Source organism: Euleptes europaea, chromosome 6 (genome assembly GCF_029931775.1).
Source record: "Euleptes europaea isolate rEulEur1 chromosome 6, rEulEur1.hap1, whole genome shotgun sequence".
Lineage (NCBI taxonomy): Eukaryota > Metazoa > Chordata > Lepidosauria > Squamata > Sphaerodactylidae > Euleptes > Euleptes europaea.
The window spans coordinates 99743134-99811210 of NC_079317.1; the positions used below are offsets into that span (position 1 = coordinate 99743134).

Here is a 68077-nt window from a genome sequence, read left to right on the forward strand (position 1 = left end):
TTGCTGTCTGGTGTGCCTTAGGACTTCATAGCTATCATGACAGCCATAGGACTGTCTTACCTAATATGTGATCCCACACACACAACTAGTCCTGCATTCTAGTTGGAGTTCTGTGCAGGGACAGAATCCTTTTACCCGGGAGTTGTCATGGACAGAGTTACCAAAGGCTACCAAGGATGTTTTATTTTGACAATCTGAGATACAAGTGACCTGCAATCCTCATGTTGTCCAGCTTTCCTGCATGCACAATTCATACATAGTTCCAGACAGGTAGCTCTGTCAGTGTGTAGCAGAAAAACAAAACAAGAATCCAGCGGCACCTTTTGCTAGAATATATCCCAGCAAAAACGTTCATGAGTTAAGAGTTCACTTCATCAAATGCATTGATGTGTATGTTCTTACATTCACAACAGAGAGGTAGGGGATGTGACAGAAAGAGGGGCTGGTTTAAAACAAAATCCATCAAAAGAGTTGACAGTTCACTCAGAGTGGGTCAATACCATCTGTTATTAGATAATCCTACTTTATCTAATATAACATGTAATAAAAACCGTCAGATACAATAAGAAGTAACAGTGCTAACTTCCTCTTATATCTGCTTATCTTGTAGTAGATTTTATGTTGACCCTATTTTGCCTATCTAACAACAGCTAATAGTGGCCCATTCAGTGTGAACAGATTACTCTTCAAATCGGATCTTGTTTTATTCTGATGAAGTGAGATCTGGCACAAAAAAAGTTATGTTGGAATAAATTATGTTAGTTTCTAAGGTGCATCTGGATTCCTAGATATGTATATCCAAAGCACAGAAGACCGCTTCTCAGCCACTGCCACCCCCATTTTTGTCTCAGAATGTCTAAGTTCACCAGCATCCCTAGTCTGAGACACCCATTTATTTATGGGTGGCTAACAACATAGAATTACAATTTTTAAAATAAATATATAAATAATTAATACATTACATTATCAATAAACAATTATGGTGCCCTGATTATGGCTCTCAGATGGTGGTGTCATTTTCAGGTTTGGAGAAACCATGTGTACCCAGTGTGGGGTACACCAAGTGTTAATGGATGGACATAAGACTGAGTTAGGGAAAAGCAAGTAGAGAAAAGCGGGAATGGAAGAGGGAGGGAGGGGGAAGAGGGAAAGGGAAAAGAAGAGAAGGGAGGGGGGAAGGTGGAGGAATAGGGGAAGGGAGGGGGAAGGGGAGGCCAACTCAGAGAACCGTTGATATCCTCAACCGAAAGCCTGGTGGAACATCTCAGTCTTGCAAACCCTGCGGAACTGTGCTAGGTCAATTAAGTTCACAGGCTTCAGATTAACTTGTACTTTGTTGGCAAGACAGAGACATGAGGTACTAGGAAACAAACATCTTATTCACCTCTTATCGTTAAGGAGTGCTTATGAGTAATATGTTTTATTAGAATCAAAATGTAAATTCTCCTTATGGATTGCTGTTTTGCAAGAAACCGAGATAACAGACAGTGATAGAGCTCTGGTATTCCACTGGGCTATTTTAATATAGTTCACCAGTAGAAACCAGAATGGATGATAATATCTAAGAGTGATGACAATTAGTGGTTTATGATATAAAAGTAGTACACATACAGTGCAGGTTTTGGGAAGTCAGTTTTCAGATAATCCTTGGTGCTGGGCCAGAAAAGAAATACACTAAACACTCTCATGTTAAACTTAAAACAGTGATACCCAAATGCACGGAATGGCATTGCAAGTAGCCACATTCAGTAGGAAAATATTTAATAATTTAAGCATTGTATTTTTGACTCTCTTCAAAATAAACTTTGATTTTTTAAAGCTAACAAGTGAAGCGGTGCTTATTAGTGAGTACAACTCCCCCAGAAACAAACCACACTGTCATGGGCCTGCCTGCTGAGGGTTCCTCAGATGAGGAGGACCTTGAAGCAGCAGGCAGTGGAAGCGAGGAACAGCAGCAGGTTGAACAGTCACAGACAGATGAGTCCCCCCCCATGCCTACAACCACCCTAAGCAGGAGACTCACCTGTGTCAGAGGGCCAGCTGCAAGCAGTGTCACCAGAGAGCCCCTCAAAGACACTAAACCAGAGGCACCAAAGGTTCCAAGCACTTCTACATGATCATAGAAGGAGTGCTAGACTGCAGGCCCAGCGAAGAGCACTCCCTGCTGACAGTGATGAGGCTAATGAGCTGCACCCAGCAGGGAATGCTGCGTCAGAGGAAAAAACAACAGCTGTTTCACTCCAGGCCTATTTAAGCAGACACTTGCATCTAGCCCAGTGTGGGAACAACTTGTTATTACCATCCTGTGTTCTCATTGGACTCTGATATCTCCAGACACTCTTGTGGCCTTGACTTTGGAATGGACTTTCACTTGAGATTTGGACTTCGCTTCTGACACTAAGACTCTTGTGGCTTGGACCTTGAAATGGACTTTGGCTAGGCATTTGGACTTCGCTTCTGATACTGACTTTGGACTCAGACCTGGAACAGCCCTGTATTGACCCTCAAACTGCTATTTGATTACACTACCCACCTCTGGCCCTCAGGTCTGCCTGCATTCAGGACAAACAGGCTGGAGAGATAAACTCTTGGGCAGGAAAAGGTCTCAGTCTTATTATTAAATGAACTGCATTTTGCCCACCTGGAATCTGAAGGGGCTGTGGTCAGTGTTCAGGACCAGGGCAGTGGTGAACTCTAGACTCTTCAGCCTTTCCTCATAGAAAAGCTGCTCCAACACCTTAATCTTCTTGGTTATCCTGTTCTGTACTTTTTCTCGCTCTGCCATATCCTTTCTGAAATTGTAATGGCTGCAGCATGATTCTTGCAGAGATTCAGCAGTCAGAAAGCTATAGCTGATAACCCTAATTTAATATTGTTGGGAGCAGAGGTTACATTATTTGGTTCAGTTTTATTGCATATGGCCAAAGGCCATTATAAAAAATAAACCACTATAAATCTGTCTGACAATCATTAATAAAGTTACATCATATAAGGCTTTATGGGTAGAGTTCACTAACCCACTGGATCATATCAAAATACAGCACATAAAACATTAATAAATATTTAGCATTCAGAGTTACCTGTTCAGAAAGTAATGGTTGGGCCGGCCCTGGTAGAAGGTATGGAACCATTTCTAATAAACGTCTCTACACTGAACAAGATAGGACACCATGTCATCTGCTACCCAAGATCTGCTATCAACAATTGCTCACACAGGAATGGTGCTATCCACTGTTCTCAGAGAAAGGTGATCTACTTGCTTATGAAGCCTGGAAAGTAACTTCTCGAATCTTTCATTTTCCTCAGCAAAGTGACATGGCTATGTGCTTTTTTATTTAATTTGTTTAAAACATTTATGCCCCAATGTCTCTCCTTAGACTCAAGGTGTTTGTGCCAGCTGTTCCTCATAACTTCTGCCATGGTGCAAAAACCTTAAGCACAAGAAAGTTTCTATATACACAGAGAGAGAATATCACCCACCAGAATAGTATCATTTTATAATCTTGTAGTAGATCAAATAATTATGACAATATATATAGCTAGGAGCCCCGTGGTACAGAGTGGTAAGCTGCAGTACTGCAGTCCAAGCTCTGCTCACGACCTGAGTTCAATCCCAACGGAAGTTGGTTTCAGGTAGCCGGCTCAAGGTTGACTCAGCCTTCCATCCTTCGAGGTCAGTAAAATGAATACCCAGATTGCTGGGGGTAAGGGGAAGATGACTGGGAAAGGCACTGGCAAACCACACTGTAAACAAAGTCTGCCTAGTAAATATCAGGATGTGACGTCACCCCATGGGTCAGGAATGACCCGGTGCTTGCACAGGGGACCTTTACCTTTAGATAGCAAATATACAGCAAAACATTGATCTGAACAAGACTGGCACAGCCTGTTATGATCCATGATCTGCTGTTGTTCATCTTTTTTCAGACTGAAATAGATGTTAGTCTTACACAGAGATTTGTAGCCAGTGGGATACTATAATAAGTAATTGTGGAAATCTGAACATTTTTATAAATTTAAAGGATATGTTAAAATGCATGTATCAAAGTGCTGCTTTTTAATGTAAATCCCCCTTTAAATATTAAATGTGTCCCTTTGCTTCAGCTGAAAAGTACCCATCATTTCTTGCATGTGTTCGTAGTTGTCTTTGGTAACTGCTTGGAAGGATGGCAAAAGGAGATTTGCTCGGTATGAAGATACAGTAGTGCAAAACCTTTCATGAATGTTATGTAGTTTTTGAAGGCATAGGATTCTTGGCAGAAAAATGAGTAGCAACAATAGATATCAAGTGTATCTAAAGTAAAACATAAGAAGAAATCCTGTTGGATCAGATCAATGGTCCATCTATTCCAATAACCTTTTTCCTACAGTAGCTAGCCAAATACCCTCAGAAGGCCAACAAGCAGATCTCGGAAGCCCAAATCTTCCTCTGTTGTTATCCCTAAGCAACTGGTATTTAGAAGTACCCTGCCTTTAAACATGGTTTCACTTAGCCAACATGGCCTAGTAGCCATTGAAGGTTGTACTTGTCCATGAACTTGTCCATGACATGACAGTGGCGGTCCTACACTTCACTTTGGGACCACTCCACTGTCACCTGCCTGCTAGAGTCCTTTCCTAAGGGTGTCTAACAGGACTTTACTTAACAAAAGGATGCCCTCGGGGACTTTTGCTTGGCAACCATAGCAATATTGGCAGCCTTAGCAGTACTTTCATTTTGGATTGTCTCATCATAGGGTTTTCAAGGTAAAGGTTGGTCAGAAGTGGTTTACCAGTGCCTTTTCCTGCGCAGTACTAACCAGTGTTAGCCGTAGTGGCACTGCCGTTGTCTACGAAAGATCCTCCGCCAGTGTCACCTTCCACTACTGTTGCTGCCCAGTAACTAATCTTCAGGGATTTCTTCTGCCCCCTTCCCCACTGGAAATGCCTGTTCTCTTCTGCGGATGTGGCCATTGATCCCTTAAGGGGGTGGATGCATCTTCGTCTGGTGACTCAGCTGTGACCATTCCATCTTGAGTGACTCTGCTAGGAGTTTAGTCTCTTGAGAGTCTAGACCCCTTACGGTTATGCTCTCAGCTTCCCTGACACACACAAACCCCCTCACCATGTTAAGGTGTGCATCCAGAAGGGGGATGTTTCAGGCAACCAAATAGATGATTGTATACATGAACATCACCAGACAGCCAGTATAGAAATCAAATAGATTATATAATTGGAAGCAGAAGATGGAGAAGCTCTATTCTCTTGGCCAAAACAAGACCAGGAGCCGACTGCGGTACAGATCATGAATTGTTAATATCGAAAATCAAGATAAAGCTTAAGAAAAACACCAAAACATTCATAGCACCAAAATACAATTTAAGCAATATTCCAAAAGAGTTTAAAGACCATGTAAGGAACAGATTTGCATTACTGAGTTCACGTGAATGTAAACCTGAAGAACTATGAGTGGAAAGTAGAGATATTATCAAGGAAGAATGTGCAAAGACTATTCCTGTAGCCAAAAGAAAAGAAAAACCTCGATGGATGTCTGAGGAAACTCTTAAAATTGCCAGAGATAGATGAGAAGCAAAAGTAGAAGGTGACAGGAATAGAATCAAAAGTCTAAATGCAACGTTCCAGCGACTCGCACTTAGAGACAAAGAGACCTATTATAATAACCAGTGTAAAGAAATAGAAGAGAACAACAAAAAAGGAAGAACAAGAGATCTGTTCCACAAGATCCAAGAAATCAAAGGAAAATTTAAAGCACGGTAAGGCATGCTGAAAGCATGGAAATACATTAACTGAACAGGACAAAATAAAGAAAAGGTGGGAACAATACACTGAAGAACAGTACAGAAGAAATGAAAGGATAAGAAGAATCCAAGAAGAATCTTTTGAAGAAGAACCTACAGTTTTAGAAAGTGAAGTGAAAGCTGCATTGAGAGCAATCGGGAGAAACAAATCACCAGGAGCAGATGGGATATCAATAGAGCTATTCCAAGCCACAGAAACAGAGTCCATCAAAATCTTGACAAGAATATGCCAACAGATATGGAAAACAAAACAATGGCCCACAGACTGGAAATGATCCATTTACATTCCAGTTCCCAAGAAAGGAGACATCAAAGATTGCAGCAACCATAGGACCATCACATTAATTTCTCATGCAAGTAAAGTGATGCTCAAAATCTAACAGCAAAGGCTGTTACCATATATGGCACGAGAAATGCCTGATGTTCAAGCTGGTTTCAGAAAAGGAAGAGGCACTAGAGATCATATTGCAAATATATGCTGGTTACTGGAGGATACGAGAGAATTTCAGAAGAAAATCAGCTTGTGTTTCATAGATTACAGCAAAGCTTTTGACTGTCTGGATCACAAAAAGCTATGGCTGGTTTTCAAGGAAATGGGTGTGCCACTACATCTGATTGTTTTGATGTGCAACCTGTACTCTGGACAAGAGGCCACAGAACAGAATATGGAGAAACGGAATGGTTTCCAATTGGCAAAGGTGTCAGACAAGAATGTATTTTATCTCCCTATCTCTTCAATCTATATGCAGAACATATAATTAGGAAAGCTGTATTAGATTTAGATGAAGGTGGAGTGAACATTGGAGGGAGGAACATTAATAATTTGAGATATGCTGATGACACTACATTGTTGGCAGAAAATTGTGAAGATTTGAAACAACTACTGCTGAAAGTTAAAAGAGAAAGTGCCAAAGCAGGACTACAGCTGAACATCAAGAAAACAAAAGTAATGACTACAGGAGAATTACACAACTTTAAGGTTGACAATGAGGAAATTGAAATTGTTCAAGACTTTCTATTCCTTGGCTCCACCATCAACAAAAAGGGAGACTGCAGCCAAGAAACCAGAAGGAGATTGAGACTGGGAAGGGCAGCCATGAAGGAGCTAGAAAATATTTTGAAGTGTCAGGATGTGACTCTGGCCACCAAGACTAGATTAATTCATGCCATTGTATTCTCTATTACTATGTATGGGTGTGAAAGCTGGACAGTGAAGAAAGCTGATAGGAAGAAAATAGATTCCTTTGAAATGTGGTGTTGGAGGAGAGTGTTACGGATTCCGTGGACTGCCAAAAAAAAACAAATCAGTGGGTTCTAGATCAAATCAAGCCTGAACTGACCCTAGAAGCTAAAATGACAAAACTGAGGCTATCGTATTTTGGTCACGTCATGAGACTACAAGCGTCACTGGAAAAGACAGTCATGCTAGGAAAAGTTGAGGGCAGCAGGAAAAGAGGAAGACCCAACAAGAGATGGATTGACTCAGTAAAGGAAGCCACAGCCTTCAGTTTGCAAGATCTGAGCAAGGCTGTCAAAGATAGGACATTTTGGAGGACTTTCATTCATAGGGTCGCCATGAGTTGGAAGTGACTTGACGGCACTTAACACACACACAGCATTACTTGGCTTACGTCAGTTAAGGGTAGGGCCCTGCCATGGCTGTTCTGGCCTTTCAAGGTGGACTCAAGGGGCCAGGCCTGGCAGCAACCACTGGGCTGCCAGGTCTGGGCTAAAAGCCCCATTGAAAACAGTGAGGCTGTAAACCCAAAGTGCATGCTCTTAGGAACAGTACCGACCCAGATACAGACCATGCAAAAAGAAGTGTTCCAATATGCGGCGACTGCGGCGAGAGTTCTACATGCAAGATACTGGAAAAACAAAGAAACTCCAAGAATGTCTGAATGGATCACAAAAATGATGGAGTATGCAACGATGGCAAGACTGACAACCTTAATCCACGGCACGCAATTAGAAGAGCACCAACAAAAGTGGCGACCATTTTACGAAAAATACAGATGAGAACTCGTCTAGGCCATCGCCAAACCACAAGGTCAGAACAAAAACTGAGTAATGAGTTATGTAGATTTACATGAAGTACTGCCAGGCACAAAACTGGATGTGGTTTGAGGGACCACAACACACGCACCGCTTCCCTATTCCCCATGCTCCCCCCCTTCACTCTCCTGTATCTCAAAAAGATCAATAATAATAATAAAAAATAGGGGGGGGAACAGTTATGCAGACGGGCTTTGCAGGGCAAGGATACAAGATGAATTGTAAAATCTTCCCTATTTACCTTTTCCTTTTTTTCTTTTTTCTGTACCCCTCTTAAAAACGAATAAAATCATTAAAAAAATTAACTATTAAAGAAGAAAAAAGAAAACAGCGAGGCTGCGCCTGCTAAAAAGCAGGCACAGCAACGCCGTCCTCGACACTGGCGGCCAGCGCCGAAAGGGCATAGGAAGCTGCCTAATGGCTGCTCTGCCCTCCGGCCTGCCCTGGGAACACCCCAGGAACACCCCCCCCAGCCCAGCACTGCAAGTCTCTGCCATGGCCTGTGCCATGGGGAGACTTCGCCGACAGAGGGGTGAGGCGCAGCTCCACAGCGCTCGGCCACCGACAGAACTGCCCTCGCCACCAGCGTAAGTGCTCCTTGTCCTGTGATAAGATGCACATACGCTGGTGGCGAGGTCATGCCGCCTCCTGAGAGGATTCCCCCCCCTCGGCAATGCACTGTTACAATTGATCTCCAGACGACTAACATAGTTCCCCTGGAGCAAGTGGCTGCTTTGGTGGGTAGACTCTATGGCATTATAGCCTTCTGAGGTCCCCACCCTTTCCAGGCTCCACCCCCCAAAAAATCTCCAGGTGTTTCCCAACCCAGAGTTGGCAACACAATGTAAACTGCTTTTGGTTCCCATTGTAGAGAAAGGCTGGGTATAATGAAGTAAATAAATAATAAATTTAGCTGAAAATGGGAGGGTAAATAAAAACTAGCCTGCTTGGTAGGTGAGAAATGGAGAAGGAAGCAGGGAAAGGTGAGGATATGGGGACTGCCAGGAAGAAGGAAAGAGGAAATAGTGTGGGGAGGGGAAGCAGAGGAAAGTGCTGCACCTCCTGCAACTCATTGCAGGTTCTCCACTGTGCAAATGGCCCAGCTCAGCTGGCTGGGTACCCGGGGTTGGGTGAGAGGAAAATGTATGTAAGTCTATGTGGAAATATAGAAGGAGGGAACACTGAAGACACGGAGGCAGATTAAAGGTAGATTGATGGGTTAGTAGGAAGGAGAGAAGTAAGCAGGGAGAGGTGAGGATAAGGAGGCTGCTAGGAGGAGGACATACTTTTTGCATATAACCTTTTGTAAACATTACATTGCCATGGAGAGTTAAGGGTTCCAAGAATATTCGAGACTCAGAGATAGAGTTGTAAAAGAAATTACAGAAGGGAATATTGACTGAAGTACAGATACAGCAGGGAAGACAGGTTCTGGATATTATTACTTTTTAATTCTCCACTTCCCAGTAGCCTCACATCAAACTATATGTATTTATTTCTCTTTCTCGTTCCTTAGAAAAAATATACCTAGTTATTTTGAGGATCAGGCCCCTTTGCAAATGCACCACTTAATACCTCTTGATATCTGCTAGTGCCTGGAGGGAGCCATCTTAAATAGCTGAAACTATTGTCAGCAAAGGGTATGAAACACTTTGAATAAATTTACTACATTTTTTTGCCTAAGGCTGCAGCCATAAGCACTCTAGTTGGAATTTACATTCTGCCATAGGGTTCTGCAAGCTAGCCATCAAGGCTCTATTCTGGGTTCCTGTTCCCCGCCCCCCATTCTCCCTTTTGATGCTAAGATCAGCTTTTCTCTGCATGTCAGGTGAAGTAAAGAAACAGTTTCTGTGAAAGTAGGCCTAATTTAATCACATTAACTAGAAGAAAATACCTGTTCAGTGTTTCTGGTGAGCCCTTGCCCAGTATCAGGCAATTAGACTATTAGTATTGCCCAGTATTAGGCAAACAGATTATTAGACTAGGCTTGTGCAAAAAACAACAACAGTAAATTTCATGTTTGAGTTTATTGGGCCTGATTTTTTTCCCGGTAAACCTGAAATAAACCAAATACCCATACCTTTCCTTTTACCTTTTCCTTTCCTTTCCTTTCCTTTTATCCCTTAGAAGCTCCTTGATCCATTGATCTTGAGCAGCATATATCTAGTGTTTGAGGGATATAAGGACTGAAACAAATCTTGCCACTGACAATGTAGCCTTGGGGTCCCTACCGCTTAGTAGAAAAGGCATTATGTCAGACACAGAGGCATTAGATTTGTATGTTAAAAGGGGGAAGATATAATGTGATCGAAGTTCCTCGTAAAAACGGCATTCCACGGCATGAGCTAGTGAATCGATAGAGCCAGAAGAGCAAGGACAGGTCCTATCTGAATATGGCATATTCAGAATTCTGCCCTGCATAACCATAGAGGATTAGCATTCAATCTAGCTAAACAAAAGGCTCTAGAAAGATGAGGAGTTGTCAAATAATATGTATAAGCAGGCAAACCACATGGTGGTGGTATTCAGAAGAATTGGGATGAACAAACGCGGCGAGCACGAAAAGTAGTGCGTTTATAATCAAGCTCTTTAATGCGCTTTTTAATTTTGGTGAAAGCTTCAGTTTTCCCAAGATCTAATAACATATCCTGTGAGAAGCCCAACAATGACAGTTTCTCATCTAAGATTTTTTGTCATGAGAATTTAAAAGGGCCGTGCTTCAGTGAAGCTAGGAACCCCTCAGTGCTACAGCACAGTTTAAGGTGTAGTTTAAAGGCAGCCAACCATGCCCTAGCTTCGAGTGACATTTGGCCAAACTCGGAATGAAGAGTAATGCCAGCAACACATCGAGGGGCGTTTAGGAGTTTTTATAAGAACTGAAGCAATGGTCGATGCATAGATTCATTGACAACTGTTATCCAGATGGCAACACCAAAAAGAATAATTGGGATAATTTTTAGATTAAAAACCTGAATAGCCCCTGGAATATATTTGCCACCTTTGGTGTGGAAAAAGTTGACAATAGCACCAACCCCGGGTTTAATTTTGTTGGACACTGCTTTTTGATGGGCATTCCAATTTAGGTTATGGGAAAAAAGAATGCCAAGGTAAACAAACTCCTTGACTTGGTCAACCTCAAAGCCGTCTAATACCCAGCGAAAAACAGGCATTTTTCTCCTCTTAGTGAAGATCATAATCTTAGATTTATGATGGTTTATTTTAAGATCTTCCCTAGAGCAATACTCAGAGAAGGTTTGTAAAGATCTTTTCAAACCAATTCTTGTGCAGGACAGGAGAACTGCATCATCAGCATAGAATAGAATTGGGGTGGGATGACTTGCAAGCTTTGGGGGGTGACAAGACTCTGAGAAATTGGTTGCCATATCATTCAGGTATAGATTAAACAAGAGAGGAGCAAGGAGGCAACCTTGTCTAAGTCCCTTGGCCAGTTCAAAGGGCTCAGTTAGTTCTCCTTGGTCTCCACAGCGAACCTGAGTTGTGAGGTGAGTATGAAATTGTTGAATGAGCCATAGTAACCTCCTGTCCATAGTAGAATTTGATAGTTTCAACCATAGCCTCTCCCTCGGGTTAATATCAAAAGCTACCTTAAGATCCATAAAACCGGCGTAAAGGGTGCCATTTTGGGGGGAGGAATATTTCTCAGCTAAGTGAGAGAGCACTAAACAATGGTTGTTAACAGACCAACCCCTTCTGAAGCCAATCTGCTCCCAGCCAAGGATGTCATTACTCTCAACCCAGTCCAACAACCTCTTTAATAAGTAGGAGGAATACAAATTGCCTAAGCAAGACAAAAGGCTGATTGGACGATAACAGCTTGGGTCAGAGTGTTGACCCTTTTTGAAGATTGGGACAATAATAGTATGTCTCCAAGATTTTGGAATGGCTCCTGATGCATTAATTTGTGTAAATACAGGAGCAAGAATGTCGGCCCACCATTTACTATTGACTTTAAAAATTTCATAGGGGATTAGATAATACCCATACCGGTAAAGGGGTATTTCAGCTTTATTTCCAGGCTTACAAAAAAAATGTGGGTCCATTATAGTCTATGGTAGGGCTGTTGAAAAAAAAATTCGGTAAAATTCGGACTCGGCAAAATTTGGCCCATTTTGATTCAGGAAATGCTGAAGTCTGAACCCCGATTTGGATCCATGCAATTTGGCGCAAGATTCGGAGTTTGGGGGGAAATTCGGCCATTTAAAGCCATTAAAAACACATTCGCGCCTTTCTGAGGCTTCAGGGAAGCATGTTTGGAAGTAGAGGTCCCAAACTTTCAGCGTAACTTGAGGGGACCCTTCTTGCAAGAACCCCCACGTTTGGTTACGATTGGGGCAGGGGATCCCAAGTTATGGGGCCCGGAAGGGGTCCCCCCATCTGCCCATTGCAATAAAGCCATCACAAACACATTCATGGCTTTTTGTGGTTCGGGGGGGGGGCTTATTGGGGGTAGAGGCCCCAAACCTTTAGCGTAGCTTTAGGGGACCCTTCTTGCAAGAACCCCCAAGTTTGGTGACGATTGGGACTGGGGGTCCTGAGTTATGGGGCCTGGAAGGGGTCCCCCCTCCACCCATTGAAGTTTGCAAAACCATGCAAAGCAACACGTGACACGACCTTGGGAGTTTGCAAACCATGGAAAGGGACAGAGGCATGTTAGCTATGCATAAGGAGCAGGTGGGGTGGAATTTCCCCTTTTTCATCGGAGTCGGGAGTCTGGAGTCTTGGGACCGGGCAAATGCATTGTTTAAGTCACAATTTGAAAACCAGTTTTGAGCGAGCATCAAAATAGACCTAACCGATCTTATGAATGAGGGAAAGCCTGAGGACACACAACTGAAGCCCCCACCCCAAACCAGGGAGAGAGAGACGCGAGCGGGCACACACACACCCAGGCAGAATGGGTGAAACCCCCCTCTCAAACCAGTATGGCTCAGCCCAAACGGGGAAAAAACCAAGGAGGAGGAGGCACGGGTGCCGAGCGGCATCGGGGAGAAACTCACACAAGCCACACCATCGCACTCAACCCCAGGCTAGGGGCAAAAAACAAAAGCAGAGCACAGCACACACTCCCGCAGAGGCGAGCGGGCACACACCCTCTGCAGATCGGGCGAAGCCCCCTTTCAAACCAGTACGGGTTAGCTCAACCCCAAACGGGAAAAAAAACCAAGGAGGAGGAGGTGCAGCCCAGGTGCCGAGCGGAGAGAGACTCGCTAGCCGCCGCACAGACTCAAATTTAAACTTTAAAACTTTAAAAGCAGAACACACACTCCCACAGAGGCGAGCAGGCACACCCCCCTCAGCAGAATGGGTGAAAGCCCACTTTGGCTTCCCCCATCCCACCCACACAAACTTCTTCCCCACCCACACACACAGACTCTGCTTTCCCCCCACACACACACACACAGGAGAAAAGGTATAGCAAAAAACCCTCAAAATCAAACTGTGGATGTCTTCCAGCAGGAGCACAGAGAATAAAATCCAGTCCTATTCCGGTAAGCACCAGCAGCTCGGCCCAGTCAGGAATCGGATCTCTCAGCAGCACCGCCACCAAATTGGAAGGCAATGAATACAGTCGGGATGGGACGGGAGGGACGGGAGTTTTTAGACTCTTCTCCTGGCCATTTCAAAAGTGAGAATCCCTGCTCTGATTGGCCAGGAGAAGACCCAGCTTGGCCACCATTGGCCGCGGGAGAATGCTGCTTACTAACTGACGGTTATGCTGCTGATTCTGAGCCCCCAAATTTGCCGAATTTATTCGGCGTGCCCCGAACTCACTGAATTCGGCTCATCAGTTTCCCGCCTTTTTTTAAATTCGGTTCCATCTGAACTGAAAACCACCGAATCGGGGAAAATTCGGCTGTTTTTCAGTTCGGGACAAACCGAATCGACAGCCCTAGTCTATCGGGATTTTTTCCTAAACTCCAAGGGGAGCATTTTTTGATGTAGAGTTCCCAAATTTTCAGGGTAGCTTCAAGGGACTCTCCTTGCATGAATTCCAAAGTTTGGTGAAGATTGGGTCAGGGGGTCTGATTTTATGAGCTCCGTAAGGGGTCACCCCCCCTCCATAGAGAAGTATGGTAAAGTTTACAGAGTGCTATGAATATTTCCAAATATGAAAACAGAAAAGAAGTCTCCAGTTGGGGAGAGGGTGTGCTTCTCGAGCCACTGATATGTGGCTTTGGTGACAAATTCCAGTTATCTTAATTAGATCAAACTAAGAAAAGAGAGCTTTGGGGGAGGTGTTCAAATAATCTAATATAGAGTTGTGCATGTCGATAAGCCCGAACAGAAAATAAACCCGAAATTAACCATTTTGGCAATATTTGAGTTTTGGTTTTATTGAATACCAAAACCTGGGAATAAAGCCAAAGTCGGATAGCTGATCGCCAAATCAGCCAAATAGGTATTCAGCTTTTTTCTGCTTTGGCTTTCCCGAGGCTTTCCTCTATGGGAATTTTTAAATGAACTCTGGGGGAGGCATTTTTGAAGGTATTCCCAAATTTTCATGGTAGCTTCAAGGGACTCTCCTTGCATGAATCCCGAAGTTTGGTGAAGATTGGGTTAGGGGGTCTGATTTTATGGGGTCCATACGGGGTCGCCCCCCTCCTCCATAGAGAAGTATGGTAAAGTTTACAATGCTTCTCTATGGAGGAGGGGGCACGTATGCTAGCACGGGGTCATGCCAGTTCCTAAGGAGCTTTGCTCCCCCCCCACCTTAGGATTGCAAGCTGAGAGACAGATCTGTTTTTCTTCATCTATAAAAAATTCTTAGGAGAAATACAAATTTGTTATTCACTGCAAAGTTTTCAATGTAGCAAACAGTGGAGTTTTTCTAATACATTTGCTTACTTTGTCTGGCAGATATTCTATGATACCCTTTTTATAAGTTGTAGAATATTTTCCAGTGTATCTGAATGAGCTTGTGAACCAGAAAGATGTTTGTGTGCACCCCCACCAAATCTTTGCCACAACCAGCATTAAGAGTTAAGTATTCCAACACTACTTCTTGGTTTCATTTCTTTATTATTATTGAACATATGTGTCTGTGTAAATCTTTTCTACAAATCTCAAGACCTTTCGTATAATAAATCAAAACAGTCAAAATGTATTAATATGGTCAACTGACCATATACATGCCAACACATCAAAATTTCCAGACTCAATAGTTTTGCACCGCAGAATCCCAGAGTGCCCATACAAATAAAGGTGTAATATCAATAACAACAACCCCTGGTTAAAATTATCACCTTAAAATTGATTTCTCTAATAAAGTTCTGCATATTTTAATAGCAACAGTGCAGAACTTGGCATTTGGAGCGTAAGCTGAGGATCTTCTCCTAATAGGAGCTTCTTTGACAAAAGCTCAACTGACTCTTCAGGGCATTTACCAAGCATGGGGGAAATTAGCTTTGATCTAACTTTGTGGTAGAATGGGCAACATATCAGTGCATGTTCAATGGTTTCAATGTCCCCTGTCCCACATGGACAAAACCTCTCTGATCTAGGGATCTTCTTATATTTCCCTTCTAAAACAGCTGATGGTAGGGCCTGGCATCTGGCAAGGGTAAAGGCCTTCCTATAATTAATAGGCTCAAGATGAGAAAAATAAGCCGCAGGTGAGACTAAGTATCTAGATTTATCAGGTACTTGGAAAAATTGTGATTTTCCAAGGTCTGTCTGGCGTTCAATGTCTTCCACCCTTTGCTTCAAGAAACTTGATACTCAGTCTACGCCCATGGCTACATTAAAATCATAACCACAACATTTGTATAAGCTGCAGACCAAAAGAAATATTAAACGCTGGAGGCAGGCATACCACTGTAGTAGAATTCATATGGATCCTACGCAACGAATGATTAATCACCGCCGATTATTTGATAGCTTTCACACAGAAATAACTGATGTTTTCCAAGAAACCATAATGTCTGAGAGAGTTCTAAGAGAACTGTGACTGGCCGAAGGTCACCCAGCAGGCTCCATGTGGAGGAGTGGGGAATAGGGTTGTGCATCAATACACCCAAACAAAAAAATAAACTCAATACCAAAATCTGCTAATCTGCCCAAGGCCAAATAGGCGATTCCCAAAAAATCCAAATTTCAGGTTCAACTATTTGCCTTTGCTCAGATGCATGGCTCTGTGCTTTCTCACATTTTTCTATCTTTTTTTTTACTGGTTTTGTTAGGGGCCATAGTTGGGGCCCTTTTGAGGTAGGGGTCATGTAACTGGAACCAATTTGGCCTGACAAAACTATCCATCTAGTCTGGAGGCAGAAGGGTCATTAAAAGATGGGGCTCGCCCAGTCCCGTCTGGAGAGATATACCCTCCAAAAGCACCCACTTCTACAACTGCTTATTGGGCTTCTGAAGAAGACTCCTCACCTGCGTGGATGAGCAATCTCCTTCACAAGAGCTGCCTTGGTCATGACTTCAGCTGGTTCTGATATTACCACCATCCCTGAAAACCTGCTGTCAAACTGCAGGTCACCCCAAGTAGAGGCTTTGTTTCCCCACACCATGACTATCTCTTGAAATCAGATTTTGATGACTATAATAAAGGACTATTCACAGGCTGTCATTTGCCACTAAAATAAATGTTTTCCATGCCTTATTTTTATTGCATTTAAGCCTTTTTCCTCAGTTTGGAAGCTAATTTGTATGGACATCATGCTATGTGCCTCAGATACAAATGGAGCCCCTAGACTTTGAGGTGCCAGCCTGTCAATTGACTGTTTCGCCAGTCCTTGGCAACGCTGAACTTCTGAACCTGAAAACCGATGGACAGCTCAGCTTGCAAATGCCTGGAGGAAGGGGGCACCCCTTTGCTGGCTCATAAAATTGAACCCCCATCCCAAAGTTCACCAAACTTTAATGATCATCTAAGGACAGTCCCTTGCAGCCACATGGCAAATTTGGTGATTCTACCTCCAAACATGCCCCCACAGGAGCTTCAAAAAAATCCCCATCGACTATAATGGGCCCAATTATTTTCAGTAAACCCGGAAATAAGCTGAATACCCATATTTACCAGTATGGATATTCAGCTTATTCCAGGTTTACAAAAAAAATCAGGGCCAATAAACCCAAAATTTACCGATATATTAGATCACTGCTCTTAACCACTACACCATGCTGGTCCTGGTATATGTAGTTGTAATGTCTGAAAAGGACTGAATTTCCACTAATTTCACATTATTGATGCAATGAATAACTGGATTGTCCACAATTTCCCATGTTAAAAGTAGCAGCCCTAATCTAACATGGCAGACACATAGCTATTTACCTGTAGGTTTTTAGTTATGTAGCAACCGTGTAACTTCAAGACACCTCTGAGGACTAGCAAGTCCTGTGGAAACAAAAAAAACCCTGACTGTTAGACTGTGCATTCCTGGGACATGATCAAGCAGGCAGAAACCACACTCCTAGTCTTTCATTCATATCTTGTAGAGCATCTTGTCTAAAGGCAAAAGGAGAAGACTTCAGGCTCATGGGTGCCTGGAAGATGCAGCTGCAGGAATTCAACTGTGGCTCCAATCTTGAACCTGTGCTGGGCCTGACAGCATGCAGACCTCTTTAATGCCTGAGCAAGAACAGATTGTGTTAAAAGTAAACACTGAAGTCTCTATTTTGTTATAAGAAGCGAATGCAAAAGACATGGAACTACAAGACACTGGGTTGGATCCAGTGCAGGAAATTTGTGAGGTCTGTACAAAGATCCCTGATCTTCCCAGCTCTTCCCTCTCCCTAGCAGCCTTTTCTGATCCTGGGAAATTTGATTCCTAATGTTGTGGGACTCTCATGGAGTAATAGCCATGGGAGTCAAGAGGCTGTTGGGGGGGGGGAATGAAATCACTCCCTTATGCCTCTTCTGTCAGCAGAGCTTTGTTCATGCAAGAGGCAGGGGGAAGTAATTTTGCCCTCTTCCTCGTCCCCACTGCAGCCTCCCAACCAGACGGCAATTATTCTGCACCCTGGAATAAACTTTCATAGGGTTGGAAATGGGTGTGGGGCAGGGGGGGAACCAGGAAGGCCTGTGGCCATCAGGACCTTTGGCTAATGGATCATGAGAAAAAACCCACTGTATGTGGAAAGAGATGGAAAAGAAGGCTTAACAAGGTTTCTTCTCCCATCGTCTTAACTAATTTGAATTGACTGTTTTCATTACTTTATCTAATTAAGACCTTTTTGATTACTGTGATGGGAAAATAACTGGTATCAATGGAAACCAAACAGTGATGGCATATGTGAAGTGGAGAATGTGTTTGTGGGGGGACACAAGCGACTGCTTCAGACATTAAGCAAGGAATGATTTCCTTTTGCCAATACTTTTACTGTGGTGGAATGTATATAGATTAAAAAATGAGAATTACGCAGAAAATAATTATGATCATTTAAAAGATATACCATACACTCAAAAGTGCCCTTATTGACCATAGGCCTATTATCTAGAACCTGTCCATGGTAAATCGTTATCTGTACAAGGAGGGAAAGAAATGTTTTAAATAAATAAATAAATGTTGGATAATCTTTGGACGTTTTTCAAAAATTACTGTAAATCATTAAGGGACTCAATTTTTTAGATTTAATCCTCTTCCTTCAGGTCTCTGGAAGTTAAATCCCAGAGGGAAAGTTGTCATTAGTATATATCCTTCTCAATGCAGATACATTAATACAAAATGGCTAGTCCACCATGGCATCTGCCTTGACACAGTGACCACCTGGCAGGAATAGCTTCACAGGAACCACCAACTGTCCTGACCCAGAACCATTGGGGTCACTGGGTTTGGCCACATGCCCCGAGTCACATGGCCCCAGTTGACTTGAGTGCTGTTCCTTCCTCACTAGAAGTTGTGGCTTCCTTTTCTCAGGGCATTGACTAGCATAATGCCCTGAGCCCTCACAATAGAGGCATAGGTTCTGGGTCTGCTGCCTGTTCTTTTCTGCTGGTGTCAAATGGGGATGGGCAACTCCCTGTTGCATCAGTTTGCAGTGGACCCCAGCCAAAGGCCCTAGCACAGGGTTGCTGGGCCTGGCAGGTAGCTCCACTGGTTACTTAACTGCTGCTGCACCTCCCCTCATGGCTGCTTCTGGGCTTCCATCTAGCCATCGATGTGGAGACACAATAGCACCAGAGCTTGGAGGGTTGTGGCGTGGTCTACCCATGCCAGCTCATCCAGGATCTCATCCGACAATCCTTCTAAGTCCATGAGTGCTTCCTTGTTCCACTCCAAATCTTGGGGCAGCAATTGGAACTCTGTGGTATAGGCAGACACGGGCCCCTTGCCCTGTTTCAGGTGCCAAATCCACTGGTTGGCTTTCTCTGCCTTCAGTAGGTTCATGAAGGCATTCTTGCTATGGGTCAGGAACCCCACAAAGTCTCTCAGTAGCGAGGACTGGCTGAGCAGCAATGGTGTAGCCCATCTGGCTGGCTGCCCCTTTAAAATAAAATAGACTTTGGTTTTATCGTCAGGAAAGTCCTGGGCCCAGAGCTCAACGTACAGCTGGCATTAAGCAAGGAAAGCTGGGAACTCTTCCACTCCGAACTTTTCAGGAGGATTCACTGGGCGCTTTCCAGGCAGTAGTGGCATAGGTGGAACTGCATGGGCAGCCGGCAGCTGCTGTAAGAGCTGAGTCAGGGCAATCAGCAGCTGAGTAACCTTTGACGCTGCTGTTCCAGTGACTGTGGAGGTCTGTTGCTGGACACAGGTGAGTCCCCTGCCCTGGGTGGTTGTAGGCATGGGGAACATTCATCTGTCTGTGTCTGCTCAGCTTGCTGCTCTTCCTCTCTTCCACTGCCTGCTGCTTCAAGGTCCTCTTCATCTGAGGAAGCCTCAGCAGGCTGCCCCATGACAATACCATCCTGTAGTGCTGTTTACAGAATTACTTGCTGCTGCCAGGTCAAATGTTTCTACACCCTGAGTATAAATGGCAGGTTAGTAGCTCCGTCCTTGTTTGCATATGGAATAAAATGCTTCCTACATTTAAACATGTTAGTATGGAACATCCTACTCAAGCTTGTCATGTTAAATGCCAGTGATATAGAAACATATATTGAATGTCTGTAATAAAATAGTTATAAGAGAAAAATTCTTGTATATGCTCTATATCTTAGTCTAAATCTGCTCAGGAGCAACGACCTCTAAATATCTTTCAATATTGGAATCTATAGCTGTCTTTCTTGGTATCATATTTTAGCAATATAGAATACAATTAAGAGAGGGCACCTTTTTTCTTAAGCCATTCAAAACCAAAGATCCCCAATTAGTTTCTACAGAACAAACTATCAGCCCAATTCTGTTGATTTAACACATTGTGTCCTTAACAAGGTGATTTTTAGTGTAATCGCTTCTTGGATGATGAAGCAAACATCTGCTTGTCACATCTTCAAATTCAGTCATACTACATGTTCCCAATTAGAAAAAAATTCCCAACAGTGTCATTTAAGATAAACCCAGGATTTTTCAAAATTGGTACTAGAAGAGAGAGTGATAGAACAAGCCACATAGTTTAACCAGTTTAAATAGTTTATCACCTAGTTTAACCAGTTGAGAAGGTCATGTGGTAACTTTTGACAAAGATTTACTTTAGTCAAGAGAAAAAGTGCTTGAACATCTTTTTCCACCCATGTAGCTAACTGCAGCTTCAGAAATACTTTCATTCATACAGGAGGCAAGGGAGGTAAGGGTTAAATACCCTCTTCCTCAACCATCCTTCTCAGATCTTCAAAGTAATCACCTATGGCTGCTAATTAACTTTTACAAAAGATCTTAAGAATAGCACTTTCGTGTTTCGGTTGCTGAAATAGTCAATGTTCTAAAAGAAAGAGTACATCTTTTTTTGCACCTTAAGGTAAAACAAATTTTAAGGAGCTCAAATGAATCTGAGAGAAACATAAATTACTTTAAGGCAGAAGTAAACCAATACCACGAAACCTGTACTAATTACTTGAAAACATGGACTGCCTGCTTTAATAACATAACCGAATGTTTTTATTGGATGACTCTGAGCACACTTCCAGATTGGGAAGATATGCAGAGAACCTGTGAATTTATATCTGAGAGAACTGATATAATAATTGATGACACCGTTTTGATTAACCAATGTGGTCATTTGAGGAGCCGCTTAGAAGCCAGTCTCGAGAATGAAAACCCGTTAATGACACATGAAAAATGGGTGTTTTTCAACTCATGCAAGAGCAATCCAGTGAAATCCTAAAAATAGCTCAGTATTATTTTGCCATTATCAGCACTAACGCTGATGTTGAGCGAATTTTTCCCTTATGAATACTCAATGGAAACAGAAATAAATTGCAAGGACATACAGTACAATCTCTACTACTTTTGGAGTACAACTTTGCTGACTTCAGCTGCTGTCACTTTTATGATTAAATCATTAAATTGCCAAAAATACTACAAGATGTGTCATCCTCAACCAAACATGATGGATACAGCAAAAGGTAACCAGTCAATGAAGGAACTAGTCTAGAAGGTAAGGCTTCAAGTCTGCAAGACAACAAATGGAGAAACTGTGGCTCACTACCTGACTCCTCAAGATGACAATGGTCCTCCACAATTCTACCACAGCACCTATTTCAACACGTACAGCTCTAAAACAGGCAATTCTTCACTTAAAGCATCCCATTCAGATGTTCTCTGGCCTTCTTTTGAAGAAGATTCATGGCTATTATTGAATTGCTGTTTCTATTGTTTTGCCTACTAGGGCTGTCAATTCGGTTCGGCCCGAACTGAAAATCAGCCGAATTTCCCCTGATTCGGTGGTTTTTAGTTCCCCCTTTTCCCTCCCTCCCTTTTTCCATTTATGTGGCTGCAGGGGGCGCTTTTTTGGGGATATAGACCCCAAACTTTTAGCATAGCTTCAGTGAATTATTCTTAAGCTACTACCCAAGTTGTCTCTGTTATACAGATTTTTTTAGTTTTGTAACCTGCAAAACTCTGATGAGATATAATAGTCTCTGGCCATTAATACTTCAGAAGGCAGAGCAGGACCATGTTGATCTCATTACACTTACCAAAGAAAATAGTTCTTCCAGGGAAAAGTCATGCCTTGCCTCATACCGGGAAATAAGACCATTTATCCATGTCTCTCAACATGATGTCATCCATGATGTCATTTTTAGCACACAAAGATCCTCCGTTATTAACATTCTGCAATGGAAAGAACTATACCTGTCATGTATTGACTTCTTGGCCATTGCTAGGACTCAGCCTCTTTGCCAGAGCACTTTCACTTTCCACCTACAGTTCAGCTTGGCTCTAGCTAGGAGCCAGTTCAGGGTTTCCTACAGGTGTATGTTTGTGGTTATAATGAAATTACTTCTTGATTGTCAGCCTTTTGTGTGGTTTCCTTTCCTTTAGATCTATTTAGATTATTTAGGGAATTTATATGCTACCTCTCCACAGAATTTAGGGAATATATATGCTTTAGGGAATTTATATGCTACCTCTTTAAGGCAGCTTTTCATGATATTTAACAATACTCACCAAAGAATTTGTTTATTTATGTTTGTTTACATTATTTATAGTCTGCCTTTCTCACACGGACTCAAGGCACATTACGCAGAGTGAGTCAATATAATCAATAAAATGGGACATTCAATAAGCAATGCATTAAGATTACAGAAGTCTGGAACCAACCAGAAATCTAAAAGATAGAACTGAAGCATAACATAAGTAGTAACATGAAACATTAAGTAGTGCAAAAATTGCATAATAGGGTCCTACTTACAGTAAATTACACACAGCAGTATAGACCACACACAGTCCCTAATTATTTATCCTAGTAAGTTTGTGAACCATTTTGTTCGGTGCAGCCCTATTACCAGTCCAGAAAAGCTCTCTTGCATAATTCCATTTTTGCATAGCTTGTGGAAAGCCAAGAGAGTGGGAGCTTTCCTGACCTCCTCAGGCAGTCCATGAGGTGGGAACCACAATGGAGAAAGCACATGTATGGGCAGTTGTTGGTTTTGCCCATTTGCAGGTTGGCAGATCGTGGCAGATCATAGGGAGAACCATGCTCATTAACAGCTTTGTATGTGCTAGCCGATACCTTAAACTGAGCCCAATAACAAATGGGCAGCCAACGGAGTGTCTGCAGAATTGAAGCAATATGCCAAACTATGATGCCCCTGAGGCCCCCACCCTCTAGGGACCCTCATTTTTGTCATGATTTGTTCCCCCTTTTCCTGTACATGTGTACACCTAACTGTGTGGCTAGGATTGATAGGAGTCTCGGTTAAACTAATATCAAAAGGCAGTGAGTCATGCTAAGGTGAAAGGCAAGGCAGCTCCTCTGTCAATCAAACCCCCCTTCCCCTACCTTATTTGTTTTCTGATTTGATTGGGTGTTCCTGACTGTTCTCCTCCGGACTGGCTGCTGACCCTTGTGTCAATTGGAGCGCTGATTAAATCACCTTAGCATGACACAATGGAGATCAGCCAGCCCCATTGTCTAGTCCGGCACACCTTTGGGATGTGGGAAAATACACAGCAGTCAGCCACCTGCCTGCCCATGTTATACACACAAGAGGGACCCGGAAAGTCTCTGAGTGGCATTTGTATGGAGCAGTGTCTTGCTCTTGCTGTCAGCCGCTGGTCTCCTTGCAATTCAGGGCACCCTTAGAGGGAGGAGGGGTCCAGCAACTTACAACCTTGCCCTATCCCTTGTTTTTGAGCTTAGATCAATATTAATTTTGTTTCTGATTCAAGCGTCTTTTTCTGTAATTGGAACTAGAATCTGTCCCATTTTTTTATTTCCCAACCTCCATGTAACCTCACTGTTTTCCTCTTTTTGGATTGTTTTTGTGGATAATTGACTACCTGAATAATTACCCTTGCTAGGGAATTGAACCTTTGCTTGACCTATATTGATCAGTAGCTATAGCTTCTGTACCCTCTTTGCCCCTTGCTGTCTTTTTGAGTGAAACACAGTTCACTGTATATGTTGTATAATATTTGGCAGTTAACATAGGATTTCTAGTGTTGGGCATTATTACTGTATGCTTGATATTATTTGAACAGCTTGAGTTTGCCCATTCTTTTGGCCAATTACTTGCATGATTCCCCTGAGTAAAACATCTTCACTAATTGCCCTCTGTCCAAGTACTTGGCATTTCTTCCAGGCTTGTAGAGGAGCCTCACCACTTCATCAGCAGATCCCTTATTTGGATGGGTCAATGCCTGGATTGGGAATGTTCTTTAAACCACATGTGAAACCAGAAGCATAGGCATGAGAGCTGGTAGAACGTCTTTACACTTGGACTATTTGGTGTGGATCTGAGCTGAATTGGAAAGTGAGCCACATTCACACTGATGCAATTCTAGAATGCATGTCTATCTATCCATGCAGGTAAGGCAAGGGTCCAGTTCCCTAGACAATTGTCATTAGGAAGTCATTGCAGACATGAATTACACATGGTAACAGAATGATGAGGTACAGATTTCTGCATGTCATTACCTTTCTCATGTGATTACCACAGCCACCAGACACAGCCTGTGATTCCCTATATCAATTGAAGGCTGTGGCTTCCTTGATTGAGCCAACCCATCGCTTTTCCTGCTGCCCTCCACTTTTCCTAGCTTATTGCTACAGCCACTTATGCTCGGGAGGTTTTGCCTTGGGTTGGCCCTTCTCCAGATGCACATTTCCCCCCCCCCCATCCAAATGATCCAAACGCCACAATAAGCCCCCCATGCAGAGTTGTGAGACTTCGGATGGGGAAAAGGCGCATCTGGAGAGCAGCAAAGCCGAGGCAAAGCCTGCCAGGCATCCAGGGCCCGGCAGGTGCCAAACACCGAAAGAACAGACGGAGGTGTTTTATTGCCTCGAAAGGCAAGGTTGGCTGCGGGCTGGCCCCGGGGGGACGCGCGGCAGACAGTCGGGTCTCCCGAAAGGCGGGGAGCAGCCAATCCGGGGCCGGGGCGGCCGCGCTCCAAGGGCGCCCCGCTGCGCAGCATCCCGGCTCCCCATAAAGGCGGCCCAGGCAGAGCCGCGCCGTCGAGGGATCGCGAGGGATCGCGCTGCGCCCCGCCGCCCATGGCTCCTCCGCAGCTGAACGGCGGGCAGGAGGGGCGGCAGGAGGGGCGGCAGGAGGGGGGCGGCGGGAGCACCTTCACCTGGGAGGAGGTGGGGCTGCGCACGGGCCGGGTCCGGCCCCACCGGGAGCGCTGGCTGGTGATCGACAGGAAGGTCTACGACGTCAGCCGCTTCCACGAGCGGCACCCGGGGGGCTCCCGCGTGATCCGCCACTACGCCGGGCAGGACGCCACGGTGAGAAGGGGGGGTGGGGCGAGTTTCCAGCGGGTTGGCCACGGTCGGCGCCCGACGACATGGGGATGCATCGCCGGCTGCTCCTCGCCGGGACGGTGCGCCTCTGCGTTTGGTGACTGTCCCCATTCATTCATGGGAGGTTTTGCGCTGGATTTGCCACTCTTTAGATCACTGGTTCCCAACCAGGGGTCCGTGGACCCCCAGGGGTCCGCGAGAACTAAATTAAGGTCCGCGAAACAAAGTTATAAACCCATAATAAATTAATATTTTCAATTAAAAGTTCTCTATTCTAAAAATATATATTCAAATATTATTCTAAGTTTAATGTTTAACTAACAGTTATGATTCAAGTTGATTTTCAAATTCTCGGAATTTTTATTTTGAACCTTGGGGTCCCTGCACCGAACAAAAAAGTCCTAGTGGTCCCTGGTCAAAAAAAGGTTGGGAACCAGTGCTTTAGATGCACTTTCCCCCCACCCATATTCTCAAAACTCAACAATAAGCCGCCGTGCAGAGTTTTGAGGATTCAGATGGGGGAAATGTGCATCGAGAGAGAGACAAATCCAATGCAAAACCTTCCATGAATAAGGTTTTGCATTGGATTTGCCACTCTTTAGAGGCACTTTCCCCCCCACCCATATTCTCAAAACTCAACAATAAGCCGCCGTGCAGAGTTTTGAGGATTCAGATGGCGAAAATGTGCATCTAGAGCACTGGTTCCCAACCAGGGGTCCGTGGACCCCCAGGGGTCCACGAGAACTAAATTAAGGTCCGCGAAACAAAGTTATAAATCCATAATAAATGAATATTTTCAATTAAAAGTTCTCTATTATAAAAATATATATTCAAATATTATTCTAAGTTTAATGTTTAACTAACAGTTATGATTAAAGTTTATTTTCAAATTCTCGGAATTTTTATTTTGAACCTTGGGGTCCCCTGCACCGAACCAAAAAGTCCTAGTGGTCCCTGGTCAAAAAAAGGTTGGGGACCACTGATCTAGAGAGTGACAAATCCAATGCAAAGCCTTCCATGAATAAATGGCCTGTGTGTGTGCGTAAAGTGCCTTCAAGTCGCAGCCGACTGATGGCGACCCCTTTTTGGGGTTTTCATGGCAAGAGACTAGCAGAGGTGGTTTGCCAGGGCCTTCCTCTGCACAGCCACCCTGGTCTTCCTTGGTGGCCTCCCATCCAAATACTAACCAGGGCCGACCCTGCTTAGCTTCTGAGATCTGACCAGATCAGGCTAGCCTGGGCCATCCAGGGCAGTGCCTCAATGCCCTTCCTGGCGAAGGGGGAGCGCGGGGGGCTCGTGGTTTCGGGGGAGGCGGGCTCCCTCCTCTCCTTCTACTGCCATGACTGGCACCCTGGACGTCAGGGGAAGGGTGGCCTCCCCTAGCCCGCTGTGGGGTCAAGCAAGATCTTGGGACCACCTCCCCATGTTCTTGAGACCTCTGTTTTTCCTCTTCAAAAAGCCACCAGTTCGCCTATAATGCTAGGATGCTGTAACGTTGGCATGATGATTCCTCACAAGTGTGTGTGTTAAGTGCCGTCAAGTCGCTTCCGACTCCTGGCGACCCTATGAATGAAAGTCCTCCAGAATGTCCTATCTTTGACAGCCTTGCTCAGATCTTGCAAATTGGAGGCTGTGGCTTCCTTTATTGAGTCAATCCATCTCTTGTTGGGTCTTCCTCTTTTCCTGCTTCCTCACAAGTACAATTCGCTAATTTCCCACTTCTTCCACGTCCTCTCAGATCGTCCTCCAAGGCAAGTGAACTATATGCCTCTGGCACATCCTGGAGCACTGGTTCCCAACCAGGGGTCCGTGGACCCCCAGGGGTCCGCGAGAACTAAATTAAGGTTCGCGAAACAAAGTTATAAACCCATAATAAACTGATATTTTCAATTAAAAGTTCTCTATTATAAAATATATATTCAAATATTATTTTAAGTTTAATGTTTAACTAACAGTTATGATTAAAGTTTATTTTGAAATTCTCGGAATTTTTATTTTGAACCTTGGGGTCCCTGCACCAAACAAAAAAGTCCTAGTGGTCCCTGGTCAAAAAAAGGTTGGGAACCACTGTCCTGGAGGGATGGCATGAAATTTGCTAAATTAATAAAATGCCACAAAGTACCTTCTATGGACTCAAGATCCATTTAATTCCATGGGTCTTTAGGCTTATGAAAGAACTGGAGCGCCTGATGCTAAGATATCATGCTCCTTCTAGACATACAGCAAACCCTGTAGAAAGTCCGTGTTCATCCTAGCTAGTCCATCTCCTTCCTGCTGCTGCTTTCTCCTCCTCCCCCTTAGTGGACTTTCCATTATTTTATTTTTTTTAATGCCTGGCTGTAGAACATTGCTAGTGCAAATCGGTAATTGCTAGATCTCTATAATGATCCGTGATCTCATGAAATATTTGTTTGTCTTTGGGGGAATTTGGAACTTCACTGAGGGGCCAAGTTCAAAATTAATAACATATATTCAGATATAAGCTTCACTGAGTCCTATATAAAAGAGCCTTTTTCTTTTCCTTTTTTTTGTGGTGGGGGGCTGACTCGGTTTCAGGTAGCCGGCTCAAGGTTGACTCAGCCTTCCATCCTTCTGAGGTCGGTAAAATCAGTACCCAGCTTGCTGGGGGTAAAGGGAAGATGACTGGGGAAGGCACTGGCAAACCACCCCTAAAACAAAGTCAGTCTAGAAAACGGCGGGATGTGACGTCACCCCATGGGTCAGGAATGACTTGGTGCTTGCACAGGGGACCTTTACCTTTACCTTTTTAATGACATCTGACTAATGGCGATCCCATAGGGTTTTCAAGGCAAGAGATATTCAGAGGTGGTTTTCTATTGCCTGCCTTCGCATCATGACTCTGGTATCCCTTGGAGGTCTCCCATCCAAATACTTGCCAGGGTTGACCCAGCTTAGCTTCTGAGATCTGACAAGATGAGACTAGCCTGGGCAGCGGAGCATCCACACAGCAGTTTTCTCACATATTTCTTGCCTCATTTCCCCGTTCATGCCTGTTCCCTCTGTGCTACCGGAGGGCTATTTTTCCCTTTAAAAAAACAGTAATTGCTAGATCTCTATACTGATCTGTTGCTAAGACTTACTTGTTTCTTTGAAGTCCATGTTTTCAATTTTTTTAAAAAGTAATTCTGAAGTCCTTTTTTTTTTGAGGAGTTTTAACACTGTCACCTTGCACAACAAAAGAAGCTAGAGACTTACCTTTTCTTTTTAAATGAAAGCTGGGAATTCAGAGGAGGTAGTAAATGATATGGCCCTGACCTGGATGGCCCAGGCTAGCCTGATCTCATCAGATCTCACAAGCTAAGCAAGGTCAGGCCTGGTTAGTATTTAGATGGGAGGCCACCAAGGAATACCAAGGTTGCTGTGCAGAGGAAGGCACTGGCAAACCACCTCTGTTAGTCTCTTGCCATGAAAACCCAAAAAAGGGGTCGCCATAAGTCGGCTGTGACTTGACGGCACTTTACACACACAGTAAATGATATCAGTGGTTTGTTATAACAATCTAGCAATTACCAGATTTTAATAAGTTCTCAATTGAGGCAAGGAAAATAATGCTGATGTGGGCATAACCTTAAAAAATATACACCTTCCCATCCACACAGTATGCAAATCCTCTTTTCACTACCATTGAGGATCGGCACAGCACTCCTTGCCATTTTCAGAAAATAGCGAGTATTGCAGAAGATGTGTGTGTAAAATGCTGTCAAGTTGCAGCCGACTTGTGGCAACCCAGTAAGCCAGCGTGGTATAGTGGTTAAGAGTGGTGGTTTGGAGCACCACTGATCTGGAGAACCGGGTTTGATTCCCTGCTCCTCCACATGAGTGGCGGGCTCTAATCTGGTGAACTGGATTTTGTTTCCCCACTCCTACACATGAAGCCAGCTGGGTGACCTTGGGCTAGTCACACTCTCTCAGTCCCACCTACCTCACAGGGTGTCTGTTGTGGGGAGGGGAAGGGAAGGTGATTGTAAGTTGGTTCGAGTCTTCCTTAAGTGATAGAGAAAGTTGGCATATAAAAACCAACTCTTCTTCTTCAAGTCAAAAGACTAACACAGATGGTTTGCCATTGCTTTCCTCTGCATAGTGACGCTAGTATTCTTTGGTGGTCTCCTATGCAAGTCCTAACCAAGGCCGACGCTGCTTAGCTTTTGAAGTCTGATGTGATCAGGTTAGCCTGGGCCATCCAGGTCAAGGCCAGGTTTTTCACTACATCCTTTCCAAAAATATCATATCAAAATTTATGGCAAAGTTTGTAGCAGAGAAAACCTAGAAAATAGATGATTAGGGGGTGATGTCATATGAATGTTCCAAAAAAGCCTGCACCAGTTTGGATGGCAAACCAGGTAAAACTTCCATGTGGAGATAACCACATTCTTACTTGTGAGCAGACAAACAGCTGCTTACAAGCTATTAATATATTGTTTTTCTGGCTGAGTTGATGTCTTGAATATAGATTTTTCAGTAGTTGGTGGTGCCTAGGTTATTTTGATGACATATTTGTAGAATGATAATGAAATGCAGCCTAAGGATGTCCTGAACTACTTTGCAAGAAAAACATTTGAAACATGAGGGGAGTAAATCAGAATAGACCACATTAGTGCAGAAAGTGAGTCAAAACTTGAATTGTGCACAGGGGTGTGTGTTTTTTGGCATGCCTGCAGCTTCCTCCATCTTCCCATTACTTTGAGTGGATGGATCAAACCCTTTAGTAGAAGCTGAATTTGTGGGTTTGTGTCAACATGACCTTGCTAAATGACTTGGCATTACCAACTGTTGCTCTAGAACTTACCTGTACCGCTTCCTCCTTGCAACAGTTTAAATGGTATTTTAAAATGTACCTCTTCTCACAAGTCTCTAATGTTTACATCTCCTTCCTTCCCCTTACTTTTGTGTCTCTTCTCCTTTTCTTATGAGTGGTGTTTTTTGTTTTTTTTTGTTAGCCTGTGGAGCGGAATGTGGGATGGTATAGTGTGTGTGTGTGTGTGTGTAAAGTGCCATCAAGTCGCAGCCGACTTATGGTGACCCCTTATGGGGTTTTCAAGGCAAGAGACGAACAGAGGTGGTTTGCCATTGCCTTCCTCTGCATATCAGCCCTGGTATTCCTTGGTGGCCTCCCATCCAAATACTAACCAGGGCTGACCCTGCTTAGCTTCCGAGATCAGGCTATACCATGCTGTCTTCCATCCCATAGTATAGTATAGTCCGATCTTATCAGGTCTCGGAAGCTAAGCAGGATCAGTTCTTGGATGGGAGACCACCAAGGAAGACTATGCAGAGGAAGCCAATGGCAAACTACCTCTGCTTAATCACTTGCCTTGAAAACCCTATGGGGTCACTATAAGTCAGCTGCGACTTGACGGCTCTTTACACCTATACACATGCAAGACTGTGGACAGGGCTTGCGCTTTTAAATGTTTTGTTTACATTGCCTAGCCTTTTGAATATTTTATAAATCAGTATTATTAATTGCTGAATTTTTTTCAGCAAGGTGCTTCAGTAGCTGTGATGAACTGACTTTCCTATAATTTAGTGCAAGTTTCAGAGAAAACTAATTTGTGCTTCTACCGGTATCTTCCTGGCTGTTTGCTCTCTGTGTGTGCAGGAAGAGATATATTTGTGGTAGAGGGAGGTATGCAGCTGTACATATATTCTGAGGGCTATGGCATATGGTGCCCAGACTTGGATGGCCCAGGCTATGCTAATCTTGTCAGAGCTCAGAAGGTAAGCAGGGTCAGCCCTGGTTTTAGTATTTGGAATGGAAGGCACCAAGGTAGTCCAGGGTTGCTACACAGAGGCAGGCAACGGCAAACCACCTCTGTTCATCTCTTGCCTTGAAAAATCAGCTACAACATGATGGCACATAGTAGATGTTAATTGTTGCGGTTGTGCTGCGAAAGATGTGCAAGTGATGAGGTATGAATATATGCCCGTATATGCTTAGAAGAAGAGATCTGACTGTCAATGCAATCTTATGTAGAGTTACTCAGGTGAAGGGGTGAAAGTAACATATATTTTTACTGGTACTGTCACTTCAGGAAGCTTGAAGCAGAAGATGGAAAGCAGCACTTTGTACACTTGCTTACCAGTACTCCATACCAGTCCATACCATGCTCCGTGCTCCAGTTTAAAACAATGGAAAGCAATGGGGTTAGGCTTAGACTGGAGTAACTATGCATAAGACTGTACCACATCACCATAAATTACCTTAAGATTGTGAATTTCATCCACTATCACTAAGCTAGTAGGGCCATTTATGGCTTGTTTTAACACTGGTATTTTATGGTAATTTTATGAAATTATTGTATATGGTTTTATTTTATGAGTGCCTTGAGAAGGTCTCTAGTAGGGTTGCCAACCTCCAGGTACTAGCTGGAGATCTCCTGCTATTGCAACTGATCTCCTATCCCTCAGAAACAAGATGGGGACATTTCAGACTGCTGCAGGAACAGAAAGGCAAGAAAGTTGCAGTCCATGAGCTCAAATCCCTCTGCCCAGAGAAAACATCCAGGGGATCTATCATGATCCCTCTTACGTGGGTACTGAGGGAGAGAGAGCTTGCTTGTTTGTTTGCCAGAATCTTTATTTGGGAGTTTAAATTGTCTCCTTCTTAGTCCCCTTTGCTTATTTTATCTCAGAAGAAATGAGACACCAGAGGCTTTTTCAAGTTAACACACAAATAACAGAGATTTATTAAACACTGTACAAGGGATGAATTTGGATGGGAAACTGTGGTCAAGAGAAGCATAGAACCAGAGCTATTTTATAAGTTTCACTTCAGAAAAGGAATAGATCGTAGATGGCTTAGTTGGTACAGTATTACAATTCTTAGATTCAGTTCACAAATTCAGTTAAGTTTCCAGAACTTCTTATAGATGTTTCTATTCAGACTCTGCTGCCTAGCTATCAGGGAAGCTGGAGACCATACAATCTCTCTTCCCCAGAAAAACACAATAGTATACATTAGGGTTGCCAACCTCCAGGTAATAGCTGGAGATCTCCTGCTATTATAACTGATCTCCAGTCGATAGAGATCAGATCACCTGGAGAAAAGGGCCGCTTTGGCAATTGGACTCTATGGCATTGAAGTCCCACCCCTCCCCAAACCCTGCTATCCTCAGGCTCCACCCTAAAAACCTCCCTCCAGTGGTGAAGAGGGACCTGGCAACCCTACTATAGATTCACCCTACATCTGTGGCAGTGATCCCTTAACAAAACCCTGGAATATCTCCAGATACCGATATATCTCCCTAACCCTAACCCAGTGCCTATTCCCGTTTAGTGTCCTGAGAAAGGGTCCCTTTCCTCCCAATCTCTACCCGTCACTCCACAGGATTTATTTCACAACAGCTTAGGCAAAACTGAACCCTCAGGTTCCCAGAGTCAAAAACAGATACTGAACACGCAGGTTACCAAAATCAGACTACAGTTCCTTTCTTCAGAATGGAGAAAGTGAACGCCTTAGCTCCGCCCACTCCCTGTTTGTCACAGGATCTAAGCCTCAATATTTGAATTTATTTAATAGAACTGAAAAGAAGAGAAGCATTTACTTAACAGTACAAAATAGTTGTATAAATTTTGCATGCAAAAATGCACAAGCCACATTGTTAAGGTTGCTAGGTGCCCGCTGGTGGCGGGCAAACCCCTAGTAATGTGCCCCTCTGCCCACCAACCAGCTGAGGGCCGGCGGGCAATTGTGCACCCACGCGCCGGCGCTGCACTTCTGGTTTACAACCGGAAGTGCCGCCTCGCAAGGAGCCTTAGACCACCCAAACTCTAAGGCTCCTTGCGAGGCAGCACTTCCGGTTGTAAACCGAAGTGCTGCGTCGGGGGGGGGGGGGCGCACACACACACGATCTACAAAGAAACCTCCCGCCGAAAGTGAGTGGGGACCTGGCAACCCTACACACTGTAGACTGAAAATGCCCCCCGTGTCCTGAATGCATATGACTATCTATAAAAAGTGTCTGTTACCTTTCACTCTAGAAGGGCTTCCAAGGCACCGGCATATGGGTTGCATATTATTTAATTTCACACAAATGCCTTCTATGTAGGGACTTGCAAAATGTGAAATGGCCTTCTGAGAATGTGCTACTTTCAGGGAGAGTCGGTGGCTTTCTGGAAGTAGCTAACTGCCAGACTGAAGGGAAATTAAAAGGCCAATGTTCGGAGCACATTCATGGGCTCAAAGAGGGGAAATGGTCAGACCCAGCTTCAGTGAAGTTAAGGAAAGTGGGGCAAGAGAAAAACAGTAGTTGGGCTGGTAAAGGCTGTAGCAAGAGTAGGTGTCCTAGTTGCTTATATAAGTGAATGAGCTTGAATCAGATGCTTTTGTGGAAGTGAGGAGGCACCTCCGGTCATGCTTCTCTATCATCTCCTGTGACTTCAGTTGAAGACCTACCTTGTGTTCAGGTCCTGACCTGGAAAGTATACAGTCTGAATTTGAGAGTGTAGGAGGCAACAGCAAGAAGACCCAGAAAAAAAAAAAAGGTAGATAGAGGCAAAAGTTACTGAGACTGGAAGTAACAAAAATCATATGACTTTATATGACTGCATACAGCCAACATGGAAATCTATTTATATAAAACACTTACACCCCACATTTTCCATTAAAAATGCTCAAAGCACATAAAACAGCATAAGTCAACTAGGATAAAACAAAAGCAGGATCAAGTAGGTTAACTGTGCCATCCTAACTAGGTCTGTTCAGAACCCTACTCGAGTCTACTCAGTGGGCTTACTCCCAGGAAAGTGTTCTTAGGGTTGCATTGTCAATGTACAGGCCTAAACATAGGTCTGTTAAAACAGTAACCATAAAACACAACCATCTACGCATTCACCAAGGCAAAAAGAAATCATAGAGGGATTTTCTACACAGGTAAGAGTTGCCGGAGGGAAGGCAGTATGGTATTGCCTGCTCTCGTCAGATCTCAGAAGCGAACCAGGATCAGTACTTGGAAGGGAGACCACCAAGGAAGACTTTGCAGAGGAAGGCAATGGCAAACCATCTCTGCTTCTCATTTGTTGGGGTCATCATAAGTCACCTGTGACTTGACAGCTTTACACCCACACACAATAGGAGTTGCACTGTGCTGTATGCCCTAGAACTGTTAATCAATTTTCCTGGAAGAAGCCCAATTTGAATCTGTATGTACATAAGTTTGTATATGGTTAAATGTTTTTAATTTTTAAAAAAGTGTTAATAAAATATATATTTTTTTAAAAAGAGTTGCACTGTGCTAAAGGATACACAAAGTTACTCGGAAAAATTATTAGGAACTGTGTATAGCTTGCTGAAACTAGGTTCCCAATATGGAATTTTACATCATTTAATGTGTCGTTTTAATACTTATGCTTTGCTTCGGTTCTGTTTTCTGGTTGGTTCAAAAACCCTAATCCTATTACATTGTTTATTGAATGTCCCATCGGTTGATTGCATTGACTCACTCTGCATAACCTGCCTTGAGTCCAAGTGAGAAAGGCAGACTATAAAGAATGTAATAAAATAAAATAAAATATTCATGCTAAAATATTTCATTGTGGAGTGCAGATCATATCAAGGCTTGGGAGAATGAAAACATTGTCACAAGATGCCTAAAAGATTACACATTTAATATCTAGCTAGGCTTTTTGAAAAGGGATTTCTAGAGCCGTGGTGCCATAACAGAGGCCTCATCTCTGGTGTTTGTCCACTTTGTATATTGGTTGCACAGCTGCTGGGTCTTTGACCCTGTCATGGAGAGGAGTGTACAAAAGCTTTTATGTCTTGTTATAGGCAAGTTGTCTGAAGCAACAGTTCATCCTTGTCCTCTGCATAGATTTGCAAATCATTCTATTTTATTTTGTGACTTTCTCTCCTTCCTAGGATGCATTCACGGCATTCCACCTTGATAAAAATCAAGTGAGCAAGTACTTGAAGCCATTGCTGATTGGGGAGCTGGCACCAGATCAACCTAACTCTGAGCCCAACAAAAATGTGAGTTTTTTCCCAAGGTCAGAAGGGGGAACGGATGTATAGTTTTATAGTGGATAGGTGGGAAAGGTCACAGACTTTTTATTGATTAAGAACACAGATGTATATGATTTATTTTCTGTTGTCAGCAGAGTGTTCTAGGATTCTTAAAAGTGTAATTTCATCTGCATGCCATAGTGTTGCCAACTCTGGTTTGGGAAATTCTTGGAGGTTTGGGGAGGGAAGTCAGCAGGGCTGTGATATTATGCCATGTGATGTCATATATTGATGTCATATCTAGGTCAAAGGTCAGCTCTTCCCATCCTATGCAGTCACTTCCTCCCACCAAAACTGAAGTTTTAAATTTAAATTTCCTACCCCATATAACTTACCCCTTTCCTTTTCTCCCGCTTTACATCACTTATAGTCTACACTGTGAGAGTGCACTATATGCTAATTCTCTGATGCTAAATATTTGTACTGGTATATGTGGCTGCTATCCAGTTATGTTTCACTCAACCTTAAAACATTCTCAAAATCATTTCAGATTTTTCTCACAGAGGCAAATCCACTCTGACGGACACCAGCCAACAGTAGTCCCATCCCTATCTCAATCTGGCCTTTAGTGAGGCAACAATCCAGGCTGCCCAGGCTGCAGGAGCTCCAGGGGGATTGCTCCAGGGGGAACAGCCTTCTGATCAGATCCATGTTTCTGAAGGGTGCTAAGGATGGGCGTGGAGAGTGGCCACAGGAGTCAGGTGCCATGGCTGTTGATGGGCTGGGTGAGGGCAAGGATGCCACCCTGCTGCCAGTGCTGAGAGAGTGTGGACTGCGGCTAGCTCAGCCCATCCTCCCTGTCGTCCATGGGGGCTGAGATCAAGCATGAGTGCCTGGAGAGCAAAAGACAGTGGCAGGAGTCCTTTGCTAGGGGACAATGTTGGATGGATGTCAGCCACTGTGATGACAGCGAACGGGCACCTGGAGGGGGTGCTGAAATCACCCGGGACCAGGAAGAGGGGCAGGCACATGTGGAGAGGCTGCTGGGGGACCTGAAGAGTCACTGTACACCCCCTCCCCACCAGCCATTCTGCTGGCCCCTCTCCCAGCTCCGCTGTAGGCAGGGGTGGAACAGGGGTTGGTGAATGGCCACACACTGCTATGCAGTGCTGTTCGGTGGGGTCACCAGTGACTGGTGGCCAACAGTTAATGTTTGCACTAGGGACCCGTGCCTCCCATCTTGGTCGCCATTCGTGCCATATGGTCATGGTGGCATCTCAGGGACAGGGAGGAATGTGATGGGTGCTTTTGGCTCCAGCACATCTTCTTGGTGCCCTGGTATTAAAGGCTGCTTAGCTCCCTTTCACCAGGCAGGCAGTTGCCCAATGACAGGGGGCTTACAGTATGCCCACTGGATGCTGGAGCCAGCCCTGAACATGTAGGTGTAGGGACTAGGAGGGCCTGTGTGGCTATTTTATCTTCCCCACCATTGCTTCCATGGCACCCTGGATCGCAGCCCTCTGCAGTCCAGGGATGGTCCACCATACTGCTAAATCGCCATATCCCAGTGTTCATCATGGCGATTCCCATCCCCACCCCCACCCCTGGAAATCTGACATTTGGGGTAAAATTAAATATATGCAATACCTATTTTATTAAAACATATTACTTTTATGCTTTAAAAGCACACACTATAAAATTTTAAACTTAGCATATGAAACTGGTATAGTCATGAAATTTGAAAGAATACATTCCCTAGTTTTCTACAAAACTGTGACTATTCCTTACAAACAGAGAACCACAAACTGTTGCATCCTCTGCTACCTTCCCCCAACGTATGCCCCTAGAGAGGTAGGAAAAAGCAGATGTTGAAAATAGGAGATACAAATTTTGTAGTAAACAAAAGGAAATGTATTATTTGGACAGGAAAATACTCTTACGGTCACAACAGGATTAGCAGCCTATTGGGATATTAACTTTAAAACATAGAAAACATTGAACTCTTCAGTAGTGCATTATATTTGTTTATTTAAAACCTTTATTAGCCTACTTTCTACCTTTCGGAACTCAAGGAGGCTTCATAGCAAATTAACTGTGGACCAAATGAGTCATGTTTAAACAATAAACATATACTTACTAAGGAATTGTCATTATCTAATGATGTAGAATAGTTTACATAAAATTTTCATACAACAGATGTTAAGTGAGTAAAACAATGTAATAAAAAGCAATTCATTCCAAAAGAGAAAATATTTCACTGGAGGTTTTTTCAATGCTTTTCTAAATTTCCTTTTCCCCTTTAAAAAACTTGAAAAATAGTCCAATTTTACCCCCAAACAAATAGTTCCAGTTCTCTTCCAGACCTTCACATTTCTCATCAGAAGCCTGCACAGGAAACCAGTCTAGGAACATTTATGTTCATCACGTACATATCACATTGCTTAACATCGTTATAAAGCTGTATGTCACTTGGGCACATCAACACTGTAGCTGTGCAGTGCAATCCTAAACCTTTATTCAAACCCTCAATACGCAATGCATTTATGCCCAAATAAACTCTTTTTTAAAAACCCTTTGCAATACATTTTATTAAGACCAACTAAAATAAAGCAAGACAAACCCTGAACTGGTGCCTTGGAAGCAGTTTTCGTGTGACTTGGAGCTAATATACTGAAGCTTAATCCTGACAAGATGTTAGCGTTACTGTGGGCAGAAGGTCTTACCCAGGATTTAAGGTGTCACCCATTCTGGATGGGGTTGCTGTCCCCTTGAAGGAACAGGTCTGTAGTCTGGAGTGCTCTTGGATCCAGGCCTACTGCTGGATATGCAGGTAGCAGTGGTGGCCAGGAGTGTCTTTTACCAGCTTTGACTGGTTAGCCAGTTGCGGCTTTTCCTGAGCAGAAAGTATCTGGCCACTGTGTTGCATGCCCTGATTACAATTAGATTAGATTACTGGAATGTGCACTACTTGGGGCTGCCTTTGAGAAGTTTTCACACACTTCAGTTGGTACAAACTGCTGCAGCTGGGATGTTGATTGGAGTGAGTTGTAGGGACCATATCACTCCAGTCTTGTTCCATCTACACTGGTTCCCAGTTTGTTTCTGGACACAATTCAAGGAACTGGTCTTGACCTTCAAAGCCCTATTTGGTTCAGGACCAATATACCTGAGGGACTGCCTACTCCCTTATGAACCTGCCCAACCACTATGGTCGTCTTAGGAAGCCCTGCTTCGGTTGCCCCTGCCTTCTGAGATTAGGCAGATGGCAAACCAGGAGAGGACCTTCTTGGTCATGGCATCAAAACTCTGGAACTCTCTTTCCAAGGAGATTTGTCTGACCCCTTCTGTTGCCATCTTCCATAAGTGAGTGAAGAGAAGACATTTGTATGTCCTTTGGCAATTCCTCCTTCCTAACCAGTGTTTACTGTTTTTATGTCTTGTATGTATTTTAACTCTGTTTTTAATTGTTTTAATGATGTGTGTGTTTTTGTGGGGGGGTAATTTTAGTGGTTTTAAAATATGATTTTGTTAGTTGCCTTGTTGGCCCTTGTGAGAGTAGAAAAGCAGGATATAAATTTTGTAAATAAAGAATAATTGGCAAGCTTTAGAGTTCGCTGGATTGAACATAAATTGCCACTTTATACTGGCTGTAGAGGCATCGCCAAGAAAGTGTGGAAATACAGTTTCATGAGGAGGGTTAGGCTTCTCTGAATTATTAGAGAACTCTCACCATCCTTATCAGATCCCAGCATTTGGGAGTGGGGGGAGAAACCACAACAATTAAACTCATTATTGCTTTTAGGCAGGAAAAAAATCCCATCCCCTTCAGAGGGGGGATCCATCTAGTTCTTGAAGTTTCCAGTTTCATAGCTATGCGTACCTGCAAAGCTCATCAGGGCAAATACAGAGGTAACCACTTGAAGAACAGCAATAACAGATAAGCCATCTGATCTTTGCATATCAATTCTTGATGAGAAGGAGCTACGAAATTAGCTGCATGAGCTATGGCCTAACTCTTACCCTTGTACTATAGCTAGATAATCTCAAACTGCTTGTGGCTTTTCCTTAGTGACACCAGTCAATAAACATGTGTAGATATAGAGAACCAGGAGTTTCCTCAAATGTTGCAGAGCAGATAATCAGACTTGATAGTAGAGGTAATGCCACAGTACAGTCCTTAACACTGCATCAATGGCAGCAGGAATTAGAGCTGAGCAAAACAGTATCCTAATGACGATAAGCAGAAATTATCCTCTAAAGATTTCTAACATTCTGAATGGCAGTCTCAAAAACAAAAATCCTCTCAACTGTCTGTATTTTTCCTTGTCAAATGAGAACAAATGAGAGGAATTTTCTGTGTTTTCCCGCAGCAACTGATAGTAGAGGACTTCCGGAAGCTGCGATCCACTGTTGAGGAGATGGGACTCCTGAAGCCCAACTGTCTCTTCTTCTTTCTGACTTTCCTCCATATTGTGCTACTGGATATTGGTGCCTGGTTGACCATCTGGTACTTTGGATCATCTTTAGTACCATTTCTCATAAGTGTTACATTATTTGCTACTGCTCAGGTACAGTACTGAGGGCACCGTACAATCATGGTATTAGCCTGATGTTCCATTCATTTCAAGAATTCAAAGGGTTTCACAAATTTGAGCGAATGTCCTTGGGACCACTCAACTAGCTCTTTGTAGTGCTGCAGGTTTGACCTTTTACAAATATAATTGCCTAATGCCACAAGAGAAAGTCTCTTGTGGCAGTTTCCAGGGCAGTTTGCATTATGACGTGGGTGGGCTGCTGTTTAAATCAAGGGCCGTTTATGCTTGGTAATTAGCAGCGTGTTCCAGGCTGAATTGCCCCGCATATGTTTTTTAATTTTTCATGCTGAACCGTCATTCCAGAAGTGACTGCGAAGCCGGTGCATACCTGCTTCGCATTACTTAAGAGCCCCTTTAACGCGACCTTTGGTGTTTGCTCCACCCCCCGCTGCGAAGAATCCCCTGAAGGAACCATGCAAAATAACAGTGTCATGTTAGCTGTGCACACGCTAATGGCTATGCAAAGAGGAACGAAGGAGCAGGCGAGTGGGGGGGTGGAATTTCTCCTTTTGCGTCAGGACCGTGAATAGGCATTTTTAAAGTCTCATTTTTAAAAAGAGCTTTTATCAAGCATCAAAACTGACCTTGCATAAATGGCCAAGAAGTGAAAAACTAAACTTTTGCTGGCCTTTACATGGATCCATAGATTAATTTGACACAGGTTTCACTAAGATTGGGCCTCAGTACCTCTTTTCTCAGGTTTAGTTTACTAAATGTGAAATGAGATATTAATGTATTTGCATGGATATCTTATTAAAAATGGGAGGACCACCTAAACCCTGCTAGCACCTATTCCAGATATTATTACCACTGATCAGTAGGGTAATGTTTTAATTTTTAATTTTATTTTTTTGCCTAGAAAGCCAGACTCTCCATGGCCAAGCTGTTCAAGGGTTTTAGTACCCCTCCCTACCATGACATAATCAAAAAGGCAAGACAGGCAAACAGAGAGCATATTTGGCAGACCTCCCTTCTTGGGCAAATGAGAGGAATCCCCAGGCATAATACAGATGCCAACCTCTCTTATAGAAACACTGTTTATTGGTGCTCGGAGCTACAGGATTTCTTTCATTGGCAGGTCCTGGAACTTTACAGTGCAATGCTATGCATGTGCATTTAGAATGAAGTCTCATTTTATTCAATTAAGCTTAATCCCAAGTATGTGTTCTTACGATTGCATCCTAAATGAGTAATCCTAAACAGATCTACTGATACTGCTGTCTATTTAATGGGCTTACTCCCAATAAAGTGTTCTTAGGATTGCACTGCTAGCCTCCCATATTATGGTATTACAATTGGGGGGCCTGCAAGGACTTGTGGGGGACATCTCATTTACCACTACTCACCTCACCGTACTACAGGTAGAGTATCCCTTATCCAGACATCCCATATCCGGACTGATCCAGGAACTGGACCCTTTGAGCCGGCATGCAGGCAGATCCATGCTGCCTGCTTTCAACGTTTATTCTCACCTAAAAAAATAAATAAATACAGTGTACACTGCATCATAGGTGGAGACTGAAAGCCTGCCATTGTTAGCTTGTTGTTTGTCATTGCTCTTGTTTTACAGCTGATACAGATATTCTGGTGAGACAGTTACACCTTTGCTTTCTAATGGCTCAGTGTACACAAAATTATTTAAAATATTGTTTAAAATTACATTCAGGCTATGTGTATAAAGTGTTTATAAAGCATAAATGAATTTGGGTCCCATCCCCAAGCTATCTCATTATGTATATGCAAAAATTCCAAAATATTCCAATATACAAAAGGATCCAAAATACGGACCACTTCTGGTCCCAAACAGTCCGGATAAGGGATACTTAACCTGTATTTCCTCTTTCAGTTACCCCAGAAGCTCCCATAACCTTTCCCCTTTTCCTGCTTGAAGGTACTAAACATACACACCATTCTTCAGCTTTCCCTCCTTCATTCCCCTTGCAACCCTTCGGCAACTTCTCCCCAGGAAATGTCCAGCCAAGGTGTGAAAGTCATGCAGTAGGGAGTCATGCAGCAGTGAATTACCCAGACAACTTGTTTGGTTGCTGCCACCAGGCCTAGCCAAGTTGAGTGATAGCAAGTCACCTGGGTGAGTTGTCTAGTAGCTTCTGCCAGTCTCAGGTGAATCGTGTGGCAGTGAGGTGCAAAGTGGAGCTGGTTTCTGCCCCAGCAAGTCCTTCCTTCACCAGGGGATGGGGGGCAGGGCCCTTCCCAGGGCTAAGCTTATAGGTGATATGGGAGGCATTCAAAACATACATGAGACACACGATCATACAGACTGTTGCATATGAAAAAAGAGTATGAAGTTGTTGGGAAATTTGCGTAAGGATATTAATAGAATTTAACTCCCCTTTTCCTGCTTTTTCTGTCCTTCTAGGATTGCTAACCTCAAGTTGGGGCCTGGAGATCCCCTGGACTCACAACAGATCTCCCAACTACAGAGATCAGTTATGAGCTCCAGGGTTGCCAGCTCCAGGCTGGAAAGTTCCTGGAGATTTGGGGGTGGAGCTTTGAAAGGGCAAGTTTTGGGGAGGGAAACAATCTCAGCAGGATATAATGACATAAAGTCCACCCTCCAAAGCAGCCATTTTCTCCAAGGGAACTGATCTCTGACATCCAGGGATCAGTTGCAATTCTGGGTGATCTCCATTCCAGCCCCAGAGGTTGGCAACCCTAGTTTCCCTGGAAGAAATGGCTGCTTTGGAGGGTGGAGTTCTGAGGTTCCTCCCCTCCTCAATGTTCTGAGGTTCCTCCCCTCCTCAAAAGTTCTTCTGAGGTTCCTCCCCTCCTCAAAATCCACACTTCCCAGCCTCCAGCCTCCACAAATTCTAGGAATTTCCTAATATAAAGTGGCAACCCTACCTCGTTTACACCCAGCATCCAACCTACCTTTGTCTGCCCCTCTGTCTTAAGCTTTCCCTCTCCCCCCACCCAAGCAGCCTCTACCTAGGAAAACTGTGGCTCAGTTGTGTAGTCACTGGGGCAGGCTCACTTGCACAGCAACCCTGGTATTCCTTGGTGGTCTCCCATCCAAATACTAACCAGGGCTGACCCTGCTTAGCTTCTGATATCTGATATATATAAGAAGATGAAAAAGTAAACTGTTTAGTAATTATGACTTTATATGTATTAAAGTCTCTTATCACTGATTCTTGATGATATATTTGTTTACGTATAGTTTATTTGTCTCACTGAATATATTATAGAATAGGTAATCTTGTTTAACTTGTGAAGGCTAGTAAACCGCATATAATTTATTATATATATATATATATATATATATATATATATATATATATATATATATATATATATATATATATATATATATATATATATATTTTTTAAAAAAAAAAAGTTATACGATCTGCGGCTCCTTTTCTCTTTCCCCTCAGATTGCTTAGAGTATGACCTTAAACCCATGTGGAATGCTCATCCTCAGCAATGGATAATTAGGTAACGGGCTCTGTGACAAACCACTGATCTCTAGCTAGGTCCCAGCATTATTTTTTTAAACAAATTGAGAAATGGAAAAAATGCCCATTGTGACTCTGGTTTGTGAAAAGTACATATATTTAAATGATGTCTTTTGAATCTAGTTTTATCAGTTTGGAAAGCGATCAATGGATAGAGGACATAACAGGGTATAATGATTGCTGTGATACTTGTAAATTGCATAATCTTTACTGTCATTCAGCTTGAATTGTACAGTGAACTTGTTTTTGTAATTATCCCTTTTTTCTTACAGTGCCAAATGAACTGGCTGCAGCATGACTTAGGACACCTTTCTGTCTTTAGCAAATCAAAATGGAATCACATGCTACATGCAGTCTTAATGTGCATGATGAAAGTGGGTATCCTGTGCTTTAACAGAATAAAGAAGATGACTACTTAGTGTAAAATGCAGAAATGCAAAATGTTTAATGTTGTATTTTACATTTAAAGTTGGTAGCATCAGTTTAATCAATATAGAACACATATATATTGTTTTGTATGTTATCAAACAATAGTCAATACTTGATTATTTACCTGTTATAATAGATAAAAACAGACATATTCATAATCAAAAATAATAGTATCTAACAGTCATAATTACTTAGCAGTCAAATATCAGTTAATGCAATCTTAGATGTTTTTTTATATCGTGTGCGCACATCAGAAATATGGCACATTATGAGTTAATCTTATAATTGGTAGGGGTGGTCATCAATATGTAAGAACTTGGGCACAGACATGTTGTTATTTTTGTCTTTTCCCCTATATTCTTCTCCCTGTTTTCTTTTTTCTGTATCCCCGTATATTAAAAATAAAAATATTTATATAAAAAAGATGACTACTTTTGCAGCACACTGGCTTGAATTATGCTCTGTCTTTAGTCCTGTCTTCTGTTTTCCTATAGGGATTGGCAGCAAAGTGGTGGAATAACCTGCATTTCCAGCACCATGCCAAGCCCAACTGCTTTCGTAAAGACCCCGATCTCAACATGCACCCCATTTTGTTTGCTCTGGGGAAGAAACTAGCTGCAGAGGTACATTTGAAGAGTTTGTATTATAATATATTGCTGAAGGTAAGCTAAGAAGAGCAGCTAGAATGAACAGAGGACAAAAATTTCATCAGCATTAGAGAAATTGTATGAGACAGCCATTGTTACAAGGGTGGGTTTAACATTTCCCAACCTGCAGATGTCCTCATTAATCAGGCACCACAGAAACTAGGTGCAAGCTCCTCCATCTGTGGTCTTGCAAAGTCTGTTAAAATAATATTTTATCTTTTTTTACAGCCTTATTTTTTGAAGCATTATTATCTTACTTCTCCAGCCCTTTAGGCGGGCGGGTGGCAGAAGGAGCGCCACCCTTCTCCATGGAGTCAGGCACATTTCCCGGGGCTTAAAAGCCTTTTGCTCAGCTCACACCGCCTCCATGGCACACCCACCACCGGAGGTTTCAAAGAAAAAAGCTAATGCGATCTTGGGGTGCATTAACAGAGGCATAACATCCAAATCACAAGATGTCATAGTTCCTCTGTACGCTGCATTGGTCAGGCCGCACTTGCAGTATTGTGTACAGTTCTGGAGACCTCACTTCAAAAAGGATGTGGACAGAATCGAGCAGGTGTAGAGGAGAGCAATGAGGATGATCACGGGCCTGGAGACCAAGCCCTATGAGGAGAGGCTGAGGGAGTTGGGAATGCTTAGTCTGGAGAAGAGATGATTGAGGGGGGATATGATTGCTCTCTTTAAGTATTAGAGGAGGGCAGGGAGCTGTTCCTGTTGGCAGCAGAGGATAAGACTCGCAATAATGGGTTTAAATTGCGGGCGGAAAGGTACCAGCTGGATATTAGGGAAAGGTTTTTTACAGGAAGAGTTGTTCGACAGAGGAACAATCTACTTAGGGAGGTGGTGAGCTCCCCCTCACTGGTAGTCTTTAAGCAGAGGCTGGACATGCACTTGTCAAGGATGCGCTAGGCTGATCCTGCATTAAGCAGGGGGTTGGACTAGATGGCCTGTATGGCCCCTTCCAACTGTATGAGTCTTTGACAGAGCAAGTAATGCCCACCTGCCTAAAATGGTGCAGGAGGGAAGGCAAGAACTCCTCCTCCTCCTGAACTGCAGTCCCAATCAAAATCGAGTGCATCTGCACTTTTTACACAGGAGTTGCCAGATGAAGTTGCAGTTGCACTAGGGCTACAAGTCCCCATGGTGAACTCATGTAAAAAAATAATGTCTAGTTTAACTCTTACATTGTGTAATCTGCCTTAAGTCTCAGTGAGAGACTATAAATAAGGTAAACATCTCATGATCAAAGGAAGGACACAAAAATATATCTCGATTTCTAGGGTGAAACTGCCCCCAGCTGATCTTTAAGGCAGAAACAGTCAACCATGATCTAAGGACCCTGGTGGGCAGGAAGGCAGATTATAAATGTCATAAACAAAATACATTTCTGGGGACAAGCCTTCCTATCTGGCTGATCACCCACCAGAGGATGCAGCACCAGGAATCTGTTCTTTTAGATGGTAATGATCCAGTCATTATTATGATTTAATTAGCATTTCCCAAATACTCCTATATGTAACTTGAGGAGATCCCAAGTAGGTGATGGCTATATTCTCAGAATACCTAGAGTAGTATTCCTGGTGTCACCCAGAAACTAAGAAAAGAATGGCAGAGAATACAATGGATGCATATAGTCTTGCTAAACTGTTGGTATCTCTTTCTTCAAAGCTTGGGATGCAGAAAAAGAAGTTCATGCCTTACAACCATCAACACAAGTACTTCCTCCGTGAGTATCCCTGCAGTTCAAAAATATGACAGAGTTTTCACTCATTCATTACTTAGAGCAATCTGAAGCAGTTCTACACAGAATCCCACTCATGTCTACTCAGTGGGGCTTACTCCCAGGAAAGTGTACTGAGGATTGCAAGATTAGCTTCTGACTCCTGAGAATACCTCCTAAAAGACATAAAGCACAGACTATAGCATCCCACGCCGGCAGCAATTCAAGGCCAAAGGAAGTAGGACAAATGCAGATTGTTGGAGTATATTATAAAACTGAGACATAACCATGTAATGACGACAAGGGGAAACCTGAAAGGAGGCATCTCATTTTCCCCTCTCCCACTATTTCCTGTTTCCATTTCTGAAAGCCCTCATAGCCTCTCCCCTTTCATGCTTCCTTCTCTCCTTCCCACCCAACAGTCAACCCACATTTATATGCCCTTCTGTCTTAAGATTTCCCAATCCCTTCCAGCAGCCTCTTCCTAGAAAATCTATGGCCCAGTTATATGTTGCTAGCCACTGGACAAAGCCCACTTGAATGGTAGGGAACCTTCAAGGACTTGTAGGGGGTCACATCACTTTTCTTTTTATCCCCCTCCCCACATTATTTCTTCTAGGAGGCACTGGAAGTTCTCCCAGAATTATCTCTGGACAACAGAGATCTGTCCCCTTGGAGAAAACGGCTGCTTTGGAGGGTGGACTCTATGGCATTATATCTGGCTGAGGCCCCTTCCCCCCCAAAACCCCATCCTCCCCAAATGCCACCACCAAAATCTCCTGGAATTTCCCACCCTGCATAGGGTTGCCAAGTTCCTCTTTGCCACCAGCAGGAGGATTTTTGGGGTGGAGCTGAGGAGGGCGGGGTTTGGGGAGGGGAGGGGCTTCAATGCCATAGAGTTCAGTTGCTCAAGCAGCTATTTTCTCCAGGTGAACTGATCTCTATCGGCTGGAGATTATTTATAATAGCAGGAGATCTCCAGCTAGTACCTGGAGGTTGGCAACCTTAACCCTGCAGCTGGCAACCCTTGCCAGGCCTGGGCTCAATGAATCCTCCCTTAAAGGCCAAAACAGCTCTGAAAAGGACTCTACCCCTCCCGCTGCCTTTCACTCACAGAAACCAATCCTAAATGCTGTGCTTGCCTAGCAACGGCCACTGAGGGAATCTGTTTCAAGCTAAAGGTGCTCCTTTTATCATTTGAGGTTTTTTGAAACCCCCCAATGTATTTTTTTAAAGATTTCATATTTTTCTGCAGCCTTGGGACATTTTCTAATTTGTAGAAACATCTCTCTTGCCCGTTCACAACTTCAGTCACAATATGTAAGTATCCTCAGATTAAGCCAATTGGCTATTAGAATATACAAGTGGGAACCCACAAGGACTTGTGGGAGGCATCTCATTTCCCCCTCCCTGACTATTTCCTCTTTCCCTTTCCTGAAAGCCCCTACAGCTTCTCTCCTTTTCATGCTTCCTTCTCCCCTTCCCACTCAACAGCCAACCTACATTTATTTGCCCCTTTTTCTTCAGGTTTCCCTCTCCCGCACCCAACAGCCTCTGCTTAAGAAAACTATGGCCCAGTTGTGTGGTGCTGGCTGCTGGGCCAGGCCCACTTGCATGAAAGGGAACCTTCAAAGACTTGTGGAGGGCCCTCTAACTATCCCCTGTAAACCCCTCCCCACACCATTTCACTCCTTATCAGTTCATTGGGCGGATCAGAGGAGCATGCCGAATATATTAGGCGCTGTGAAACACAGGCAGATTGGTGCTGCTGCAGTTGTCTTGTTTGTGGGCTTTCTAGAGGCACCTGGTTGGCCATTGTGGGAACAGACTGCTGGACTTGATGGGCCTTGGTCTGATTCAGCATGGCTTTTTTATGTTCTTATGGGTGGGCATCTCTAAAACTCAGTCAAGTAGGGCCACTTATTAACTAGATAATCGCCCTTCATTAATGGAACAAATTAAGACCTTCAAGAATCATTTTTCACATTGTTGTTACAACTAGGGCTGTGCATTCAGTAAAACCTAAACCAAAAAAAGCCATTTCGGTAATTTTCGGGTTTGGATTTACCAAATTCCAAAACCTGGGGGGAAAGCCAAAGCCAAATTGGCCATTCCCGAAAAAACTGGGTGATTTTCCTGCTTTTTCGGGTTTTCCCCAAGCTTTGCGAAGCTCCTGGGGGGTGTTTTTTGAGGTACAGCCCCCAAACATGCAGGGTACCTTGCAGGGACTCTCCTTGCAAGAACCCCCAAGTTTTGTGAAGATTGGGTCAGGGGGTCTGAGGTTATAGGGTCCGGAAGACGTTGCCCCCTCCTGCCTCCATAGACATGCATTGGAAGGTAAGAGTCAGTCAGATTCTCTGTTCCTTTGCGAGTCGGCTAATGCTTGTCAATGGAGAGGGGAGGGGCGACCTCTCCGGAGCCCATAACCCTGGACTCCCTGTCCCAATCTTCACCTAACTTTGGGGTTCATGCAAGGAGAGTCCCTGAAAGCTACCCTGAAAATTTGGGACCTCTACCCTACAAATGCTTCCACGGGAGCTTTGCAAAAAAACAAACAAACATTGGTTTCTATTATGAGAACTTTCCAATCGGCTCACTTTCACTACAAAGACGCAATCCAACAGAAGTCAGTCAATTGAAAGAGACAGGTAAAGGTAGTCCCTTGTGCAAGCACCGGGTCATTACTGACCTATGGGGTGACATCACATCACAACATTTACTAGGCAGACTATGTTTACGGGGTGGTTTGGCATTGCCTTCCCCAGTCATCTTCCCTTTATCCCCAGCTAGCTGGGTATTCATTTTACTGACCCTGGAACGATGGAAGGCTAAATCAACCTCGAGCCAGTTACCTGAAACTGACTTCTGTCACGATCGAACTCAGGTTGTGGACAGAGTTTTGACTGCAGTATTGCAACTTACTCCCTGACCTGGATGACCCAGGCTAGCCTGATCTCGTCAGATCTCAGAAGATAAGCAGGGTCAGCCCTGGTTAGTATTTGGATGGGAGACCACCAAGGAATACCAGGGTTGCTGTGCAGAGGAAGGCACTGGCAAACCACCTCTGTTAGTCTCTTGCCATGAAAACCCCAAAAGGGGTCGCCATAAGTCGGCTGCGACTTGACGGCACTTTACACACACACATTGCAACTTACCACTCTGCGCCATAGGGCTCCAGAACAGACAGGTATTTCCTCTTAATGGCTATTGGAAGGCTGATAAAAGAGGACTGAAGTGTAAAGAGAAAGGTGTGCATGATAAGGTGAGGAAAAGAGTGATCCCTTTTGATGGAAAACAAATGTCACTCATGCTAGTATACTTTTTGCTTTGATGAGAGGGGAATGGAGGAGAAATGTTATGTTGCATATGTTTAGCAAATATACTGTACAATTTATGTTTTCTTCAACAGTTTCAGGTCCAGGTGTGCTGCTTCCCTTCTTTCAGATATCTGTATTCTACTTCTCAATCAAGCGAAAAGAATGGCTGGTAAGCATACTTCTCATTATCTGGAAACACAGTGCTGGAGGGAAGTTACTTTGTGATCCATCTTGTGTCCCTTGCTTAACTTGATCAAGTTTATCATTTTTGTTTCCCATCTGTGACAGGAGCTGGCCTTGTTGATAAGCTTCTACATCCGAATTGGTCTCATGTATATACCCCTTATGGGATTTAAGTATTTCATTGCATACTACTGGCTGTTCAGGTAACATTAAGATCTCTCTTTGCAGAGGAACTTTATAAATCATTTACCACAGATATTTTATCTTAAATATACTGAGAATTTATAATTCTGTTACCAGTTATAAAATACTTTAAATATATTTGGCCTCCAGCAATTGGAGCCTTCTATTTTAGTTAAACTCTTCTATTATGTATTGTGTCAGCAAAGTAGCTGTGTGAAATTTATTATTATGCGTTGCATAAGTTTGAGTTGTTTATGCAAGATGTTATCTCAGGTGAGCCATGTCAATGTTTTACAATGCAGGTAAACTATGTTACTGGAGGGAAGTTGTTTTACACATATAATTTTGAAAGCAGAATAATCCATCATAGTGCTGGGCCTGGCCAAAGTTGTTATCGGCAACAGCTTCTGTACTGAACATGTGACTATGCTGCTTGCTATGCTAAGTCCTTTAACATTTCCTCAAAGCTGAAATAAGTAAGCAGAAGAGGGATTGATAGCAATGTAACTAACTACAATACCTTGTTGAAAATTCAGGGTCTGGTCTGACATATTGGCCATTTATGCTTGGTAATTAGCAGCGCTTTCCAGGCTGAAGTGCCCCGCAGCTTTTTTTTGAGTTTTTCGTCATTCAGGAAGTGACTGCAAATCTGGCACATACCTGCTTCGCATTTCTTAAGAGCCCCTTTAACGTGACCTTTTGTGTTAGCTCCGCCCTCGCCGCAAAGAATCCCCTCAAGGAAGCATGCAAAATTCACAGCCGTGGGTTAGCTATGCAAACGAAGGTTGCTAATGGAAGGAACAAAGGAGCAGGCGAGTGGGTGTGTGTGTGTAATTTCTTCTTTTGCGTCAGGGCCGTGAATAAGCATTTTAAAGATCGCATTTAAAAAAATAGCTTTGAGCAAGCATCAAAATTAACCCTGCATAAATGGCAGTTGAGTGTGTATCTGTGGAGAGCAGGCTAGTGAGGCCATTAGACAGGGGAAGGAAGCAACCAGGCTTCCCACCATTACATCTGGACTCAGCTCTAGCTGAGGGTCTTGCCTTCAACTTCCAAATGCCACTGCTGAGACCATCCTAAAGAGAGGGAGGAAACATTAAAGCACCCTTCTACTGTGCACAGATGAAGGAGCTCTACATTTAACAGAAACTGACAATATCTGATGGCTCAGTTTAAACATGGAACCTATATACAAAGGAGCAAATATTTCTAACCCATGTCACCATATAGAATCATAGAGTTGGATGGGGCCATACAGGCTATCTAGTTCAACCCCCTGCTCAATGTAGGATCAGCCTAGAGCAGTGATGGCGAACCTTTTAGAGACTGTGCCCAAACTGCAACCCAAAACCCACTTATTTATCGCAAAGTGCCAACACAGCAATTTAACCTGAATACTGAGGTTTTAGTTTAGAAAAAAGCTAGTAACCCGTGATGGACTTTTCCTCCAGAAATTTGTCCAATCCCCTCTTAAAGGCATCTAGGCTAGATGCCATCACCACATCCTGTGGCAAGGAGTTCCACAGGTTAATTACATGCTGGGTAAGTGGGTGTTCCTCTTTTAGTAGGGGATTTCACTGTAAGGCGAGAGGTGCCGCAAAGCCCGCGCTGTGGCCCGAGCGCTCTGCTCCCCTCCAGCTATGCCACGCTGTGAGCTATGCTCCCCTCCAACCTAGCTCCTCTCTAACCCCACCACGGGAATCACCTTCGCCACAGACTCAACAGGCTGCCGTCCGCGCTGCACCTCACGCCGCATGTGAGCCGCCCGGCATGTGAGCTGCCCTGCCACATGTGACAGGGGAGGGAGGAAGCGCTCCCATTGGGCTGCTGGGCAGAGGGGCGGGTGATGTGAGATATGCCCTTAGGCACACGTGGAGAGGGGGAGGGGAGCAGCCCGGCCCCGCGTCCCTCTGGCTTTCTAGTAACGAACTCAGGTGAACTCTGTGCTGGGGCGACGGCGCGTGTGCCCACAGAGAGGGCTCTGAGTGCCCCCTCTGGCACACGTGCCATAGGTTCACCACCACTGGCCTAGAGCATCCCTGACAAGTGTTCGTCCAGCCACTGCTTGAAAACTGCCTGAGAAGGTGGAACAGCTGCCAGAGCAGCAATTTCAGGAAGGCTTTGAAAATCAGGAAAGGTACTAGAACGTGTGTGTGTGTGTGTGTTGCTAACTCATTGTGTTTTAATAGGTTTTGCAAGCCACATTGAAGGTAGTATATAAAGGAGGGGAAAATGTTAAATAAAATAATAGTGGAACCAGGGGAAAGGCTTGTATTTTGAGGATTTTTGTCTAAATGAAGCTTTCATACATTTTTTCTTCCTTGATTAGTTAGCTAGTCTGATGTTTTTAGAGGCTTATTATTGAATATGCTTTCCTGGATATTAACTGTTTTGTTTATATTTCAAATGTAAGAATTTTGATTCTTAGAGGTACAGTGCCCCTATCTAGTACACTGGTGCTAAAATACTTTTGAACGAGATTCTTTAAGTCTAAACTAGTTCATTATTTTATACATTTAAACACATTTTAAAGCCTATTTTGAATTATTGTCGAAGGCTTTCACGGTAAGAGTTCATTGGTTCTTGTGGGTTATCTGGGCTGTGTAACCTTGGTCTTGATATTTTCTTTCCTGACGTTTCGCCAGCAGCTGTGGCCGGCATCTTCAGAGGAGTAACGCTGAAGGACAGTGTCTCTCGGAGACACTGTCCTTCAGTGTTACTCCTCTGAAGATGCCTGCCACAACTGCTGGCGAAACGTCAGGAAAGAAAATACCAAGACCACGGTTACACAGCCCGGATAACCCACAAGAACCTATTTTGAATATTTTCTTTTATTACTCTTGCTTGCACCTGTAGAGCAGGGGCATCTTGAGACTCTTTTGCTCATTATATAGTTGAAGCCAGTACATTTTCATATTTAGCATGTACCTGCTTCTTCCCTTAATATGTAAGGCTGCTCCATGTCTCTTTTCACTAACATTATGGTAGCTCCTGACATGTTTCTGAGGTGCACACATGAAAAAAGACATATTGCCACCTTGTATATTTTAGTTTAGTTGCATGAACTTTAACATATATCCTATAGTAATGTGTGAAGCAGTCCCTGATTAGGGGTGATGAGGTTTTATCAACTTGACACACCATATAATGTGACAAGGTACTTAAGTGTGGAGTTTTTAACATACCATGCCTGCATTTGACTCCATAGGTTTGGTGAGATCTGCTGTTTTACCTGGGTGTCACAAATGAATCACATCCCAATGCACATTGACTATGATGAAAATACAGACTGGGTGTCTACACAGGTAAGGCTCTTTCCCAAACTTTAATATCCAAGATCCATCACTGCTTCTATTGCTATTCAGAAGGGAATCTCCAAGCTGTCACAAATCAAGCAAATCCCTTTCCTTCCAAATTGTAGCTCTGTTCTTAATTGCTTGGCACCGTGCTCAATACAATACAATTCTTTATTACAGTCAATGACCAGCACAGATAAAACAGGTAAGATACCAATTTACATACGTCTAAAATACACATCTGAATAAAACGTGCTGGTTCATTTGTTAAAATAGATAAACCACTTGGCGAGAAAGGGGAGCACATATAATTAAACTGTATCCCTTCATTTTCAAGACTGCTGAGTAGCACAGACCCTCCTCCGTCGTAAATCAATTGCAGCGGCACGGAATCTAGCAACTGAATAGGTTGTATCAGAGTTTACATCTTGTAGCAGAGATGGAATATGTAATTGTCCCATATGGCTGGAAAATTTATGAATTAATGGTAAGATGAACCTTTCTCTGATAGCTGTATAATATTGGCAGTGGAGAAGAACATGTTCAAAGGTTTCTATGTATCCAGAACCACAGGGGCATTTTCTCTCCTCATATGGCATCTTCCTGTAGCGGCCTTCCTGGATGGCTGAGGGGAGGGCTTGGCATCTGGCCAAGGTGAAAGCTCTTCAATGTTTTGGAATTTCAAGTTTGGTTAGATAATCCATAGGAGTAGTAAGGTACCTGCAGGATTCGCTAATAATGAAATTTGATGTTTTGGCACCATGCTCAGAAGACTTCATAGCACCAAAGGATCTTAAGGTGAGCCTTTAGCTTTCACTAGTCTGTGCTGAGCCAGCATGGCATAGTGGTTAAGAGTGGTGGTCTCTAATCTGGAGAACTGGGTTTGATTCCCCACTCCTCCACATGAAGCCAGCTGGGAGACCTTGGGCTACTCACAGTTCTCTCTGAACTCTCTTAGCCCCACCTACCTCACAAGGTGTCTGTTGAGGGGAGGAGAAGGGAAGGCAATTGTAAGCCAGTTTGAGACTCCTTAAAAGGTAGATAAAATCGTCATATAAAAACCAGCTCTCTTCTTCTTCAAGTTTCCCTTTTCTTGTGGCTACACATTTTGAAAAGTTTATATTCCTCCCTTCCAACACCTTCAGTTTTAAAAACAATGTGGGTCTCAGAGATTGTGTGACCTGTGTTGTACTTCAGGGAGGGTGGTTTGGAGGGGTGGTTTGGAGCGGTGGAGTCTGATCTGGAGAGCCAGGTTTGATTCCACACTCCTCCACATGAGCAGCGGAGCCTAATCTGGTGAACTGGATTTGTTTTCCCACTCCTACACACGAAGCCAGCTGGGTGACCTTGGGCTAGTCACAGCTTTCTCAGCCTCACTCACCTCACAGGGTGTCTGTTGTGGTGAGAGGAAGGTGATTGTAAGCTGGTTTGAGTCTCCCTTAAGTGGTAGAAAGTCAGCATATAAAAACGGACTCCTCTTCTTCTTCTTCTCCAAAATGTTTATCAAAATATACCCTTACTTACCTAGATTTTCAGATACACTTTTACTACTAAGAAGTAATTTTGTGGATGCCTTGTAGTATCTAGAGAGACAAGACTAAGCTAATGTGTATGCAGCAGCTGACTGCAATTAATACGTTATTGGTTCTGAACTAGGAATTTTACATTGATTACCCAGAGAGTGAAGTGTCATTTCCCCTCAGTAGAAAACAGATATATGGTACATGTTGCTCCTAATTCTGTCTTGTTTTTCCACAGCTCCAAGCAACCTGCAACGTGGATCAGTCCTTTTTCAATGACTGGTTTACTGGCCATCTGAACTTCCAGATTGAACATCAGTAAGTCCATCAAGGGCAACAAAATTCTTTGTGTAGCTCCATTATGTGATGCGATTCTACAGAAAGTATACCATTTCCTCTCTCTGCAGCCTTTTCCCCACAATGCCTCGACACAACTTCTGGAAAGTGGCCCCTCTGGTGAAATCCCTCTGTGCCAAGCATTGCATTGCCTACCAATGCAAGCCACTGCTGACTGCCTTTGGAGACATTTTGCGGTAAGTATGACAGGCAAGTTATGACCTGTTGTAGGGCAAAAAGTAGGTTGTTCCCACCCATTGTTTAACATAATGTGAATGTTGCCCCCCAGAAGAAGATTAAAATTGTATTACAGAACCTCAGTTCATCATACAAACTCATTCACTGCTTCTCCCTCCCCTCCCCACCCACCCCAGGGCCCATTGCCTTTTTCTAATCCTATATAAAATCTGATAGGGACTATGCTATGAATGGATCTGCATTTATACGTCTTTGCTATATCATATTATGCAGTAAACAGTTTATTTGGCATGCAAGTGGAATTGGGATTGCTGATTAACCAAATGTTCCAAATACCGAAGTGTACTGCTCTGCCCTGCCTCCCCAGAGGAATCGGCAGCAACCAAACTTCACCCTATTTTGAATACCATGGCAACAGCCTCCTCCCTTTCCCCAAGCCACAGAGCCATCCTATGAAGCTGGCGGTCAAGTGGGCCAGGTACCTTGGAGCTCCCCAGCAGACCTGGCTCCGGACACCTTGAGGCAGGGTGAGGAGAAAGGAGGCACACTTGAGGATGATGCCAGCTGGCAGCACCAGCTGTCAGAATCCCAGAACTGGCCAAAGGCATTCAGATGGTTGGCTGGAGAGGTGGGAGTAGAGCATGTGTGCATCCAAAGGAACAGAAATATGGTGGGTGCTGGAGAAGAGCTTGTCCACTGGCTGAAGCCAGTTAACTAAATGTTCTGGATAAGTGCCATATTACACAGCTTTCACTGCATTTGATGTTAAAGGCTGGCTCCTGTCACCCCTCATTCTTTTAATGGCCTGAATTTCACCAATGGCAAAAAAAAAAAAAAAATCTAGTAAAGCTTCTTAGTTTTACAAAATGCCGAAGTCTAGAGTTATATTACACACACAGCTGGAGACATTGTTTAAATAGAGGTTATTCTAGCTCTCTTCATGCAGAAGCTATTGTTTTGAAGAAATCACAGGTTTGTCTGTAGTTCATGCACAACTTCAGCACTTGTAATTATCTAATTCAACTCTATCAAATGCTTTTGCAATACCAAAAGCACTTTTATTTCTCTAGTTTACATTATCAGTATTTTTTATTTTCTTCTGTTACTACAAAGTCTTCTAGTTACAATTAACTCATGTTAATCAGCATCATTATTTTGACAAGAATGTTGTCCAAATGCTAGAGCAAATATACCAGAGAATACTTTATATAACGATATAAGAGATAAATTAGACTCTCTGATGCAGCCAATCTTTTTCTGGCTTTAAACTGATTATCAGCCTCCTTCTTTCCATGAAAATCAACCTCACCAGCTGCTTTACTTTTGCTGGAGGAAAATAGCAAAAGGATAAAGGAGGAGAATCATAAAATCATAGAGTTGGAAGGGACCACTAGGCTCATCTAGTCCAACCCCCTGCACAATGCAGGAATTTTACAACTACCTCCCCTCCCACACCCCCAGTGACCCATACTTTGTGCCCAGAAGATGGCCAAGGTGCCCTCCCTCTCATAATCTGCCTAAGGTCATAGAATCAGCATAGAAATACCTGTAGTAAGAACTGTAAACAATTAGTAGTTTCTTAAAAACCATAAGAACATAAGAAAGGCCCTGCTGGGTCAGACCAAGGCCCATCAAGTCCAGCAGTCTGTTCACGCAGTGGCCAACCAGGTGCCTCTAGGAAGCCACTAACAAGACGACTGCAGCAGCACCATCCTGCCTGTGTTCCACCGCACCCAAAATAATAGGCTTGCTCCTCTGATACTAGAGAGAATAGGTATGCAGCATGACTAGTATCCATTCCAACTAACAGCCATGAATACCCCTCTCCTCCATGAATATCTCCACTCCCCTCTTAAAGCCCTCCAAGCTGGCAGCCATCATCACATCCTGGGGCAGGGAGTTCCACAATTTAACTATGCATTGTGTGAAAAAATACTTCCTTTTATCTGTTTTGAATCTCTCACCCTTCAGCTTTAGCAGATGACTCCGTGTTCTAGTATTATGGGAGAGGGAGAAAAACTTCTCCCTGTCCACTCCCTCCAAACCATGCATAATTTTATAGACCTCTATCATGTCTCCCCTCAGCCGCCTTCTTTCCAAGCTAAACAGCCCTAAGCATTTTAACCACTTTCCATAGGACAGTTGCTCTAGTCCCCTAATCATTTTGGTTGCTCTTTTCTGTACCTTCTCAAGCTCTGTAATATCCTTTTTTAGGTGTGGTGACCAGAACTGTACACAGTATTCCAAGTGTGGTCTCACCATAGAGAGACCACTGAAGCTGCTATCAAAAACCACTTAAGCTGCTATCAAAAAACTAATTAGGAAAGATGCTTCTCTCAACAGTTAGTACCATGTATACACACACCTGTTCTGCAGATTTGTGTCTTAGAACATAAGACAACATATTTCTCTCTCTTAAAAAAGCCTGAAACTCCTGAGTGTTCTGGAATACTTGTTACGATCATGGATGAAGCCATCTTAGGTATTATAATTTAAGAAAGTCCTTGGCTAGAGAAAGAGGAAGAAGAAATCTGTGAAATATGAAAAGTAGAGAAGTGGTCAGTAGTATCTGATTATATGTTGATCAAAGAAATGTGAACCAGCAAGACAAGTGGCAAAGGAAGAAAATAACTTTGTAATGTATTAAGAGCCCAAGTATACTTTCCTCTGTTTTTGCTTAGTCAAAGTACTGTTCACTGTCTTTGCAGCTCTCTGAAGGACTCCGGACAAACCTGGTATGATGCATATATGCATGAAAAAGAAGGAGAAACTCTTGAAAACTGATTCCATCATTAGCCATGAAAATATATCACAGACTGCAAGCAGTTAAAACGCCAAGGAGGAATTTGGGATCTGGTGGACGAGCTGTGTGGCTATGAATGAATTTGGGACATTCTGAAAAACTTTTTTCCTTTTCTTTTTGTGCTAGTTCTATTGTTCTATTGTTGTACTGAAATCTGACAGTCTGTATTTCTTCATGGTGGGGGAGTTTTGGGAGTGGGGAAGGGGACAGTTTAAAGCAGAAGAAGAGGACTGGTAGAGAATGAATAATAATATGAAAACCACAGGTTATTTGGGGGAACATCCTTTAGATGTTTCGTTCAGCTACAAGAACAAGGTTGCCATTTCACATTTCCTTGATGGTGAGTTTAAGAAAAAAAGCTCCATGTAGATTTTTTTTGCATCTCATGTTCTTCTATATTATCATTGCTTTCATTCATAAGTTGTTGTTGGTGGTGGTGATGGTGGTGATTGCCCCTCCTTTCCATCATGCACTTTAAAGAACATGTGAGCTGGGGCCTCTGGGTGTAAAGGGATGGAAATTGGGAGATAAAAATGAGTTTTTTCCTAAGACATTTTTTCAGTTTTTCCAATGGAAAATTGGGAGATAAATTGGGAGATTGGGGGGAAAATGGGGGATAAAAATGAGTTTTTCCTAAGACATTTTTTCAGTTTTTCCAATGGAAACTTTTGAGGAGTATTTTGAAGACAATCTTCCCTCCTTGTATGCACGGATCTTACATCCTTCTTATATTCATTGAAGTCAATAGGATTACAATGGTGTAACTGCTTAGAATGGCACTTCTATAGTGTTAAATGCCATAAATATGTCAGTGTCAGTGTAATTTTATCTTCTCATTAAATTATAAATGCCCTAACCTGGGTGGCCCAGGCTAGCCCAATACCATCAGATCTCAGAAGCTAAGGCCTTTTACGCATGGATTGTTTCCATGGCAATTACCCCCCCCCCCGACTACTTTGGGGCTTTGTTTTCATTATGCACATCTTTTCCAACCTTTAGAGGTCACTTCACTCTCTCCCCGACAGAAACAGTATCCGACAGAAACAGTATCCGACAGAAACAGTATCCGACAGAAACAGTATCCGACAGCCGACAGAAACAGTATCCAGAAAACATGGGGAAAATGCGGGGAGAGGGAAGAAGTCGGGGAGGGGGTGATTACCATGGAAACAACTCATGTATAAAAGGTCTAAGTAAAGTTGGCCTTAGTTAATACTTGTATGGGAGACCACCAAGGAAGTCCAGGGTTGCTACACAGAGGCAGGCCAAGGCAGGCCAGAAACTTCAGATCTGCCCTGTCTTGGATGGTATTATACTCCCCTTGAGAAGCTAAGTTCACAACTTGGGAGTGCTGCTTGACACAGTGGTGACCTCAGAAAACCAGGTGGTTGCTATGGCTCAGAGTGCTTTTGTCCAGCTCTGGCTGGTACATCAACTGCATCCATTCCTGGGTCAGTCAGATCTAGCCACATTGATCTATGCCTTAGTTACATCTAGACTAAACTATTGCAATGTACTCTACTTGGTGCTACCCTTGAAGAGTGTCTGGAAGCTGCAGCTACAGCAGAATTTTTTAAAATTTAATTTAATTTATACCCCACCCTTTCCCAACTGAGATGGGCTCAGGGCAGCTTCCAACAAATATACATATGAAATAAAATATATAACATAAATTAAAACATAGAGTAAAACTACAATCACTAACACAAGTTAAACGATGGCATTCTAATTTCATGCCTACTATATATAATACTGATTATTGCTGATGGTGAGTTGGTTCATAACCAGTTGTAGGCAGATGATCAATAATGCCCCAGGATTTCTCAGGTCCTCCAAGGAGTTAAGAAGAAACCAAGGAAAAAGAAAAGAGGATCAACGAGAGAGAACAAAAGAAAGAAAAGGAAGGAAAGGGGGAGGGAAGAGGAAAAGAAGGAGGGGGGAGGGAGGACGGCTGATCTGCAAATCTACAGCTCTGCGTAGAGCAAGTTACCATAGTCCAGCCTAGAGGTGTCCGTTTCAGGGATCACTGTGGCCAGGTCAGTGAGGGACAGATAGCCTAGAGGCTGAGGCTAAACTGCTGGTTGGGGCCAACTAACAGGACCATATGTCCACAATACTACAGCAATTACACTGGCTACCGATCTGCTCCCGAGCCCAATTCAAGGTGTTGGTTTTGCCCTTTAAAGTCCTAAATGGCTTGGAACTGGGGTATCTGAAGGACCACCATCTCCCATACTTTCCTGCCTGGGAATTAAGATTGTGGGGAGATGTCTTCCTGACTGCCCCACCAATTAAAGACGTTTGTTTGATGGGTACATGAGCAGCCTATGGAACAATCTCTCCAGGGAGGTACGCCTAGTCCCCTCAATGTCGATCTTCAGGCAGTTGAAGACAGTTATATTTAGGACTGCATTTTGATTTATTTAGCTTTTATTATTGGCAGTCCTAATTGGAGTTTTTCAAGTGTGACTTCTATGGGGTTTCTGAGTAGGGCTTCCATGCCATCTGATGCAATGTGCAGGCCTTGGCCTCATACACTGTTAGAACTGCACGGTGGAAAGGAGGGGCACCCTCTCACTCTTCCACGATGGGGGAGCCACTACCACTTCTAATGTATGATCTGGTTGACTGTCATTCAGTGATGATTTCTGGCAACATGATTGAAAATTATTCAGTATTTGTTTCAATAAATGTTTGAAAATATTGATCTTTGTTAAGACAGCCCTATTAGGTTGTACACCACTTCATGTGTAATATTAGTATTTATTTGTATGTTTTTTGTAATGTTTCATAAACTTAATTGGCTCAGAATGTGTGTTTGGGGGCTTTCTGTTGTGCTGACGCAGCATAGGAACTGCTGTGATGCATGAGGCTCACGTCCTGTATTTCAAATGTAAGGTGGGGTGGGGGATCTAAGTTTTTCATGCATAAGGAATAGAGATTAAAACAGAGGAAAAGGAGCTGCATTTGCACTATTCATGCCTTTCCCATATTAAAGTACTACACTACTGGAGCAATGGAAAAGTTGGAACAAGTTCTCCCATCCCATAAGTGCACTGCTAGGCTCTTGTATAACAGCAGCCAAAAATCTGATCGCTTATATAAAAAGCAAGAGGGGCATGGCTCAGTGGTAGAGCATCTATTTGGCATGCACAAAGTTCGAGGTTCAATCCTCAGCATTTCCAGGTAAAGGGATAAGGTGGCAGGTGATGTGAAAGACCTTCGCCTGAGACCGTGAAGAGCCACTGCCAGTTTGAGTAGACTATAATGGCCTTAATGGACCAATTGATACCAGAGCATGTAGACGTCCAGAGAGCCAGCATGGTGTAGTAAGGTGTCGGAAAAGGATCTGGGAAACCTAGGTTTGAATCCCCACTCTGCCATGGAAACTTGCTGTGTGACCTTGGGCTAGCCACACACACCCAGCCTCAATCCTGGCAAGTATTTGGATGGGAGACCTCCAAGGAATGTCAGGGGTGTAACAAGGAGGCAGGCAATGGCAAACTGCCTCTGAACGTCTCGTGCCTTGAAAACCCTGTGACTTTATGGCAACAACAAAAATAGTAGATTAGTAAACCCCCTAATACAGCTCTGTGCTTATTTCTTACTTTGGGTTCCCCCAAAGTTTGTGATAGTGCATGCCATAAAATTAATACAGGTTTCCAGTGAAATTTCACCCAGTCTGAAAGTACTTCCAAGGATGTCAAAAGGTAAGCAGCCTGAACAGATATACTAGAAAGTAATCAAATCAACCTATTGGAAAATTTATTTATTTATTTATTTTTGTATTTATAGCCTGCCATCCCCCTGAATAGCAGGGCTCAGGGCAGATAACAATAATTTAAAATACACTAAATAAATATGTAGATTAAAACAATACAATAGGTGGCACTAAAAAAACAACAGTATGCATAGTGCATAATGTGGGAGGGGGGGAACAAGGTCCAGGCTGACTGATAGATCTACTGTATACCGTTGGTTCTTGTGGGTTATCCGGGCTGTGTAACCGTGGTCTTGGTATTTTCTTTCCTGACATTTCGCCAGTGTTACTCCTCTGAAGATGCCTGCCACAGCTGCTGGTGAAACGTCAGGAAAGAAAATACCAAGACCACGGTTACACAGCCCGGATAACCCACAAGAACCAATGAACTCTGACCGTGAAAGCCTTCGACAATATTTACTGTATACCGTTGCTGCCCTCAACTATATGCCTGGCAGAACAGCTTTTCCTTACAGGCCTGATGAAACTGAACTAGATCATTTAAAGCTCGGGTCTCCCTAGACAGAGCGTACCACCAGGTAAGAACAGCCAGCTTACCAGTAGATTTTCAGGGCTTCCCCCAAGGCTGCGCCCTATAGCAGCAGCGTGCAGGAACGCCGGGGCACACTGTAAGCCCCTCTTGCTGCCTGTCGGCTGTTGAGCAGCGAGAGGGAGGGGGGAAAAGAGGCCCGGGGCTCCTGGTGGCAGAGCATGCGCACAGGAGCCGATGGAGACCATAAAGTAGGAGCGTGCATTCGGATATGCCAAACTGAAAAAAGCAAACACACAGCTATCCAAATGGAGCTGAAAAGCCAAAATCCTCTTTTCCCCAGCTTTTCGGCTTTCCCAAGGCCCATGTAAGGGCACCGGGGTGGGGGGGTTAAAAGATTCTAAAAAATATATTAAAGCTCACTTGCAAGGCTTAATTGGATTGGGGTTTAATTAAAAAAAACATTTAAACTTACCTTGGCTGGTGCTCTGCTGGGCTTCCTGATGGGTTCTGCTGGGCTGGCAAAGGTGTCTCCCCATTTGCTGGATTGCTCTGGAAGGAACAATCTCCTGTTGCCCTTTTCCTGCCCTTTGGCTGCTTTCCGAGGCAACAAGAGGTAGGAAGAAAAGGCATCTTGAAGGGCCAAATAAGAGAGCTCGCTGGAGTTTCCTATTTGGCTAATGGCTGCAATGCATTTTGCATTGTATTTTTACTAGGCTGCTGTGGATTGCAACAGCCAATAAAGAGTGGTGAGTGGAAGTGGGGCAGAACGTTAGAATGGCCAATAGGATTCCAGGTTACGAACAACACTGCTCTTTGGCCAATCACAGAAGGTGTCTTTTGCCTGGATTTCTTTCAGATTTTCTGTGCATGGCCAAAGAGCATAAAAAGGAGGGCCGGTTCCAGCAGACCCCATTCCAGACATAGGTTTGAGAGAGTTCAGTGCAAAGCTTAGCTTTAGCTGCTGCTCCTCCCTCTGAGTTTCTGGTGCTTCGACTGCTGCATCCCTTGGATTACTGTCTGCCTGTGTTGAATTCCTGCTGCCTACCTGCTGCCTGGAGAAGACGTCCCACGGTTTGAAATAATTAGTTTATTTTAAAATAATTTGGTTTATGTTATTTTTTGTGAAGTGTGCTTGTTGCACCTTTTTGTCTTTGGCCTGTTGGTTTCAGGATTTTGCAAGGCATAAAGCAGGGATGGGGAACCTCAGGCCCGGGGGTCGTATGCGACCCCCGAGGACATTTTTTGTGGCCCTCGGGAGCTCCAGGACCCCACCGTGGAGGTGCGGCACAGGGCGGCCCTCCCTGATGGTGTTCCTGGGGCCATGGCTTTCAGGGGCGCTGCGGCACCCTTTGGACCTCCTCTCGCCGACTGATGGCTGTTGGTCGGCGAGAGGAGGGGGAGGGACGCTTCCCCCAAGGCTGCACCCTATAGCAGCAGCGTGCAGGAACGCCGGGGCACACTGTAAGGCCCTCTTGCTGCCTGTCGGCTGTTGAGCAGCGAGAGGGAGGGGGGGAAAGAGGCCCGGGGCTCCTGGTGGCAGAGCATGCGCACAGGAGCCGACCGGGCTTCGGGGGGCCTTTTGTGGACTCTGGGGGTGGGAGGGCATGGAGCCTGGGGCCAGGTCGCGTGGGGCCAGCGTGTGTGTGTGTGGAGGCTTTTCTCTCTCCCTCTCTTTCTGTCTCTTTCTTGTCTGTCTCCCTCAGTCCTTTTCTTTATCCCCCTCTTTCCATTTGTTTCTCCCTCTCTCCCTTTCCCTCTTTCTCTGTTTTCCTTCCTTCCTCCCTTGCTGATAGACTGCGGGCTGCCCCCCCCCCCGGCGCCTCGTTTGCTTGGGCCCACTGGCTGCCCTCCCGCCTGGGGGGGAAGCGGGGGCATCTTCCAGGCCTTCTCTGCATGGCCTCCCCTGGGGTTGCCAACCTCCAGGTGGTGGCCGGAGACCTGGAAACCCTAGCCTCTCCCCCCCACTGGGAGATATACACCTGGTATGGCCCCCGAATGATGTTATAAATGTGCAAATGGCCCTTGGCACGAAAACGGTTCCCCACCCCTGGCATAAAGGCCCTTCAATTGCCTTGAGTTTGGTTTGGTTTCCCCGCTGTTTGTTAAAAGTTGTTTACGGGCATTTTGTATTTTTACGGCCTTGTGTTCGTGGATGGCTTTGCTAGGTTTTTTTTCTGAGTTGTTTTTCTTGTGTTTTTTTTGGGGGGGGGGCTTTACTGCCACTCCGCTCGACCCGAGTGGCTTCCCAGCGCTGCGCGCGCAGTCTGAGTTCCTCCCAGATGTCTGAACTTTCGTAGAATCTTTGCAGCATTTGCAGCCATGCGCATTTTGGCTCACTGCCCAGTCAGGCTTAGAAACCATCTCGCTGTCTCTGGGTCCCCCAGACCCCCGGATGTGGCCACCAGGACTCCCTCCTTTTGTCTCCCGGCAGCGCCTCATAGCAGCACTATCGGCTGATGCAATAGTACTTGTCATTCCGCTCGACTCCCGAGTGGCTTCCCAGCACTGCGCGTGCAGTCTGCTTGAGTCCCTCCCGGACGTCTGAACTTTTTGCAGAACCCTTGCAGCACTTGCAGCGGTGCACAATTTGGCTTACCGCCCAGTTGGGCTCAGAAATGTGGCTGGACTCACGCATACTTTCATTCATTTGTTTGGATTGGGATCTTTAATTGCACATAGACCCCTTTCCATGGAAGAAATGTTTAGGTCTATTTCCATTTATGGACCTTTATAATGTTTGTATTGATTATAGTTATGTTTAAAAGTTCAATACAGTTATTGTAAGCACAGGTGATATACATTCTTGAAAGTTGTGTGACTTCATTATTTAAGTGGAGCCTTGTGCTGAGCCTTTTTTTCCTTACCAGTTACAGCACAGGTGTGTGTTTTGTTTTGAGCTGTCTTTTGAGCTGAGCTTGGGGGAGAAGAGTGTTGCAGCTCTGGAGATCATCCCAGGGACCAAGAAGATTCTGGAGGAGCTAGAGGAGGAGCTGCAGGCACTATCTCCTTCTTTGATTCCTCCTGAGCTCAGCAGGCCTTCCGAGGGGAAACAGGAGGAGAGGCCAGAGGTGGTGCAAGAGGAAAAGATGGAAGGTGCTCCAAGGTGCTACCATCTCAACCCCTATCCCTTTGGCCATCTCTTCCTGTCCCCTCTAGACACAGTGTGTCTGCCCTGAGCTCCTCACAGGAGGCAGCTCCAGGGGTGCCCACAGCTGCTGGTCAGCATGGGTGCCTCCTCACATTGTCTGGAAGCACTTACAAGTGTTGGAGGATCCCCATTTTGCACAGTGCCAGCTGTGTAGGGCCTGAATCAGTCAAGGGAAATACATTCATAATCTCTCGATTTCCAGACTCTGAGACCATCTGTTGAAGCACCATCAGGCAATGCTTGTTCAGGGGAAGAGAGAGGCTGGTGAGGTGGCCATGAGGCCACTAGAAAGCCAAGAGGAGTTGTGCCTCATCTCGTGCTTTCCCTGCTGCATACAGTGTACAGTTTCCAGTAGGCAAGTGACGGCAAGCATCTCTGATGGAGATGCTTGCCGAGGGGGCACTAGGATGCCAAGAGATGGGAAGCAGGTAGGAGAGAGAAGGGTCACTCATCTCATTGTCAAGATGATCGCTATTGATGGGTGGCTCTTCAGAGCTGGAGAAGACATCAGCTTCTGCAGGCTGCTACAAGATGCCTATCCCTGGTACACGCCCCCTTTTCGCACCACAATGAACAGGAGAGTGGTGCCCTCGTTGTCCAGGGCTGCCAGGGACCACGTGAGCACAGTTGTCCCACACTTGCAAGAGAACTGTGCACTTCATGGCTGACATCTGGACCTACCCTCAGGCACATCATGTGTACCTCTCTCGCTGACAGTGCACTGGTGGCAACCCAACAATGTTCTGGGTGGGGGTAGGGAGACCTGCGCTAGGCAGGGTGAGGGCCAATTGGCCCGCTATCGCAAGGCTCTGCTCCACGCCAAGATTCTCAACGAGGTGCACTTGTCTGACAACATTTCTGCCACCACTGACAGATAGCAGGCTAGGTAGGCAGGGACATCACCATGGGTTCATGGTGACCAATGGTGGCGCAAACATCAGGGCAGCGGCAACAGCATTGGACCTGATTCACATTTACTGTGCAGTCCACCTTCTCCACCTCATGGTTACGGGTGCTTTGGTTCTACCAAGAATCCCAGGCTGGATGCTGTGACTCATGCCTTCCAGCATCTCCTCCAGAAATGCTGGCATCTCACAGGTCACTTCTCATGCAGTGTGAAGGACACCCATCTGCTGCATGAGAAGCAGGCACAGACACACGCGCCAGAACACCATCTATTCAGTGATTTCACTGTTCAGTCCACTTGCTGGAACTTCACCTGGAGCAGAAGGGACCCCTCACTGCCTTGTTCCATGATATCGAGGGGGTGCAGAAAGAGAGCCAGTTCAACCCAGACAAGTGATTGACTATCTCTCAGACTACGGATGTCCTTAAGTACTTTAAGGACTATATACACTTGCTCTCGTCTGACATGGCAACGCTGGCTCTGATCATTCCTATGATCCAAACTGCTCGTGAGAACTTGGCCACATTTCTGGAGCCAGCTGAAGGACGTTCAGACTTGCTTCCAGCTGTACCGGAAGAAGTGAACTGTGGCTCACGAAAGCTCATACCCTGTCAGAAATTTTGTTAGTCTTTAAGGTGCTACTGGACTCCTACTCTTTTCTATTGCTTCCAGCATTGCATGTACTGGCTGCAAGATGGCTAAAACATTGGGAATAACAGGTCCTCCCATCCAGACCTATAAGCCAAGGTATTTTACTAGGCATGTATCCCACCCTCAGTATCAATAACTGTATAGGTTTCAACCCCCTCAGCAGGATACCCTGTTTTGTACCCCTTATGGTTCCCATCAGCTGGGACAGTAGTGAAATAAACAGACGCCCCAATCCCCAAGGGATCATTTTGGTCAGAGGAAATATCTTCAGTAACTAGCAGTTGCTATTGTTCCCTGTCCACAGATTAGCCTTTGTCTAGCTCCCTTTATTCATGTTTGGAGCAAGATCACCAAAGATGCATGGGCACTTTCTGTAGGTCAAAAAGGTTACTTTTTACACTTTGTTTCCTCATGCATTGGTGATTTGACTTTGAAATGTTCTTCTCCACTTTAGTTACAGCAAGAAGTGTCACAGCTCCTTAATAAAGGAGGCATTGAGAATATTTCCAAATCTGATATATTGACTGATTTCTGCTCTAGATACTTCTTGATAAGTAAAAAAGATGGGGGTAAGAGACCCATTTTGGATCTCAGAGACCTCAATAAGTTTTTGAAAGTGCTGATGTTTTATATGGAAGTCCTTTCACTTTTACAGAGGACAGCCTGGTTTGTAATCATTGACCTTAGGATGCCTCTTTCCACATATCAATACATAAGAGGTGCAGGAAGTACCTGCTTATTCAATGTAGTAATTTCCATTACCAATACAAAGTCTTGCCCTTCGGTCTGCCCATTGCTCCAGGAGCAATCACTAAATGAGTGCCTGTTGTGGTAGCTCGCATCTTACCTGCATTTCAAATGTTACATGATCTCTCCCTATTTAGATGACTGGCTGTTTACAGCACCCTTGGCACCCACGTGGCTTGAGTCTTGGCTACATTGCAGTCCCCTGGGCTTATAGTCAATGCAGAGAAATCAACTTTGCACTATGAACAATCTATTCTGTTTGTAGGGGCCAGGTTAGATTCCCTACAAGGATGGGCTTTTCTTCCTAGGGATAGGGCAACAGGCAATGGTGTGAAAATTTTCCTCTGATAGGTTCCAGTCAGCCAAATCTTTACAGAGGATATTGAGTCTGATGGCCTCAGTTACTGCTGTTGTCCCTTTTGCTCATCTCTTCATGAGACCATTAAAACTGGGACCATTACTGAGACCATTAAAAATTATAAATTTAATGCAGTGGAAAAGATTCTCTGTCCCTATACTTGTACTATGTTCT

At 44.0% G+C, this 68077-nt stretch overlaps 1 protein-coding gene across 1 annotated transcript; it reads left to right on the top strand.

Moving 5' to 3' along the window:
- Nucleotides 1-24920: 24920 nt before the first annotated feature.
- LOC130479591 (acyl-CoA (8-3)-desaturase-like) lies at nucleotides 24921-57855 on the top strand. Its single transcript, XM_056851986.1, has 12 exons — nucleotides 24921-25154; nucleotides 35050-35160; nucleotides 39504-39701; nucleotides 43477-43578; nucleotides 44128-44256; nucleotides 45952-46009; nucleotides 49413-49489; nucleotides 49609-49706; nucleotides 52895-52991; nucleotides 54741-54820; nucleotides 54910-55035; nucleotides 57745-57855. The coding sequence occupies exons 1-12, from the start codon at nucleotides 24921-24923 to the stop codon at nucleotides 57818-57820; spliced, it is 1386 nt and encodes a 461-aa protein (XP_056707964.1). The 3' UTR covers nucleotides 57821-57855.
- Nucleotides 57856-68077: the final 10222 nt, after the last annotated feature.

Excerpts from the sequence above, each read along its gene's own strand:
- LOC130479591 (XM_056851986.1), top strand. The coding sequence starts at position 24,921 with ATGGCTCCTCCGCAGCTGAACGGCGGGCAGGAGGGGCGGCAGGAGGGG. Across the intron at positions 54,821-54,909 it reads AACTTCCAGATTGAACATCA|CCTTTTCCCCACAATGCCTC; the intron begins GTAAGTCCATCA and ends CTCTCTCTGCAG. Across the intron at positions 55,036-57,744 it reads GCCTTTGGAGACATTTTGCG|CTCTCTGAAGGACTCCGGAC; the intron begins GTAAGTATGACA and ends CTGTCTTTGCAG.